Here is a 72,089-nt window from a genome sequence, read left to right as displayed (position 1 = left end):
CTGGGTTTGATAATGTGTTTATTTGAGTAACCTAAAGCAACTTACTAGATCAGAACCTCAGTATCACCAACTATAAAATATAGATAATAATCCATTCCATTTCACTTCATCACTATAACGAAATATGTGACAGTATCTTACAAAAATAATTTCATACCATTCCTAAGTGAGATGTTTAAAGTTAAGTTATATTCCTTGCCAGACTTCCTACATCTCTAACTTTCATAGGAAGAAAATGGCCTACGTTTAAGAAAAGTGACTCAGGAAACAAAAATTGAGGATGAATATAAATGACATAAAATTGTTTGAGTTTTCTGTCCTTCCCAGTCGTGTAACTTTGTAATCACTATCAATGTTACAAATGTTCTGTTAATCATGTTTCTGATTAAACTGGCAGTAGCAAGGAAAGACAATCTTGGCAGGAGCATACATCCCTCTTTGGCTATTGAACTTGCAACCAGGAACTCATACAATTGTATGGGATAACGGTAAAAGGAACCATCATGGTTCATGTCTAGAAGAAGTTCAGACTGGATACTGATAAAACTATATAATTTTCATTCCTTACAGAGACATTTTGCCAGCTTCAGCCTTGGAATGGAAGCATCAGGAGACACACTTACTGAATCTCTCTAAAGTTTAGATTGACATAAAAGAAAAATACACCATGGGGAATAGCCCTGCCTAGAGAAAAGATTAAAAGGGTGACTTAACAAGTTATTTGCAACTCTAATTTCTTTGACTCCACTGGAATTAGAAGTAGTGAAGTGATTTTGGCGGTTCTGATTAGAACACTTACTGAGAGCAAGCAATTACATCCCAAGTGAATCAATAAATGGCTAACAGTTTAAAGGCAGTAAAGTAGGGGCTTGCATTGTCACCTAAATATTAGATACCACGGAAGAGAAGGCCATGCAACTACATAGGCTTATTTGGAGCATACATCTAGATTCTCATGCCTTGACCTTCCAAACTGAACTTAAATCTTGAACTGAACTTAGAAGAACTCATACCAGGTTAAACCAAAGAATTGCATCATGGCTTATACGGGGAAACATATCACACTTTTATAGGCTGATTAAAAAAGCTTCAGTTTAAAGAAAGTCTGGTTGCATACAGGACAGGAAATCTGCAAATGAGTTATAAAAGTAGCAAATGTATTTAGAGACTTTAAAAGATATGATTTAATTTTACATCAATTTAATATATAATAATCTTATGAAGTAGTTTATTATTGGAATGAATATTCTAATACGGTTATTTCTTTGTTCACCACTCCATCAATAATGTGTTAGCAGGTGTATTTAGCAATAAATACTTTTTTGTGTGCTATGTGAGTGTAAATTAACTCTAGTTCTAACTTTCAAGAAACTCAAAGGCATAACTCAAAGTTATACTTTTCGAGAAGTTCAAAGAAAAAAACATATACATAATATTAAAATACAGATAGTAAGTGCTGTACAACACACAAATAGCTCATTAAAATTATATGGGTGAAAGATAATATTTTCAAACCATATACCTGGCAAATAATTCATATCTAGAGTATATACAGAATTCTCAGACTCAGCAGTAAAATTCAAACACTCCAATTAGAAAACAAGCAGAAGTCATGAACAGATATTTCAATGAAGAGGATATACTTATGGAAATGCAAATTAAAACCACTACATGGGAACACTACATACCTACCAGAATGGCCAGTCCAAAATGTATAAATAACTCAAAGTGGTAAGAAAACAAATAATCCAATTTAAAAAATGACAAAGAGCCTAAATAGACATCTCTCATAAGAAGACATATATATAGCTAACAAGCATATTAAAAAATGCTCAACATCATTAATCACCAGAGAAATGCTAATTAAAGCCACAATGGACATTATCTCATACCTGTTAGAATGGTGATTATAAAAAGAAAATGACAGATAACAAGTGTTGGTGAGGATGTGGAGAAAAGGGAACCCTTGTACCCTGAAGGTGGGAACGTAAATTAGTAAACCTATTATGGAAAATTGGATGGAGGCTCCACAAAATGTTAAAAATAGAGCTACCATGTAAATCCAGCAATGCACTATTGGGCGTAAAGCGAAAGGAAACCAAATCAGTATGTGGAAGAGATATCTGTACTCTTATGTATATTGTAGCATTGTTCACAACAGCCAAGATGTGGAATCTATCTAAGTGTTCATCAATGGATGAATGAATAAAGCAAATGTGGTTCAAATACACAATGGAATACTTTTCAGTCTTAAAAACAAGGAAATCCTGTTGTTTGTGTCAACATAGAAAGGAAAGTAACACATGATCTTACTTATATGTAGAATCTTAAAATGTCAAACTCATAGATGCTAAGAGTAGAATATTGGTTACCAGTGGCAGAGGGTGAGAAGTAATGTTGCAAAAGGATGTTTCTATCTATGTAAATTTACTAAATAAAATTATAGAGATGGTGAACAGATTAGTGGTTGCCTGAAGTTAGGCATTGGTGGGTCAAACTGGGTGTGTAGATATAACAAGGTAGCATGAGGAAACCTTATGGTTAGCATGAAACAGTTCTGTATCTTGTTTGTGGTTATAGTTATATAAACTTGCACGTGTGATAAAATTGCACAGAACTTAAAACATACCCATGCGTATACACATAAACAACCAAAGAAATGAGTGAGTATAAAACTGGTGGAATCTAAGAAAACCCTGTGGATTACACCAACTTCCTACTTTTAATATTGTACTATAGTTTTCCAAGATGTTATCACTGAATAGCAATGGGGAAAATTGGATGTCAGAACATTGGAACTGTCCTCTACAGGTTTGTTTTTGTTTTCTGTTAGCTCCCGAGAACCTCTAACTATTTCAAAAGTAAATGAACTAATCAATTAACTATATGGTTATTCAAAGTGAGGAAATTGAGGTAAATTCATGGAAACAAAAGGGAAAGAGAATTTAAGAACAAGAAAGTTTGGCTTGTACAACTTGTTTAGAGGGCTCTATGTTCAAGATAGAAGAAACACAAAGAATGAATGTAGATGCAAGTGTTTAAAATACAGAGGTTACACAGAGCAATTCTGTTGGAACCAGTTTAAGGTTAATGAAGTAGCAAGACATAAGTTTGGAACTTAGGTCAGACTTAGACATTGTAGATTGCTGATATCTATAAGTAGGAGTCTGATATTAATAAGTACACAGGTGATAGTGATGGAAGGTTTGTGAGATGGTAAGGGAAATGATTGAAGCTGTGATGAATTCACTCAAGATGAAGTAAACATAGAATTGTGTAAAGCCTATTTCAACAGCATAGATGAGAAATAATGACATTATACTGAATCACAGAAATTTTGTTGAAAATGAAATCTATCATGTATAAGAATTGATTGGTTATAGGGCACATTAAAAAGAGATTAAATCTGTGATTCTCAAGATGTGTCTATAAGCAGATGAAGCTATTGATAAGCCCAAAAGCTTCTTAGCACTAAAAATACAGTTTGCATTTGCTCTCCTAGAAATAGTTTTACCAGGTCCATATTATTTTACTTTTTCTAGGGGTGGGCATTTACTGAACCAACATATGTAGATATACATCATTATGATCTTGAAGGAAACAAAGTACCATCTTTTTATGTAAAAAAAGACAAAAAGGGAAATAAAAAATAAACATATTTCTTTCAGCCTATGGTCCATGACTATGTCACAAAAGAGTGTCTATTTACTCACCTTATATGCAACTGTATTCTATTAGAAAGTGTATTAACATTTCTTTGTTAATTTTCTGAAGATTTAACAAATATATATATATATGATGTTTAAGTATTAATTTGACTGTCTTTGAAATCAGTTTTAACATCAGCAAAATGGCTCAGCATGACAGCTCACGCCTGTAATTCCAGCACTTTGAGAGGCCAAGGCAGGTCAGGAGTTTGAGACCATCCTGGCCAAAAAGTGAAACCCTATCTCTACTGAAAATACAAAAATTAGCCGGGTATGGTGGGGTGTGTCTGTAATCCCAGGTACTCAGGAAGCTGAGGTAGGAGAATTGCTTTAACACAGGAGGCGGAGGTTGCAGTGAGCTTAGATCGGCCACTGCCCTCCAGCCTGGACAACAGAGCTAGACTCCTTCTCAAACAAAACAAAACAAAACAAACCAACAAACAAAACAGCAGAATGGTGCATTCTAGAATTCCATTATGTTCCTTTGTTGAGGGTGGAGGGAAAAGAGTAATGCAGTTTTGAGAAGCAAATTTGTATGCCTTATTTATTTAAAGCTCTTCAGGTAAAGCATATTACTTTCAAATGCTATGTAAAATATGGCTAGTAAACAGTTTTGAAGAACATTATATTAAAACTTTTCCCCATAGCTCTTATACAAGGCCCATACTCACACCCAGACCATTTCTTTCTTCTTCTTATCTTAGATCAATATTGGATATAATCACTATGTTTTTTATATATTTCACCTTTATTATTTTTAGAATAATTCATTAATTTTCCCAAAATTTTAGGGTCTACACACAGGCTTTTGCAGACCACTGATTAAAATCTATATGCTTTTACTTAAAGCAACTACTTGAAAAGTAATTGCAAAAATCAAAGAAAAACATAATCCTTTGCTCCAACTGAAAGTACAATTAAAATAAATAAAAATGCTTTCATGGAATCAATACTGTATATGAAATATGTAGATAAAAGTCTGCTATATTTTTTCCATGAAAAGTTGGCCAGTTCTCATACATTAAAGCTACACGTAAACAACTATGCCTCAGAAAAGTCACAAACACAATTATAGTTATTCCCTAGTTTATGACACATCATCACGTTCAGTGCATACATTTTTCCTCTTTTTAAATTATTTCTTTTTATTCCCTACCACACTACCATAGTTTGCCTGTCCACCACCCTAGAAAGGGAAGAAAAAGAGGATCTCCTTCCCTGGTACTGACAGATTAATGAACATCCTTACACATGTTTCCTTGTAAGCCTATACCTTCACCTCAAAAATAATTGCTAGGTCAAGTCATGTGTATATGTAATTTAACTAAGAGCTTCCAGTTTCCTCTTCGAAGCAAGTATACCAGTCTACCATGCAACTATCAGGACACTGTGTTGTACATCCACATATCTCTTTTAATATGGACATTATCCACCATTTATTTATTTATTTATTTATTTATTTATTTATTTATTTATTTGAGGTGGAGTCTCACTCTGTTGCCTAGGCTGGAGTGCAGTGGCGCTATCTCGGCTCACTGCAAGCTCCACCACCCAGGTTCAAGCCATTCTCCTGCCTCATCCTCCCAAGTAGCTGGGACTACAGGTACCCACCACCACGCCTAGCTATTTTTTTGTATTTTTAGTAGAGATGGGGTTTCACCATATTAGCCAGGATGGTCTCGATCTCCTGACCTTGTGATCCTCCCACCTCGGCCTCCTAAAGTGCAGCATTTCCTTTTTATGTCTGCTATAATGTGGTAACTCATTGTTACTTGATTTATTGTGTCTCTATCCCATAATGAATTTGACTTTCTCTTTACATCTTCTTCTGCTTTTAGGTTTAGGCCTGTGCATATTTATCGACATATTCCATTCTGCTTTGCCAGTTTGTGTATCACACAAATTGATCTGTAGGAGTCCCTGCTCTCTTTTTTTTTTCTCCCCTCAACCCTCTAGGAACACATTTCACAAACAATAGTAAAATCTGTACACAACTGTACTGGACTACAGCTTGCGAAATGTGTCTCTAGAGGTTTGACAAGAGAAACAAAAAGAGAGCAAGAACTAATAAACAACTTATATTAGAATCAATTTAGGTCTCTATTTTATTTCTGGTCCCCAGAACTCAAATTCTATATTTTAATAGTTCATTAGGTGTATCTTATGAAAACTAAATTATGAGATCTAATGAAATTTGTTTTATTTCCCAAATAATAACTTATTGCTATGTGACAGTGGAAGAAAAATTCTAAGAAACAATGCAAGATGTTAAGCCATATAAAGATAAAGCTAGTTTGTAATCTAACATGATAAATAAATTAACATTTCCATAAAATTGGGCTACTATTCTTCTCTCTACACATATTGTACTAGATATACAGTGTAATAATACTTATAAATTTCACCAAAATTTTTTTAAAACATTGAATATGTAAAATGAAGTTAAGATTCACTCATTAATAGTTTGCATTTAGACATTGTACTTATGTATTATTTATTGTCGATATTTCTGGAATTTATACTTATAGAAACATAAAATTATAAATTGCACGTTTTTTTGGCACTGAATAGAAAGGTAATAGAGGTTATAGGCTATAAATAACAGCTCCCATTTGATAAGGAAGATCCCTAAAAACAAAGGACATTTTTGGCACATTGCACAGTTGTTTTGAAACAACAAACCCTAATATATACAAGGATTTTGAACTTATGACTCAGATATTAAACATTTTTATACAGACTAAATTAATGAGGGTGTTATAGACATTATTTGGACTCAATAATGTAATCTATACTTACAAGAACTTTGATTTTCTTCTCTTTGATTCTATAAGGAAAATAACTTCAAGGCTTTGGTTGCTGTAACTTGAGTAAGCTCAATTGCTACAGAAAATTATATTTTTTTAAAACTTGAGAACATAGCTAAAGATATTTCCTTATAACAAAAATTTATTTTACAAAGAATGCTAAAATTTTTCTAAAATATTATACTTAAAACATAGTGTAGGTTCTTGATATACCCCAATATACTCTCTTCTAAGTACTGATCTTAAACTCTTAAATGTCTATATAACTTGCCTTTAACATGTAAATTCACAATCAACCTGTGATTGGTGTACTAGACTTTCCCACATTCAGAAGTGTGAGAAGTCAATTTCTATTGTTTACAAATTTTCCAGTCTGTGGTATTTTCTTATAGCAGCACCTACACACCGAGATGTCACGTATCTCATGATTACTTCCATCAAAACTGTGATATTACTTTTTTTAATACCTAAAGAATAAAAGATATAAATGCCATCTATGTGGAAACTGAAACCCTTTAAAAGTTGTCAACTTCTCTTCTGCTTGTTTTTATTGTCTAATTGGTAATGCACTACAGGACCCTAAATAGATCAAGTTAAATTTTATAATATTTTCCATCATGATGTTTATTATTTAAATAAATGAACTTTGTGGGAGGCAGTAGTTATAAGGTATTAGTTACCAATGTAACATTTACAAACAAGTTTAGAATGCTACCAAAAGAAATACATTCATGTTCGGGCGCAGTGGCTCACGCCTATAATCCCAGCACTTTGGGAGGCCGAGGTGGGTGGATTAGGAGGTCAGGAGTTCAAGCCCAGCCTGGTCAAGATGGTGAAACCCCATCTCTATTAAAAATACAAAAATTAGCCGGGCGCGGTGGCAGGTGCCTGTAATCCCAGCTACTTGGGAGGCTGAGGCAAGAGAATTACTTGAACTCGGAAGGTGGAGGTGGCAGTGAGCCAAGATCCGGCCACTGCACTCCAGCCTAGGCAACAGAGTGAGACTCCCTCTCAAAAAATAAATAAATGAATAAATAAAAGGAAATACATTCATAAACATTTTATTGCATGCAAATTTAGCAATATGCTTTTGAAGGCCTGAATTTCAATTGAGAATACATGTTACTTCATTTCTATTTGCTGGAAACAGTGATATATCAGACACATACTAAAAACCAGTTTATAGAATGCAATCTAGCCTTAAGAAGTTTTATATATGAAAATGTAAGGTTTGGTAGTAGAATTAAATGTAAAACAGCTGAGAAAATTAATTTAAAACATATGGATTGAACATAATGAATAAGAAGAAAATAACAACAGACCTGGAAATGCAAGATACACAGAATAGCCGTGGATAAATGTGTGGATCTAGAAAAAAATGATGTTTAGGACATTTTTACACAGATTCTTCGATACTGTCTTCCACAAAACACAAAATGTATGGATAATGTCATTAAAATTAATAATCTATGATATTATCATGTAAAAATAATTAAAATATTGAAATGAATATCCAGATATTTCAAATTTCTTCTACTCAAAAAAATCACATTATTTCTATTAGGAAGATTTTTTTCTGTTTTAGTAGTTGGGGATAATAATGTGAAATAATTATCTGTTGCTCTAAATTTGGTTACTCCTAAAGCAAATACTGAAACAAGGACTGGGTACAAGAAGTTTATCTATAATGTAATTTAAGGGTGTACAGTTAACGAGTAGTAAATGTGAGACAGGGAATGGAGAAAAGCCAGGAACATGTATTAATGAGTGGAACGTCCTTGTGAGAAACAGGGATGAAACACATTGGGAGGCTAAGTGACTATCTGTAACGTACCTCTGAATTGTCCTACAAAAGGATGGATGAATATGTGGTGAGGTTTGCCCCAGGGACAGTTACTTCTTCACTCTTCTAGGCTTCAACAATCTCACGCAGTACCTGAGAAAGCCCCCGCCCAGATTTCTAGCAGAGAAGCTGAGCCATTCGGGCATTTGAATAGGAAGCTACCAATATACTGAAATGATCTGGCACAACTTCAGGTTATGCAAATGGACCAAGGGGATGTCAGACAGGGCATCAACAGGATCTGCTGCAATTGATGATTTTGAATTTGCATTTTAGATCTATGTAGTGTCACCAAGTGTCAGAAATACTCTATCTTGCTTCTTCATGTAAATAGTTTAATTTAATTATGACATCTATAAAACCTGTGATAAATTGACTAAGTATATGGATTTTTTTTTCATCACTGTTTGGGCAAAAAGTCAAAAATAATCTGACCAGATATTACAACAGACCTGGAAATGCAAGGTATACAGAGTAGCCTTGGATAAATTTGTGGATCCAGTAAATGCTGCTCTGTGAGACTTGGGTGCCAGAAACTTTTAAATGTTCCCACAAAAAAGCTAAAGAAAAAATTGAATACAAGTAAATGTTTGTCCCTAATTCTTTTTGTGTTATAAGTGTCTAGCACATCATTTGCCAGAAATCATCTTTGTGTTAGAAAACCCTGACTCTTTTCACGAAGGAAGTAAAAAACTCAATGTTGAATATCTCAACTGAATTTTTTAAAATTTAATTTAAAAATTCTTAGGGTTAAGTTTTATTATAATAGAATGGTCAGAATTATATTTAAAAAATAGAAACAGATGTAACATTTTGCACTAGAGTAAAAAGGCATATAGGAGTGAAATGTAAAACAGGTATACCTGTTATTCAGCTTGAACTTCAAAAACACTCATAAATACTTTATACTTAAAATGAGAGAATATCTGTGTTGAGAAGATTGCCAGGTACCCTTTAAACTATGGAATTACTTGCTTTCTTCAAATTCAATAGGAAAAGCAGAATGCTCATCAAAGCAAGTAAGAAAATTCATGCACAATTTCTCAGTCATTCTAATGAAAATTCTGTGTTTAACTCCCCAAGCGCTCAATAAGTACATCTTTTAAGAAAATGCTTTAATCTATTTAATTGTTTTTGAAGTTTGATATTTCTTCTTTGAAAATGACTTTGCTACTAAGTTGTTTTATTCATTCTGAAGAAGCAGAGCATAGCCATTCTATTCACATTTTAAGCAAATGTCTTTAAAGAAAAACATCAAGAAAAGCAAATACCATTATAGAATAACAATTAGAATGCTGAAAATCCAATAAAATATAATAAAGATGTTACTTGCAAGTGTATGTTTGTGTATCGGTCAATACTAACATATTCAAGTCACTACAAACATCAAAATAGTATGTTTTGTTTTCTTTCATTTTGTAGAATTTTATGCTCTGGAGACTTAATGTCGTCTTTACAAAAAAGGAAAAATTTAGATTTGACACATTAGTCTCACTCTTTTTGGCCCCAAAGTAGGAAAAATATTATGGATTTCTGCTTTATCATAAAATTTGTAAAATTAAAATCTCTACACAGAATATTTTAAACGTAATTAATGATTTTGGCAAAAAGAGAAAGAAATTATCAAAGACATGCTATAACAAAACTCCCAAAAATAAAATGGCATGGGTTTCCACCATCGATTACTAGCACAATGGTGGGAATAAAAATTATACCACAACATTAGAAAACTGAATGGCAGCATCTTATTAAGTCCACTCCTAGGTAATCCATCCATTCCTGGGTAACTACGCAATAGAAAGGGAAATATATGTCTGCACAAAGACATGTTTGTAAATATTCATGGCAACTGTATTCAAAATGACAAAGATCCCAAACCATCATGTGATATTGTGAAATACATATTTAGTGTTCTTTCCTGTTTCCTGGCATACAATTCCTAAAATCCTTGGAATCTCCAAAGTGCTGACTTTTCGTATCCAAATCTTGACTGATAGATTCAGAATGGAACTTCTCAGGAGAAAGACAAAGGTAGGATTATAGGGTTACAAGTCTCAGACGGGGCCTAAAGCCAAGTTGTTCACCAATGGCAAGTAGTTTAATTAATCATGTCTACTTAATGAAGTCTCTATAAAAACCCAAGACAGCAGGATTCTGAGAAGCTCAGAATAGTTGAGTCAATGGGAGTTCCTGGAGAGTGATGAGCCTGGTGGGGGGAGGGGGGCAGATGGAAGCTCTATTCCCCTTCTCAGATGACTTACCCTATGCATCGCTTCATCTGTTATCTTTTGTAATAAACCAGTAAATGTTAAGTGCATCCCCAAGTTCTGTGAACCACTCCAGCAAATTAGTCAAACCTGAAGAGAGGATCATGGGAATCTGAACTTGAAGCTAGTAGTGAGAAGTTCCAGAGGCCTAGATTTGCAACTGGTGGAAAAGAGGGGCAATTTGGTAAGACTGAGCCCTCAATGTGTTGTGTCTGGAGTCCAGACCCCAAGAGAATTCTTGGATCTTGGACAAGAAACAATTCAGGGTGAGTCCATAAAGTGAAGGCAAGTTTATTAAGAAAGTAAAGGAATAAAAGAATGGCTACTCCATAGACAGAGATGCACCAAGGGCTGCTGGTTTCCCATTTTTATGGTTGTTTCTTGATACTATGCTAAACAAGGGGTGGATTATTCATGCCTCTCTTTTTTTATAACAGATAGAGCTAAACATCAACTTCCTGACATTGCCATGGCATTTGTAAACTACCATTGCACTGGTGGGAGTGTAGCAGTGAGGACAATCAGAGGTCAGTCTCATTGCCATCTTGGTTTTGGCTGCCTTCTTTACTGCAACCTGTTTTTATCAGCAAGGTCTTTATGACCTGTATCTTGTGCCAACCTCCTATCTCATGTTGTGACTTAGAATGCCTTAACCACCTGTGAATGCAGCCCTGTAGATCTCAGCCTCATTTCACCCAGCTCCTATTCAAAATGGAGTTGCTCTGGTTCTAACGCCTCTAACAAATGTGCAGGATCTGACACTATCTCTGGGTAGACAGTGTCACAATTGTATTGAAGGACACCTAGTCGTGTCCATTGCAGCATAGACTGCTTGCTTAGTGGTAGAGAGAACCACCATCCACATCTGGTCACAGAAGTCTTCTGTGTTGAGTATTGTTGTGGTGGTGTGAGAGCAGAGAAAAAACACAGTCTAAGTGTTTTCTCCAAACACACACAAAGATACATCAACTAAAATATATAAACAAATTATGATATTTTCATAAAATGTAATACTACTCATCAACAACAAGAAATAAAGTACTGACAAAACAAAAGTATGGATGAATCTCAAAAGTAGTACGCTAGGTTAAAGAAAAAAGACACTAAACACTGTGTGCTTATATGAAATTCTAGAGAGGTCTAAACTATGTAACAGGATGATTGAAATATTCTAGCTGTTGATTGCAGGGGTAGTTATATGAATTTACACATTTCCCTAATCTCATAAACTATTTAATTAAAAGTAGAGAATTTTACTAAATATATATTTCACCTCAAAAAAGTGAATATGCACCAAGACATGTCACTGTGCAATCCTAGAATTCTAGGAACAAAGAGAAAATGCCAAAAAAACTTCCGGAAGGAAAAATAAAGTAAATGGGAGCCATACAAGGGATTGCATAAGCAAAAATTTAGAATGATGTGCAGCAATAAGTTTTCTACATTGAATTTTGTAACTGAATGATTTATCAATATAAATACAAACTATATTTGCTTCCTGGCTTGCAAAGGGCAAAAACAAACAACAACAACAAAGGCAAAAAAAAGTTCCCGTTCACTAATTTCCAGAAAGATACTGACCAATGTACTGCAATAAAACAGATTGAGTATACAGGAAAATTCTTAAATATGTAAAGCAAGGAAGAGGGGATTCAAATATTTAGAGATGGAAAGGGGATTTCCCAAGATGAGAATGAAGGAATTCCAGTCAGGGAAAGTACCACTTAAAGTGTTAGCCTGAGGCACCAGGGCAAGTGGTTTTGAAATACTGCCTAAACAGGAAGTCACTGAAATTTTCAAGAAACTCAAGGAAGTTCTTTCTAATTTCAGCTACAGCTGCAGGAAGCCTGGTTTTATGGACACTACTGTTTTTTTCACACAACCCAAGCATCTGGCTACAACAACCTTCTCCAGTAAAATCTTCACCTTTTCATCTGGCTTTTAAATCTACAGCAGTGTCTCTCACTAGCTAACTCTAATTTAAAACTATAAGAGTAAATATATGTTGAGAATTGTAGGTGTTACACTCTCTTCTAAACTGCAGAAGAAAATGTCGAAGGGTTGGTGGTGATGCCAAGTTCATAACGATCCAGAACTGGTATCTTCCAGGAAAAAAATAATTAATATAATAAAAACTATGTTGTATGAAAACAGTTAAAAGATTTTTTAGAAAATTGATCCATTGAGCTTATAGAAAACTAAGCAAATGAAAACATTAATGATTAACTCCAAAAAAAGTAAAATTTTCCAAAGAAATAAGAAATATTAATCGTGTACTACAAGGCTTGGCCTAATTTTCATGTCGATGTATAATATAAACATCAAATTATGAGAATCAAAAATTTATTTATAACTATATTTGAACAATGGGGAGGAAAATTATTATTTGTAGGTTGGTTGGAGTAGGATGCAAAATAATACCCAAGTACTTATCTTTTATTATAGATGCTAATAAATGATATGCAACATTGGAACAAAAATAAATTCCACTGGCACAAGATTACAGCAATTTCCTTGCCACTTATTGATCAACAGTCAAGCCATCTGCAACAGAGTCTGGATCTCAGTCCCAGGAGGAGTCTTATTTAAGTGCTTCATCTACTGCCTCTTTTGTCTATTCTTTTTGTGTTACCTTTGCTAATTCTTCATGACTCTAATCTCAAATTATAGCTATTAATTCATATATTAGTTTCTCTGTGATGTTCAAATTACTTATTGTGTTTTGACTCCCTATTAGTCTTAATCCATGCAAACTTTAAAATTACTTTCTTAAAACATCATAAATATACAAAATGGAATGTCAGTTTTTAAACCGAAATAAAAATTAGGTCTCCCCAAATATATGAATGGACCCTTTCTCCCTTTTGGAATTCAGGAAAAGCCAACCAGCATTATATCAACATAGACTTTAAGTCTGATAAGAAATATTTGCAATCTATTCTCTCTGAAGCTTGCTACCTGGAGGTCTCATCTGCATGATGAAACCTTGGCCTCCACCACCCCTTATTATTACCCAGACATTTATTTCTATTGATAATAACTCTTTTAACCAATTGCCAATCTGACAATTTTTAAATCTACCTATGATGTAGAAGCCCCCTCCCTTTCTATTTGTTCCACCCTTTCAGATACAACCAATGTAAAGCTTATATGTATTGATGCATTATGTCTCCCTAAAATTTATAAAAGCAAGCTGTTCTCTGATCACCTTGGACACATACCATCAAGAACTCCTGAAGTTGTGTGATGGGCACATCCTTAACCTTGGCAAAATAAACTTTTTAAATTGATTGAGACCTGTCTCAGATAATTTTGGGTTTACAAATTGGTAACCACAGAATAATTCTGAGTAGGGGTGTCCCTGACTTTTAACAAATCTCCTATTAGTACTTGGTACCAGCTTGAATTATCCTTACAGCTCAAACCAATAGGACAATTTGCTGAGGTCTGGGAGCTCCCCCACCTCCAGAGAATTCATGGTCTTTCCAAATTTGGTTGAGATCAGTGGTTTATTTTGCTGTACAACTCCTTTTCTGGAGTTTTACTTGCTACCAACAAGGAAGGTGAGTTTTTCTGCTTACATGACAATGGAAAGCAAATAACTCCTTTCTGGAGTTTCAGCTAATTTCCAACAGGGAAGGTGATTTTGAAAGGTTTTCTACTTCTTGCCTCTAAGATAGTAAACAGCAGTCTTGAGCTGGGGCCCCATTCCTAGGTAAGTAGCTGAATTGGGGATTTTTGTCTCAGAAATTGTCCTCAATGACTAAAAGTTAAAATTGACAACCAACTGGTCTTAATTTCTCTAATTATATTAGAGTGCTTATTAATCATATTGTTGGGTTTTTTGCTGTTGTTCCAGTCTTTCATCGAATTTGACCAACGCTACCTGACTTGATCTAATCTGAGTGAGAATTTCAAATTATAGGGAACAAGACCTCTGAATTGGCTAAAATTCCACACAGCTGCAACAACAACAGCAGTGACAACAACAAAGACATGCATTTGGTTTCTGTGTTTGCTTCTTGTCTTAAAAACATTATTCTGTTTCCTTTTCTTCCACTTTATCCCTCCTTCCCCCTTTGCCATCTTTGGTACCAAGGAAAATCTAGAGAAGGCTCCTAATGACTCAAACTCCTTAAAGAACACAGAATGAAGGCACTACTCACTCCTTTTGGGGGTGTTCTTTTTAGTCTCTTGAGTTTCAAGAGTCATGGACAGATTCCTCTTGGGTCTACAGCCCTGCTTTCTTGTATCATATTACCTGACCTCTTTGGCTTTTGGGTACCAGAGATTACCTTGTAATGTAAGAAGATTTGACTTTGGCAAAAGAGAGTTAGGGGTGGCTGAGGACAGTCTAGATAAAGTGGTCTTAGCTGTGAGTTCCCGCCTCCCCACTAAGAAGTTGTCGTTTAGGATCTTAATTCCAATTTGGAGGTGCATTCTATAGGATTTTCTTCATCACTTTTTCTCTCCAAATTAAGCTCGTTTGGCTTGTATGTGCATTTGCATGAGAAACTAAACCGTCATTTTTATAGTTAAATGAGAGACTGAGTTTCCCCAGCTTCAAAGAGGCAAGGCATTTTGCTCTTCTCAGCCAAAAAGTGTCCCTGGGTGACCAAGGGCCAACTGGAAATGTCTGGGGGTTTGACACCCCATGATATACAGCAGTCCTACAGGGAGCCTTAAACAAAATTAGTTTAAAATGGATCAGTCAGGTAATGCGTATAGGAGCTGGGAGCTCAACATTTTGAGGTTTTTTGAAAGTGCAATACCTCTATAGAGAGTAACTGAGACATGTAAGAGGACAGAAACAACTCAATGGTGACACAATGTGGAGTCCCACCTACAACCAGCACATTTCAATCTACTATACTAAACCCTAGGTTACAGCTGGAAAATGAAGCAGAAGCAGAAGCAGACGCAGGAGAAGAAGCAGAAGCAGAATCAGGAGGAGGAGGAGGAGGAGGAGGAGGAGGAGAAGAAGAGAAGAAGAAGAGGAAGAAAAGAAGAAGAAGAAGGAGGAGGAGAAGGAAGAAGAAGAAGAAGAAGAAGAAGAAGAAGGAGGAGGAGAAAGAGGAGAAGGAGGAGAAGGAGGAGAAGGAGGAGAAGGAGGAGAAGGAGGAGAAGGAGAAGAAGGAGAAGAAGGAGACAAATAGTCTAAGAATGAGAAAAGTCAAAAGAGAATGGCTTCCTTTTGGGTACCCCGTTAATTTTATGATGCCTATACATGCAAGTGTTTGTGTAAAATGAGAAATTTCAAAGGCATGTCATGATTTTCTAGTACTCCAGCTGGTCTATATATTATAATCTTTGTGCATATTTAAAACCGATAGGCAAATTACATCAAGAAAAAATTCAGAGCCCTGAAGTCCACCTGCAACTATAAAGTTCTTAAATTCTCTATTTATTTTCTTTTCTGCCTGCTTTACATCTGATGTTACTTTTCTATTGAAATAAAAACCAGTTTAGATACAACCTTTTCCCCCCCACTCCCAAACTGGTGAGTTTCTATGAATATCTCATAGCTATGGTTCTGAAGCAAAAGCTATAGGATCTCTGTTTGTGTGAGTGTGTATGTGTGTTTTATGTGTACATACACGTATTTTTTATGTGTGTTTGTCCACTAGATACCAAATTGGCTTAAAGTTAAAGAGTACACATAAATAAGAAGCCTAAATGCTTTTCAAATTCGTGTGACTTAAGTAAAATCCTTAGTAAATAAGGTGGCTTTAAAAATATTAGTTAAGTAGTATTAGAAATGTCTTAAGAATTGTAACATTTTTATTTTCATTAATCAAGTTGTTTTATACTTATGGGTGCAGAATACTATTATAAGGTTTCAAAATTTGCCAAAACACTTATAAAATTATAACTCCATCCCAAAACAGAATGGTCTTTCCATGTGTAATTTTTAATAAATAAAACATTTATTTTTTGGTTTAATGAAAACAGATAAATTCTGAGTTATGGGTAAAAAACCTGTATTTTTAACCTTAAGGTTTTACTTAGGTGAACAACTGAAATTCATAGGTTTAAAGATAGTTAACAGCAAAATAATTTCAAATGATAATATTCAGAGTTTTATAAATAATCTAGGTAAACTATTAAATAATCAGGTAAATGTACTAGAATAAATGCTTGTAAACAAACTTGCCATATAATTTAGAATCTAAGGTTATGTTAAATAATAGATATTTTTCTGCCAGGTTTATATCTGATGTTACTTTTAATTAACATTTTTAATTAGTTAAGTGGGTAATTACCAAATTAAAAATTATAAAAATTTTTAAAAAAAATTTTTTTAAATAACCAATAAATATTTTGGTTTCAAAATAAACCAAGAAATAAGAGAGATGTAAAGAAAGTTATAGAGGCCGGGCGCGGTGGCTCAAGCCTGTAATCCCAGCATTTTGGGAGGCCGAGACGGGCGGATCACGAGGTCAGGAGATCGAGACCATCCTGGCTAACACGGTGAAACCCCGTCTCTACTAAAAATACAAAAAACTAGCCGGGCGTGGTGGCGGGCGCCTGTAGTCCCAGCTACTCGGGAGGCTGAGGCAGGAGAATGGCGGGAACCCGGGAGATGGAGCTTGCAGTGAGCCGAGATTGCGCCACTGCACTCCAGCCTGGGCAACAGAGCGAGACTCCGTCTCAAAAAAAAAAAAAAAAAAAAAGAAAGTTATAGATATGAAGAGGTAATTTTGGTAAGAAATCTTGAAAGCAATATCATATGAGAAAAAATTTTGCATGATGAATTTTTGTCCTAAAATGAAATGATTCATTGTTCGAAAAAGAGGGCCATTTGAGACAAACCAGAAAGTCCAAAAATGTTGTGAATGTTCTGTGTAAGTCATAATAATATTAGTAAAAAAGGAAATTATAAAAATGTTATATGATTAAGTTGACTATAACTAAAATTATAATTATTTTTCTAAAAATTGAAATTTGATATAAAATAGTCAAATATAAAACTAAAAAACTGATTAGAAGAAGATTTTATTAAAAATAATGAGTTATGGTGAGAAGTTTTTAATTTTAAAATTCTATAATGTTTCTTTTTGAAATTATTCAGATTAATATCTCAGAAACTGCAACCTGTTGCTTCAGTTCTTTCTCTCTTTTGCAAGGCCTGGGATGGTAACTCTCTCTTTCACCTTTTGTTGGTTCCTGTAACTTTTTAAATTAATTATCTAAAGTAAGGGAGAGAATTTTTGAAAATAAGCAAAAGAAAAATCTTTTGGATCTTCTCTTGTGGCATGTCTGTTATATCTATATGCTTGTATGTGTCACGTGGAAGTGATATTTCACTACCAAACTATATGAAAGTGCTCTAATCAATTCGTTTAAAGAAAATAAAAGTACCTATCAGACTGATAGAAGCTAGCTCAGATCCTTTTTAATTCACATGACCTTGGTAATCTTTGGTAAGCTTAATTTGGTAAATTTAATCTCAAAATTATCTCTAGTAGTTTAAAATTTAAAGTCATATTATGCTACATTACATAACTTCAGTTTTTTTTCACTTGGAATTGAATTTGGGTTACTAAGAGTTAAAATAATAGACAATAAAAGGTGTTTTTGGTGAAGTTTGTAAAAACACAATGATGTGGTTTTTGCTAAGGAAAATGTAATTCTTTTTCCTAGTTTGGCGACTGTTTCAGAGTTGCTTTAAAATAAAGAAAAAGATTATATAAATAAAACTAAATGAATAAAGACAAAAATGAAAAGGCAGGTGATGAGAAAACTTGATTATTGAGTGGCCACGTGGTTACCCATCTTAAAGAGCTGCAGCTGGGCTGCATTCAATTACTAAAGGTAAAAGCTACAGTGGAATTTAGAGATAGATCATACTCATAGTCCCAGGGAATTAGTTCACCGAACTAATTAATTACAGAAATGCAAATTAATAAGAAAAAAGCAAAATATTCAATCTCTTGGTTATTGTTATCTGTAACAGCTAACTGAAAGTAAAAGAGTGCTGGGTTTGGCCTTAAGGATGGGCCAAGCTTAGATGTGGCTCTGTCTCAGGTCAGGCTACCAGTCTGAAAGCTACACACAAAAGGAAAAATTAAGCCAGGGCAATAAAACTTACCTCTTAGACCTGTGGTTACCAAGAAGTTAGTCAATGCAGGGGAAGGGCAAGACCAAGTAACTATTAAAAACAGTGTATAATGCAAAGGAATTGTTCCATTTTGTAGATTGGTATCATCAGTTTCCTGAGAAATCTTTACTGTAGTGAATTGTACAAATAACTACTTTAAGAACAGAATCTTTAATTTTAAATGCTACAGAATGAAAGGGCTTGTTGAAGTTGATGCAAGGCCCATAGCTTACTATTAAACATTTGCTGATGAGTATACGTAATCCAAATGCACAGGAGGTTATTCCTGAGAAAACAACCAGCCCAGTGACCAGATAAATGCTACTGTAAGGTCTGTTTACCCTAAGAAGGAAACTGCCTAACTCTCCCTAAAAATGCCAAGTACAGCACCCCAGATGAAGCAGTTAATATGCTTCATATTTGAAAGTCCGGTGGGACTGGCTTTATGATGACACATCCTGTTCATTCTCTAACATTAAAAGGCCCCACACCAATTTTCTGCGTTTACCCCAAGTTGGGGAAATTTAAGAAATATCAAAAGGCAAAGGTTATAATAAGAAGCTAATATTTCGTGAAGCAAGGCTAAGGCAAATTATGATAAAGATTGACAAAAGAGACTGAGTTCCTTGGCTCAACCCGCGGCTGGGGACCCAGATCCTCTTTCAAAGGAAAAGATAAAATAGACTGTGGGTGGGAAAAAAAAAAAGGTTCTGGACCAAAGCACAAAAATGTATAAATTACTAGAGTTATGAAATTTGAGATGTTTAAACAGATTTCATAAAAGGTAGTTGTGACTCCTTTACATAAATGGCTATGAAAATAGGTAGTATATCTGACGGGGAAAGGTTTTCTTATCTAGTACCATAAAACTGAAGGCATGTAACTCTATCCTATGAGAAGTGTTCATTGGACTGTGGAGAAAAAGTTAAATATTGAATTTGAACTCAATTGAACATGGACACAAACAATGGTCACCAAGTCCCAGAACAGGTTGTGTGAACCCATTGAGGCGTTTATCCAGTGCTGTTTCAGAGAAATCTCTATTTCAATCTATTCCTATATGTTAGTTACTGAAAAACAATAGACAATCGCGAAAACAAATGACATTTTTGTGTTTGTTGAGCCCAGTCATAAGGGACCTCGTGACCGGGCCTCCTGCCAAATAACTTGTTACAAAAAGAGCTAGGGTCCCAGACTGCGCCGAAGTCATGAGACTGCTCCTCCTCTGCGGACGGACGAGTAGCTGACTCTGGAGCCCAGGCTGTTGCTATCCAGTCTGGTGGTGAATCCTCCATAGCCTAGTGAGTGTAAAAGTCTTTTCCCTTCTCCCCTTCCCATTCAATTTGCTTTATTATGTCAATCTGCTTATTGTATTATTTGCTTATTATTATATCATTTGCTTATTACACCTGCATTGCCATTTACATGGTATGAAGTTTGTTTACTCTTAAAGGTATTGTGTGTGTATCTTTTCTTCTCCCCTCATGTGTTTCCTGCACAGAACATGGACATGCTAAATACATAGGAACTAATAAGATTGCCTGAGCCCACAGAATATAGGGCAAAAGCTGGAGTGCTAGTCAGGAAAAATCCTCCACTTCATAGAGCTTTGTGGAACATTTATTGGAGCTTATGACAAAAGACTGTAAGCACTTCCCAATGACAACTACTGGACTAGAGAATTTCCACCTGAGGGGCATTTACCACCTTGCTATGAAATGTTAACTGAAGCTACCCCTATGCTAATGGAAGTAATGGTGCCCCAAAGAGTTCTATAATAAAATAAAAATGGTTTAAATAGAATCTTACTACCTAGGGATGGTAGAAGGAAATTCTCGTGAGCAGGGAGCTTCCATTTTCCCTAGAAGTAACTTTATGTGAGGAGCTGCTAGATTCTACAGTACCTAATAAACAGCTCTCATCTAAGAAGAGCTACTTAGCATGTGAATAGCAGTTCCAAGGTGAACAAACAACATCTTGTTTGGAACTGTGCTGCTCCAAGGAAAATTCTAGAAAATCTTTTTCTTTTCTGTTTTTTTATAGTTTAGAGCAATTGGACGAAGTATGTTTTTGTGAGCAAATTTACCTTTCTCTCTGAATTCTCCAAAATTCAGAAACTGTGAGTATTCGAATTTTATGAAAATATAGTTATTTACATAAGTTTAGTAAGAGTCTTTTCTTTTAAAACAGGACAATTTGAGACACTGGTTATTCTACCAACTTTTGACTAGAATAACATATTTTTAAGCAAAGTTTCAGAAAGTCAACTTAAAAGGAGCCTATATGGCAATCAATTCTTGCTACAACCTATGCAAATAATCAGGCAAAGTATAATAAGCCTAAAACTTATTTTGCATATAAATTAGTCTTACTGTAATTTCTCTTCAATGGGAAAGGAGGGCTAGAGAGAGGAAGAAATTGTTTCAAAATAAAACTATAACACTTTTTACTATATTTCAGCCCTGACTTTTGTTTCTGAGTGCAGATTGAATCATGAAAGATGTAAATTTCCCTCATTTGGCATTCCACTGGGCCCAATTTGTTTTTCACTGCAAATGCCCTGCTGTTTAAGGCTACAGAAGCCCCCTCCCTCTAGGCCCAGGGACTATCATGGAAGAGGTTGGCACATAAGATTGTAAGGGCTGGTGGTTTTGAGGGACAGAAGTAGATCAAGGTCAGACACTCCAAATCAAAGATGGGTACAAATACGCCTAAATGTCTAGTAAAACAAAGGACTTTGTTTTCTGAGCTATTATGTGGCACCTTTTCATCCACCTCAACCATAAGGAATCTCCTGCTTCCCACAGAATTAAGAAAAAATAATTACTAGGAGGATGATGATATCTCGTGACCGAGCCTCCTTAGTATAATACTCCCAGTTATGAGTTGTGCAAATAAATATATACATTTAAAATTTATTTTTCAGAACAATGTTATGTTTTATATAGTGAATTGTTATATGTCTGTAAATAAAACCAAGACTGCAGTAGCTCAACACACAGAAGTTAAATATAAGTCAGTTTTGTAACCTTGCCTTTGGCTTTTTGATTGTTGGTTCTTTAAAAAAAAAAAAAAAAAAAAAAAAAATTAAGGGATAATGAATGCCTGTTCATGTTCATTCCTATCTGGCCTAGAATATTTAATTGACCATAAGTCTCTTGACTCTAAGTCCCTTTGCCACAGAGTGTCCCACTAAGGGACAGGATGGACCTGGGGCAGACAATCTGTAGCCCTGGCAATGCTATGGAACAAAATAAACATTTGGTGGCCATTGATGCTATCTCTGGCAAACCTTGGCCAGAAGGGGGAGAATGTAAACCAAAATAAAATTCTAAGGTCCCCCAACCATATGAATGGCTTTATTACATGTGAATCCTTAACTTTGACAAAAGAAACTTTCTAAATTGATTGAAACCTGCCTCAAATACTTTTGGGTTCACAGTTTGAATAAAAATTAAAAAAAAAATTCAAGTGACATAATATTTTTCTGAAATCCAAATGCTTAAACAAGAATAAACAGAGTTTTAAAGGATATTGGTAATTGTATCTCAAAAATATTTGAGAAACATGTTATGTTGGGATAAAAGAGAACCTTAAAATAATATCTGCTTGTTGTAATACTGTATAATATTTCATAATGAGGCATAAACACTTACCATTACCTTTGCTAAGTACAGGGAGTAATAATAATAATAATAAAATTTTCAGGGTCCTTTTATAAAAAATTGACTACTATATCAGATATTATGATGTGAAGGCATTCCTTTATAGCTTATAAAAAACGTTTTGAAAAGTATAACCAATATGTAATTAAGGTTTCTTTGAAGCTATCTTGTTGCAACAAAATTTTCTATTGCACTTCTTATTTGAAACTTTTACTACTTAAAATATTTTACTACTTAAAACTTGATATTCTTCCGTGGTGTATTCAAGAACTCATCCAGTTGATTGAATTAGTTAATTGTTTTTCTTCTTCTTCTTCTTCTTCTTTTTTTTTTTTTTTTTTTTTTGCAATTTAAATGCTTGTTTCACCTTCATGGGTTATTACACTTCATAAGGAAGAGAAGAAAAATTAGAAGACAATAAAAACAAATATTTTCAACTTCAGAATTTTATTTATGACTATATCATTTTATAAGAATTTGTAATTACTTATGTTTTTGTAGAATTGTAAACATGAATTGCAATAGCTTGTACATGATTAACACACTAATTGAAATAAGAAAAATGTTGCTAAAATGTGCTTTTAAATTTTTTAAGTAGTGAAAATTCCATGTAAAATATTTGTATATATGTAATAATATTATTTGGAGCAGATAATGTTGGTTTATGCCTCAAAGCATATTTGATGTTTTATCTGATTTATTTGGTTAAGATTAATTAATCATTTAATTAAAAATTTAGAAGCTCTATTTATAAGCTTGCTGTGCAAGTATATTATGACAGTTTATATATAGGTAATAAAACAGAATTAAGCAGCTAAAACCATCTAATACTACAGTTGGTTAAAGAGGTCAAAAAAGATAAATGTGCTTTTTTAAAAACATTCATTTATTTATTTAAGATAAGGTCCCACTCTATCACCTAGGCTAGACTGCAGGAGTGTGAACATAGCTCACCGCAATCTAGAACTTTTGGGCTCAACTGATCCTCCCACCTCAGTCTTCTGAGTGGCGGGACTATATAGGTACATGTCACCATGCTTGCTAATTTTTAATTTTTTTGTATAGATGGTGTCTTGCTTTCTTGCCAGGGCTGGTCCTGAACTCCTAGGCTTAAGTGATCCTTCAGCCTTGGCCTCCCAAAGTGCTGGAATTAGAGGTGTGAGCCACCACGCCCATCTAGCTTGGTCAATTTAATATCAATTAATGACAAACAAAACAAAGCACACAGCACAACTCATTTTTCTATTTGTCTGGTGCTCATTCTTCTACGCAATAAAGGACAAGTGGGTATAATGTGCTAATATGGAAAATAAAATAATTTTTAAAAATAATATCTTCGAAGCCAAGAAAAGACAAAAAAAAAGAAGAACCTTGAGAACAAAAGAAAATGAAGAGATAAATGATAGATTCAACCTCAACATTATAGAAAAGTAAGATTGTAAATGTGCTACAAGCTCCAAATAAAAGGGAGCCATTGATAGAATTAATACAGAACCAAAGTCAATTTATATGCTGACTTCAAGAAAGCAATTTTACTTGTAAACAGGTCAAAAGTTAAAAGATAGTTTCATAGTGTTTTGTTTTTCAAGTTAAGAAGTAGAAAAGACCATACCTTGGCATTGTTATCTATAAAAATCTTATGTGTCTATATTAATATTAAAAAGAGACTTCAAAACAATTTATATTCCCTGGGACAAAGAGGGATGTTTTTTAATGATAAAGAGACTAGCTCACCAAGATGACATAATAATCTCAAATGTATACATGCTTAATAACAGAACTTTGAAATATATGAAGCAAAAATCAAAATAATTGAAAGCAGAAATAGATAAATTCATACTATAAAATTGAGATTTCAACACACATATGCTATTCATTTATATAACATTAATAGGGAAAACAAATATGAATATAGAAGGTTTATATTGTTAACCAGTATTTTCTAAATTACATTTATAGAACATTCTACTTCAAAACAGAAGAGCATGCATTCTTTCCAGATGAAAATGTAATATCCATTAAGATGTGTGTATGATTTAATTGGTTTAAAAGGAATAAAATCATCTGGCTTTGTTATTCCTATGGAATATAGTCAGAAATAAGAAAAACACACATCTATAAAATTCCTAACATTAGAAACTTCAAGCCATATTTTTAGGAGTGACTTCCACTTTTGGGAAGATGGAGGAGAAATACTTTTTCCTATTCCTCTCACTAATCATAGCTAAAACCTTGTACATTATACATAAAATAAACGTAAAAAGGCCTATATAGGTATAAAGAAGACAGCAGACCAGTGAGGGACCTCAGGAATTAAAAAACAACATAATGATAGTTTCCTGGGTTTGGTTTTTGTTTCATATATACTAGACTTGGAGTTGAGAAAGCTGTCTGCTTGAAAACGCCAATGGGCACAGACAAAAAAATCTCCAGAAAATGGCTGTTTTCTCTAGCCAAAGGATTAGGAGAAAAGCAGCCTAGCTAGAAAGAAAACTTTTACCTAATAACCACTCTACTCCAGGCAAACATCAAAAAACAAATCAAGAAAACAACATCGACAAAAATGGTGGCCCCATCCCAAACTGAGTCAGCAAAGACTGAATTGGAAATCTTGATTTTCACAATCACAAGTTTGTTAAAAAAATAACTGCTGTCCTGATGGTAGAGAAAGTCAAATGGGAAACCAATACATCACCATCAGCCTGTAACAAGTCCTCTGTCCAGCAATGTCAGTGAAAACCACATGAAGAACATGGACTTTCACCCCATTCATCAGTAATGTAGTGCCCCTCCTCCTCGATGCCTGGGTGGCATCAGAGAAAGCTTGCTGGAGAATCAGGAATTTCACCATTACCTCGTGATAACAAAGCCACTCTCACCACAATGTCAGTAGATTTCGTGTGCGACACCAACACACCAGCACTCACCTCGTGTATCAAAAGACCACTCCCCTTGGGTTTCAATGAAGGATGAGTAAGGAACCCGGACTTGTATTTATAACCAGCTGCTTTTCTTCCTTGGCTGGAGCAGTGTCACAGAAAGCCAGTTAAAACAGAAAGTTTAAAGAAAATTTAGTGTCCCACAAAATAACACAAAAATGTCAAGTCTTCAATAATAAATCACTTATCATACCAAGAAGTAGGAAGATACCAGACTTGATTAAAAAGGTGAGCAATAGATGCCAACAATGAGATGACAGAGATGTTCATATCATCTAAAAATATATATATATATATATTTTTTTTTTAGACGGAGTCTCGCTGTGTCGCCCAGGCTGGAGTGCAGTGGCGCGATCTCGGCTCACTGCAAGCTCCGCCTCCCGGGTTCCCGCCATTCTCCCGCCTCAGCCTCCGAGTAGCTGGGACTACAGGCGCCCGCCACCTCGCCCGGCTAGTTTTTTGTATTTTTAGTAGAGACGGGGTTTCACCGTGTTAGCCAGGAGGGTCTCGATCTCCTGACCTCGTGATCCACCCGCCTCGGCCTCCCAAAGTGCTGGGATTACAGGCTTGAGCCACCGCGCCCGGCCATCATCTAAAAATATTTTAAACAGTTATAATAATTATGCTTCAGTAAGCAATTACAAACAAATGTCCTTAAAAAACAAAAGGATATGTCAACAAAGAGTTGAAACATCTTAGCAGAGAAATAGAACATATCAACAGGAGCCAAATTGAATTTTAGGATTAAAACATTCAATTACCAAAATATAAAGTTCAGTGAACAGGTAGAATAGAGGGGAGAAAAAAAAAAAAAAAAAAGAATGAGAGACTGCAGGCAGAAATTAAACAACCTGCAAAACTGAGAAAATTACACACAATTCTCCAGCAATCTGTGAAAATATAGCCATGTGTCACTTAACAATGAGGATATATTCTGAGAAATACATCCTCGGGTGATTTTGTCATTGTGCAAACATCATAGAGTATATTTACACACATCTCAGTGGTATAACCTACTGTACTACAAAGCCGATTGCTCCTGGGCTAAACTGGTACAACAAGTAATACTGTAGGCAACTGTAACAAAACGGTAAGTCTTTGTTTATCTAAACTTATCTAAACATAGAAATGGTACAGTTAAATCATGCTATTATGATCTTATGGGGCTACCATAACATATATGACCCATCATTGACCAAGATATCATTATGTAGCAAACTATCATATAGTGAAATATCTACATTTTCTGTCGTCAAAGCACTGGAATAAGACAAAAGACTGGGGTAAAAAATTACCTGAAGTAATAATAGGGGAATGCTTCCCCAAATTTGGCAAAAAAACATAAAAGATACAAATTCAAGAAGCTGAATGAACACCAAACAGAATAAGACTAAATAAATCGATGTCACTAAGATACATCTTCATTATACTTTTGAAACTATAGAAATAAAAAACTATTATAATGACAGAAATTTTTCTTCACAAACAATGGAGGCCAGGAAAGATCAGAATCCTATAGACAGTGAAAATAGCCTTCAGGAATGAAAGGAAAATCAAGATGATCTCACAGGAGTGAGAATTAAGATAATTTGTTGCCAGTAAATCTATTGTAAGGGTGAGTAGGGGCAGAATAAGTGGGAATTCTTAATTGGTATAAAAAATATAGTTAGAAGGAATAAGATCTAGTGTTTAGTAGCACAACAGAATGACTATAGTTAATAAGAATTTATAGCATATTTCAAAATAACTAAACAAGTGAAACTGTTAATATTAATATATATCTAGTAAGAGTAAGAAACTGGAATGTTTCTAACAACAAAAAAAAGTCCTTTAAGTAATGGATATCCCAATTACCATGATTTGATTATTACACATTGTATGCTTGGATCAAAATTTCACTTTTACCCCATAAATATATACAGCTGTTATGTATCTATAAACATTGAAAATTTAAAAAAGTAAATAAAAGGGAAAAATTATTTAAAAATAAAGCAAAAAATGAAGAAACAAATAAAGAAAAAAATCAGCTATTATGAAGCACTCTTCTTCTCTTGTCTAAATTATTATTGACATTGAGTCAAAAATTATATCACTGATTTATTTTGTTCTTATTATATGTAGAGGAAGTATTTAAGACAGTTATAGCAGGAAGCAGTGACAATGTAAACAGAGGTAAGATTTCTATATTTCACTTGAACTGATAAAAATGATAACACCAGTATACCATGATAAATTATGTGTGTGTGTGTGTATGTATATAGAAATACTTGGTGCAACCACCAACAAAGCTTATAGAAAAAAGAAATAGATACATACATAAAAAAACACACACAGAGAAATGCAAGTCAAAAAACAGTTGAACTACTCATTATAAAAGCAGAAAAAATTAAAAAAATAAAAGAGATAAACTAAAATAAAAAAATGATAGGCTTTAAACTTAACATCAATATTTACATTAAATGGAAATAGTCTGAATTGTCCAATAAAAATATTGGCAGAGTGGATTAAATAACATGACTCTATTATTTTTGGTCAACAAGAAATTCACTTCAAGTATAATGTTACAGGCAGGTTGACAGTAAAAGGATGGATAAAGACAAATCATGAAAATGTGAATCATATTAACTTGTAAACAAGCCTGAATAAAAGATTAGATAAAGTAGACTTCAGAGCAAAGACAATTACTAGAAACAGAGAGGGACATTATATAATTATAGAAAGGGCAATCTACCAAAAAGACATAGCAATCCTAAAGTTCATGCACTGAACACCAGAGCTATAAAATATGTGAAGTGAAAACTGAAAAAACTGAAGAAGAAATAGACAAATCCGCAATAATGATCGGAGACTTCAACACCCTTCTCTGAAGAATTAGTAGAGCAACTAAACAGAATTTCAGCAAAACTCAGCAACACCATCAACCACCAAGATATGATCAACATTTATAGAACATGCCAAGCAACAACAGGAGAATACACATTAATTTTAAATGCCCACAGAACATAACCAAAGAAAGATAATATTCTGGAACATTAAAAAAAATTCAAAAATGTAAAACCCTAGAAATCATACAGAGTATGCTCTCTAATCACAAAGGTATCAAACTAAAAATCAATAACAAAAAGATAACAGAAAAATATTCAAACACTTGAAAATTATCTAGACACTTGTAAATAATCTATGGGTCAAAAAAGTCTCAAAGGAATTTATAAAAATATATTGAAATAAAAATAATGGAATAGACAACATACCAAAATTTGTGGGAGACAGCTAAATCGGTTTTGAGAAAGAAATGTAAAGCTATAAATAAAGACTTTCAAAAAAAGTAAAAGCATCAAATAAATCATCTACTCTCCCACTTAAAGAACATACATAAAAAGCTCTAAAATGAACATAAAGTAAGCATACAAGAGAAAATAATAAGACTATAAGTGAATAAAATAAAAAATAAAAACATAAATATTGGAAAACAACCGAGTTTATTCTTTGACAAAATCAATAATATTAACATGTATCTATCTAGTAAGAGTAAGGAAAAAAATTGAATAACCAAATTATTAGTATAAATATCAGGAATAAAAATAGGATACAATTATAAATCCTATAGATATAAAAAAGGCAAAAAAGAATACTATATACAACTCTAAAACATATAAATTTGACAACTTAGACAACCTGGACCAAGTCTTGAAAATATTTTCACAACTCACCCAAGATGAAATAGATAATTTGAATAATCTTATAGCTATTAAGCAAGTAGATTTTTAAATTATAAACCTCATGAAAAAGAAAGTTATATGCCCAAATGGTTTACATCAAGAATTATATCAAACTTTTGAAGTATTAATATGAGTTTACAAACTCTTTCAGATAAGTAAAGAGGAAGCAACAATCTTTAATTTATTTTATAAGACTACTGTTGTGCTGATATCTGAAATCAAAAAAAGAAAGCACAAAAATTATAGAGACTATCACTTGTGAATATAAACACAAAATCATTTTTTAAAATGTTAGCAAGTCTAATTTAGTAATAACAATCATACACCATGACCAATTAAGGTTACACTAGGAATATATGACTAGTTCAAGGGTCACAAGTTAATTAATTCCATGACACATTATTTTAGCCTAAAAGATGAAAATCACTTGATTATAACAATCTATGCAGAAAAAAATGTGAAACATATCAACACCCATTTATTATAAAAACTCTCAGGAAAACAGGAATAGAGAGGTATCCTCCTTCAGCTTGGTAAAGATAATCTACAAAAAACCCTACATCTAACATTATACTTAATGGTAAAAGATTGACTGATAAATCAATACTTGCAGCATAATCAGAAAAGAACAAAGTTGACTGAAGACATAGGAGCCATGGTCTCTGCATAGTTTTGGGGTCCCCTTTAACTCTGTGATATAAAAACACTGTAAGCCGCTGCCTATATTTTGAGTACATAAGAGGGATTAAGCAGGATTCATAGAGATTGAACATTTTACTTAAAGAGACTCTTAAGTGTCATCCGAAAGAGATTGTTTTCATGAATTGTGGTAGGGAGTTGTATTAGTGTCCTATTACTGCTGTTACAGTTACCTAAAATATAGTAGCTTAAAATAGCATAATTTTGGTAGGAGAGCAGTCCAGGATGAGTCTGACTGGGCTAAAACCAAGGTATTTGGGGATTGTGTTGTTTCTGAAGGCTCTAGAGGAGAATCTCTCTTTGTGTTTCAAGCTTCCTGATGTCACCTTCATTTGTTTGCTCATGGCACTTTGGTCCATTTTCAAAGCCAACAGTGTAACATCTTGAAATCTTTCTCTCTCTCTCTCTCAGAGGTTGACTCTCCTGCCTCCGTCTTATAAGCACCTTTGTGATTACATTAGTTCCATTAAATAATACAGGATAATCCCTCCCTCTCAAGATGTTTAATCACATCTGCATCTGTAAAGTCCCTCTTGACATATTCACAGGTTCTCAGCATGAAACATGAGCAACTTTGAGGGAATAACCTTATAATGGTTCCCACAAGTGTTGAAGTTGGAACAAATTAAATATATACAAAACATAATTTCTTATCAAAAATAGGCAAAAATGAGACAAATCTTATAAAATAGAGAAACTACATGTTGGTTCATTCTCATGCTCCTAATAAAGATGTACCCAAGACTGGGTAATTTATAAAGAAAAAGATGCTTAATGGACTCACAGTACCATATGACTAGAGAGGCCTCACAATTATGAAAGAAGCAAATGAGGAGCAGTAATGTCTTACATGGCAACAGACAGAAGAGAAGTGCAGTGCAAAAGAGGGAAAATTCCCCTTATAAAACTATCAGATCTCATGAGAACTAACTCATTATCATGAGAACAGCACAGGAAAGACCCACCCCCACGACTCAATTCCCTCCAACCAGATTCCTCCCAATTCAAGATGAGACTTTTGGGTGGGGACAGAGCCAAACCATATCATTCTACCCCTGGCCCCTCCCAAATCTCATGTCCTCACATTTCAAAGCCAAATATGCCTTCTCAACAGTCCAAAGTCTTATTTCAGTATTAACTCAAAAGTCCACGGTCAAAATTCCCATCTGAGACAAAGCAAGTCCCTTCCACCTATGAGCATATAAAATCAAAAGCAAGTTAGTTATTTCCCAGATACAATGGGGGTACAGGCATTGGGTATATATCCAATGGAAGAAACAAAGGGGCTATAGGCCCCAGGCAAGCCTGAAATTCAATAGGATGGTCATTAAACTTTAAAGTTCCAAAATAATCTCCTTTTTACTTCATGTCTCACATCCGGTTCATGCTAAAACAAAAGGTGTGCTCCCATGGCATGGGAAGTTCCGCTCCTGTGGCTTTTCCAGGCATGTGGAGCAAGCTGTGAATGGATCTACCATCTGGGGTCTAGGGGACAGTGGCCCTCTTCTCACAGCTCTACTAGGCAGTGCTCCAGTGGGGACCCTGTGTGGTGGCTCCAACTCCACGTTTCCCTTCTGAACTGCCCCAGCAGAGGTTGTTTATGAGGGCCCCACCCCTGCAGCAAACTTCTTCTGCTTGGACACCCAGGCATTTCCGTACATCCTCTGAAATCTAGATGCAGGTTCCAAAACCTCAATTCTTGACTTCTGTGCACCCACAGGTCCAACATCACATGTAAGCTGCCAAGGCTTGAAGTTTGCATCCTCTGAAGGAACAAACTGAGCTGTGTGATGGCCCCTTTTAGTCACAACTGGAGCTGAAACAGCTGGGATGCAGAACACCATGTTTGGAGACTACATGGAGCAGGTAGGGGGACTCTGGGCCCAGCCCACAAAACCATTTTTTCCTCCTAGGCCTCCAGGCCTGTGATGTCAGGGACTGCCATGAAGGTCTCTGACATGCCCTGGAGACATTTTCCCCATTGCTTTGGAAATTAGCATCTGGCTCCTTGTCACTTACATGAATGTCTGCAGCTGACTTGCATATCTTCGCAGAAAAAGAGTTTTTTATTTTCTACTGCATCAGGCTGCAAACTTTTCAAACTTTTATGCTCTGTCACGTCTTGAATGCTTTGCTGCTTATAAATTTCTTCTACCAGATACCCCAAATCATCTCTCTCAAGTTCAAAGTTGCACAGATCTCCAGGGCAGGGGCAAAATGCCACCAGTCTCTTTGTATAGCAACAGTGACCTTTACTCTAGTTCTCAACAAGTTCTTCATCTCCATCTGAGACCATTTCAGCCTGGATTTTATTGTCCATATCACTATCAGCCTTTTGGTCAAAGCCAATCAAGAAGTCTCTCAGAAGTTCCAAACTTTCCCACATTTCCCTATCTTCTTCTGAGTCCTCCAAACTGTTCCAACCTCTGCCTGTGACACAGTTCCAAAGTCACTTTCACATTTTTGGGTATCTATACAACAGCACCCCACTCCCAGTAACAATTTATTGTATTATTAATTCTTGCACTGCTAATAAAGACATACCCAAGACAGCGTAATTTACAAAGGAAAGAGATTTAATTCACTCACAGTTCCGCATGGCTGGGGAGGCCTCACAATCATGGCAATAGGCAAATGAGGAGCAAAGTCGTGTCTTAAATGACAGCAGGCAATAGAGAATTCCAGTGCAAAAGGGGGAAAAGCCCTTTATAAAACCATCAGACCTTGTGAAAATTGACTCACTATCATGACAACAGCATGTGAAAGACCCATCCCCATGATTCAATTCCATCCCACCAGGTTTCTCCTATGACACATGGGAATTATGAGAGCTACAATTCAAGATGAGACTTGGGTGGGGACACATCCAAATCATATCAATCAATATGTGTGAATTCATAAATTTTCTCATGACATTATGAAGGTATAAAATACAACAATAGCAACAACAGAAACCCATAAAAACTACTGAACTTTGCACAGCATCCCTATCTTACAGATTGTTACTAAAATGTGAAAATCACACACACACACACACACCCCTCAGGAGCATAAAGTTTAGTTTATATGTTGTTTAGGGTTGAAATTATGTTTCAGACAAATTTGCTAAACACAACAAATTTGTGGAATCATGAGGCCATCAGTATTTGTTCGATTTATTAATGTTTATTCTACAAGTGTATGTGAGGAACCCACTTTGCTAAAAATTAGTTAGATAAAACAAGGATATATAAGTAAGTCATATTTCTGATACGTATAGTGCAGTCATATAAAAAAGACAACTTCTCAAGTAAATATACAATCTGTTAAAAATAGTTTCATGCAACAAAAGAAGCTAAAATTTCAATCAAAGGAATGATTACTTCAAAGAGCAGTGATTGGCCAGATTATACAAGAAGATGATATACATACAGATTCTGTGATCATGGCAAGGGATATGTCAGAGATTTACTAAAACCCCAGGTCCCTGTCAGAGATTTACTAAAACCCGAGGTCCCTTTTATATTTTCTAATGGTGATTATTTGTTCATAGTATTGCAAAATAGGTAAATTTTGAATAAATTTTTATTCCTAGCATCATTTGCTAATGTCTCTTGTAAAAAATTCCAATCAACTATTTCTTTCATAAACAAAGCAAATTTTATCATTGAATATCTATTTAACAACCATATGCTTTACAGAAACAGATGGTTATTTTTATATTAATTTAAAATAAATACATAAATTAGAGAACTCAAGTCTAATATGTTTGCTGGCCTGTTCTTTCAAATATTCAGCTGTTCTACACATAAGTTTCTGAAGTATTAATTTAGCCCTAACTCTTAGTTGTCTATTCAATATCTGTTGTACTCTTTTATCCCCACTGTAAAAATATCCATATTGAACTTTCAACATGTAATGCTCAAAATACACACCTTTTTATATTCTCTTGTAGCAAAGTTTGATCATGAGATAAAATTCTAGCCAATAATATGTAAGAGGAATTTGATAAAAGCCTTCAGTGAGAGTTTTAGTATCTTCCTGATTAAAACAAAGTCTCACAAATTTCTTTGGTTTTTATTCCTTCTTCTGTGTACCTGGAATATAGTCTGTTACATGAAGGAGCATCTTGTAAGTATAAGGAAACAGTAAATCTATTTTATGTTAAAGCCATTGATATTTGGGCTTTTTGTTATTTGCAACAAATGTATTTATAATGCAAGCACTTTTTTGTTGTGTTCTACATTGGTAACTTTTGCATATTAAAAAATGCAATAACCTTTACATTAGCATCCAGAAAAGAAATATTTATGTATAAATCTAACAAACTATGTTCAAGACTTATTGAAGTAAAGTACAAAACTGTGATGAAAGAAATTAAAGAAGAGCTAAAAACTTGGAGAGATATTTCATGTTCATAAACAGGAAAATTCAATATTGTAAAGATATCATTCTTTCCAACTTAATCTACATGTTCAATGTAATCTCAATATAAAATCCCAACAATTTATCTTATAGATAATGACAAATTTATTTTAATATTGATATGAATAGGCAAAAGATGCAGAATAGCAAACACAATATTAAAGAAAAAGAATAACGTTGGAGGACTGATACTATCCTGCTTTGAGACTTTCTATAAAACTATAGTGATCAATTCAGGGTTGTATTGACAAAGAAATACACAAATAGGTCAATGGAAAATAATAGAGAGTGAAGGAATAAACCCATATAAATATAGCCAATTGATCTTTCACAAAGGATAAAGGCAATACAATGCAGGAAAGATATGAGGGAAATTTTTAAAATATATAGAAAACTGGAATTTAAAGATAAAAATTAAAGATATGAACTTTTAACATTAACTCCACCAAGTTCAAGACAATTATGTAAGAGATGGTACCAATTATTGAGTCAATCCCTAAAGAACTGAGAGTCTTGAGAATTTAATGATGTCAACGCTTTTCTACATAATCAACTGAAGAAAACTGGCTGCCCTTTTTAGATTTTTTAATATCAGGAAGAAAAATAAATCAACAGAAACCAAATTAAAACTGAAAGGGGGATGCCTAATGATTTCCCATTGAAACTCTTGTAAAATTGTTGTTGTTTGAGAGGCATGAGCAGGAATCTTGTCATGGTAGAGAAAAGACTCTAGTGAAGCTTTCTCAGGTGTTTTCTGCTAAAGCTGTGGCTGACTTTCTCAAAACACTCTTATAATAAACAGATGTTATCATTATTTGGCCCTCCAGAAAGTCAACAGTCAAAATTCCTTTGAGCATCCTTAAAAACTGTTGCCATAATATTTGCTCTTGACTGATCTGCTTTTACTTTGACTAGCCCACTTCCACATATTGGTACCATTGCTTTGATTCTTCTTTGTCTTCAAGATCATGCTGTTAAAGCCGTGTTCCATCTTTTGTTACAATTCTTCAAAGAAATGTTTCATGATATTGATTCCACTTGTTTAAAATTTCAATTGAAAGCTCTACTCTTATCTGTAGCTCATCTCCGTGCAATGGTTTTGGCACCCATAAAGTGGAAAGTTTGCTCATCTTTGATTTTACAATCAGAATTTTGTAGGCTGGACCAATTGAGGTATCCAGGTTGTTACCTATTTGTGCTGTTAATTTTTGGTGCTCTTCAATCAGGGCACAAAGAAGTTTTTTTTTTTTTTTTTTTTTTTTTTTCTTTTCTTTTCTCATAAACTGAGGTGGATGGTCTGCTCTTTTGAGCTTTCAGCTTCAACATTATCTCATCCCTTCTTAACATCAGTTATAATTTGTAAACTGCTGATTTATTTTGGATATTGTCCCCATAGGCTTTTGGTCAATTATTTCTCTATGTGTCTGCTCAAGCCTTACCATAAATTTGATGCTTGTTCTTGCTTCATTTTATCAGAATTCATGTTGCTCTGATGTGTGTTATTTTCAAACTGGTGTCATATTCTTCTTAGTACCTCAAACTAGGTCCTGTTTAGACATGTTACAACAAGACAATGCAAGTTTATTTTTGTGAGAAAAGTTGAAATTCATGGAAAATTTAGAAAATTTTTATGAACTGTTTGAAGATCCTTTGTAGTCTTTTCAGCAAACAGTCATTGTACACTTGGACATCCACATTCAAAAAGATGACTCTAGACACAGACCATTCCATTCACAAAAATTAACTGAAAATGAATTACAGACCTAAATGTTAAACTGAAAAACCATAAAACACTTAGAGATTACATAAGGAAAAATAGATGACCTTTGATTTGGTGATGACATTTTAGATACAACACCAAAGGCATGATGGATGAAAGAAAAAACCAATAAAACAGATGTTATTCAAATTAAAAATGTCTGTCCTGAAAAAGACACTGTCAAGAGAATTAAAACACAAGCAGGAGAGAAGATACTTTCAGGACACACGTTTGATTAAAAAAAAAAAACCCTATTAGGCAAAATATCCAAAGAACCCTTAAAACTCAACAATAAAAAGACACTAGAGTTTTAAATCAGCGAAAGACCTAAACAGAACGTCACCAGAGAAAACATACAGATGGCAAATAAGCATATGAAAACATGTTTCACACTATATGTCATCAGGAAAATGAAAATTAAAACAATAATAGAAAACTACTACATACATATTACAATTGGCCACAGTCTAGAACATTGACAATATCAAATGCTGAAAAGGATGTGGAGCAATAGGAAATCTCATTTATTGCTAGTGAAAACGCAAATTGTGCAGTTTCTTTGGAACAAAATTTGGCAGTTTCTTGCAAAACTAAACATACTCCTATCATACTATTCAGTAATCACATTTCTTGGTATTCACCCAAAAGAGTTAAAAACCTGTCTATAAAAAACTTACACACAGATGTTTATAGCAACTTTATTCATAACTGTCAAAAACTTGGAAGCCACCACGATGTTTTTCAGTATATGAATAGATAAATAAACTGTGTTAAAACAATAGAATATCATTCACTCCTAAAAAGAAAGAGCTATAAAGCTACAAAAAGACATGGAGGAGCTTTAAACATATATTAATTAAGTGAAAGAGGTCAATTTAGAAAGACTGTATACTGTATAATTTCAACTATATGACATGAAGGAAAGGCAAAACTATGGAAACAGTGAGATTAGTGGTAGACAGGAGTTGCAAGAGGGAAGGATAAATAGGTAGAACACAAAATTTGGGGGGCAATAAATTTGCTCCAGATGATAATAAAATGGTAGATACATGTCATCATACATTTTTCGTATTTTTTTTATTCCTTCTTATACTAGAAGGTATTTTGGCTTCTCTCTTTTTTTTTTTTTTTTTTTTTTTTTGAGACGGAGTCTCGCTCTGTCGCCCAGGCTGGAGTGCAGTGGCCGGATCTCAGCTCACTGCAAGCTCCGCCTCCCGGGTTTATGCCATTCTCCTGCCTCAGCCTCCGAGTAGCTGGGACTACAAGCGCCCGCCACCTCGCCCGGCTAGTTTTTTATATTCTTTAGTAGAGACGGGGTTTCACCGGGTTAGCCAGGATGGTCTCGATCTCCTGACCTTGTGATCCGCCCGCCTCGGCCTCCCAAAGTGCTGGGATTACAGGCTTGAGCCACCGTGCCCGGCCTGGCTTCTCTTTTTGACTACCTTTCAACATTTTTTAATACAAAAATAAGATAATACACAGTAATGAGTTGTTTAATAACATGGTAGAAAAATATGATCAATAGATCCTCAATATGTTTTAAAATTAAAAATATTAAGTGTTATGATTCTAAAGTCCTTATGAATAGAGTGATAGAAAGACTGATAATGTGTAGACATAAGAACAGAAAACCCCATCAGTTTCTAAAACCGCACATCACAACAAAAAGTGTTAGTTGTTCAGTAAGACACACATGAATCTGAGATCTTATTAGATATCAAAATTTACTAATAATTTCAGGACCATGATATAGGGACAAGAGTGACTTTATTAAATGCTAATCTGCCATATAACATCTGACTAACCCCAGTCCAGGAATGCCGCCAAAATGTCTAGTTGATGTATTATTGCTCCTATGTAAGAACACTTATTCACAGCAAGTTTCCTCCAAAACAACCCTTATAGTCCCGGAAATTATAGGCTGAAATGTCTGCAACGACTTACACATTCCTCCAGCTTTTTCCCCAAAGTATAAGCCATGGGTCTGAGAGTTCACAGTGTAAAAATCTACCTGTGTTGTGGTTGCCCAAGGCCACTATTCTTTCTGCAAGTTCCCTTAATAAATCACTCAAAACCAACAAACTGGATTTGTCTGTCTCCTTCTGCAGCTTCCTTGCTCCTTTGGCACTTGGCGGCCACTTTGCATATATGGCCCTGTTACAGAATGCAAGGGTAATTGTGTAGCCAGAAGAGGCATGGAGAAATCCAGGACTGTTCTTGAGTCCTAAGTTTTTATTTTACAGTGTGTCAGACACAGATTTAACATATAGGTCTCAGCTATGCTAGAAGGATATAACTTACACAAAAGGGAGCTATGCAAGTCATGAAATATTTTTATGTTATATTCTGAAAATTATCTGGTCTATAAGACATTTTCTAAGGGGATATTCTAGGTGAATTAACAATAAGCAACATAGACCAACCAGGTACTTAGGCTGAATCATGTTCTCCTAAAATTCATATGTCAAAGCTGTAATCCCCAGTATCTCAGAATGTATCTGTATTTGAAGACAGGGCCTTTAAGGAGATAATTAAGTTAAAAAGAGACTGTTAAAGTGGACCTTCATTCAATTTGATTTGTGTACTCATAAGAGGAAATTTTGACATACAAAGAGACACCAGCGATGTGCCTACACAGAGGAAAAACCATGTGAATACACACCGTGAAAGTGGACATCTGCAAGCCAAGGAGAGAGACACCAGAGAAAATCAAACCTGTTGGTACCTCAGTATTGTAATTCTTGCCCCTAGAACTGTGAAAAAATAAATTTCTGTTGTTGAAGCCACTCAGTCTATGGTATTCTGTTGTGGTAGTTCTGTCAAACTCATAGAGTTCGCCACAATATTTCAAAGATAAGGGCTCACCCACTAGAAAATAGCAACATATGTTTTGCAGAAGTCTTGACATTCATATGTTTAAAAGATGGTTTCACTGGAAAGTCTTTCATCCTGTCCCATTCCTAAAGAAGAGGTGGAAAAAATAGATCACAGGCCTGCTGTTAACTCTTTCCTTTCATAAACTATGACGCAGAAAATCGACTTGGTATATAACCAAAGACCTTATTTCATAGGTAAGTATAAGGGAATATATTCAAGTATGGTATTACAGTGAGATTTGTTGCGGCAAGTTGTACATCAGCAGGCAAGTGTGCAGTTTGCTTTGATGGGCATGCACCAGGAAACCCTGGCCAGCTGTTAAAAGACTAGATATGAAAACAACAACATGGACAAATCTCTAAAATCGAATATCCAACTTTTATTATGCAACTTAAAATTCAAGCACTGAATATAAATGCCTACTTTTAAAAAAAATGTATACCAAAATTTTTCCCATGTTAAACATTATAAAATGTCTTTCTATGTAGTATAAGGGAGAGGAAAATAGGAATGAAGAATACAGAATAAAGTAAATAACATTTTTCAAGAGTTTTACGGCACAGATCAGTGACGATGAAGTGCCATTAACTAAGGAGTTTTATGAATTCAACACACGGCACCCAAATTCCACATTTTAATAATGAATTAATAATAAATCATATTTTAATAAGAAGATTCAAACAGGGAGAATTCTGAGCTAAAAACCTTATATAAACTTATGACAGTCACAAATATAAACACATAATATATATTCAGTACTAAAGACAAGCAAGCCAAACAATATATAAGAAAAGAAGATGCAGTTCATTTTAGAAAGATAATTACAGAAAATCAATAAACCCAAGGAAATAATACTAAAGACTTCATAGCTGCTATCATAAATTTTAAACATGCCTTTTGTGGTTGAAGATCTCAGAAGAATGGAAAGGAAAAGAGGAACAAGAAGGAAATTCCCTGAAATATCGAATCACAAGAATTTGGAAAGGTACTGATAACAGAAATCAGACAAGTCAGAGGTGACACTGAATTAAAAAGAAGAAAAGTGTTAAAGGTTTTATCAGCAAAAAGAAGAGTGAGCAAATATTCCAGTTGTCTTTTCATTTCTATATTCATTACTTACCTCATCCACAAGGTTTTACACATTATGAGGGCAGATTCCTTGTGTGTCTCATTCACCTCACTGCTCAAGCATCTACCCCAGTGTTGAACTGTGCCTGAAACATAATGTTTATTTAATAACTAAAGAGTATATTTAGGATGGAGAGCCATAGAAAGAGGACCATTTTATCAACTAGCATGAAAATCTCCTGGAGGCAGGTACAACTATGGAATGCTAGAAAAGCTAGAGAATCTTTCTAAACTTTGTTTAACTTAGTCTTTTAAATGTGATCTAAGGCACCATGGAAAGAATCTTACACAGGTTGACCCTTGCTCCTCATCTTCTCTGGTTAGCAAAATGTGTTGTCTCTATTCTTGTGTTTTCCTCATGTGAAATAATAACACCAATAAAACTAGACAGACTCTTAACATGCATAACTGTATATGGTGTATTCAGATTACAAGATTTTTTAATTATAAATTTTCTATTGAAACACTCTAAACAGAAGTGCAGGTGATAGGTGATGTATACATATATATAAATGCAGTCCTTCCAGTTACTTGGAATTTAGTTTCCTTCGCAAGCAGAGTGTTCCTCCCTGTCTATTTAAAACTGACAAAGACCTTTGTCTTTACTTGTGTGGAGATGCCTGATAACTTATTTCTAACTATCATACGCTCCACAGTCATGACATTTTAAGACAATAGATCGAATCTATCCTGGATTATTTTTTTCAATTTCCTTTTGATTGCTGCTGGGAGGAGAATAGAGAGATAGTCAAGAATAGCATTAACTTGCAAAGTAAAATAAATTATTTTGAGATAACTATTCCATGTTAGAATACAAAATAGCCTCCTAGTTACAATAACAAATTCAGCAGTGCATGGTTGTAATTCTTTAGCCTTACTAGTTTTGCTACCATGGTTTGTTTTCTCTGGTATACTCCAGATGATTTAAATAGTGAGACTGATACAGAAACCTCCACAATGCATGTATTAAATGCATACACATATGAATTATAAGAGCTTGTTAACTGGTTACAGACTGGACACTAAGGACAGAGTTTTTTAATTTGAATCTGAACATTACTATTTGCTCACTCTGTAACCATGAACATGATCATTCATCCATCTGTGCCTCACTTTTTTCAGTTGAAAATATTAACAAAATTATAGAGAGAATGTATAGAGAGTATATATAGAGATTCCATACATATTTTATGTGTGTACATATGTATACATACATATATGTATACATATATATATGTATATACACACATGTGTTTATATATGTGTGTATATATACACATGTGTATATGTATATGTATATATATACACATATATATGTTGTGTATATACACACACATATACACACATACATATATAGATTTATGGAATATTTATATATACATACATATAGATATATACAGATTTCATACATCTATATATGCATAAATATTTACACACACATATCTATTTATCTATAAAGCAAGAATTAGAATATGTGAAATCATTTGATGAGTGTCTAGTACAGATTAAGAATTAAGAATCAAATGAATGTTACCTGATATCATATGGGTATATACATATATTTAAATATTTGTATATACATTTATGTATACACACACATATATAATATAATTGTATATCATACAACTTTGAATTTGGCAAAATGAAGTAGAAGCCCCAAGTTAAATTTCACTAAGATTACAACTGCAGCATATCCTTCGATGTAACTTCGCACTTCAGCTTCTTTACAATTTTTATTTCCAAGAAAGTGTACAAATATCTGCATATCATAAGCAAATAAAATATTTACATAAAAGAGGGCTATAGCCACAGTGAGAAAATGCTTCAGGCTCCATATGCCTTAGAACTAAAGTGAATGTATAACTTATCATCCAAACCACGACAGTTTAAGAATAAAATGTGTGTGCTTTTAATAATCACTCCAGGATACCAAGTGGGAATTGATATTTTTTCAAGAAAACCAGGAAGATTTGCCACCCTACTCAAAACCCTAGAAAATGCAGTAAATAAGAACATATTTCACATGTTCCAAGGACAAACGCATGAGGAAAGTGGTGTCACCTTTTCTTTGTGGTGAAATAAATAGTATCATCTACGCTCTCTGCACAGCTCAGGTTGAATTTGTAACTCAGGTAGAATTGTTGATTTTGTATTTTAGGTTTTTTTTTTATTATTATACATAATAGTTAAAAACCTCATAGTTAAAAACAATTGTTCTAAGCTTCCACATGCTGCTAAGATACAGCTACAGGTAAGATTTAGTGCGAATCACGTTTGAGGCGTTAGTTCAACTGTCTGTTGAACCCCTGAAACTAATGCTCAGTCTATATTAATGTCTCAGTCCCAAGAAACCTCAGCCTATTCTCTCCTATAATTAATCTTGCAGGTAGTGCCTTGACATTATTGGTTCACCAACAGAGCAGAACTGCCTCAGCCATCAATAATAATTCAAAGCATTAGGATGAGGCCTACGCATGGGCCACGGAGGTAGCCAAATACGCAGGATCTCCTGCATTCCTCTCCAGTTGAAGGGAAACTGCAATTGAAACTAGTTGTTTTGGTGGCTGGATAATTTGTAATAGAGGGGTCTCGGTGTTACTAATTGTTTTGCTTTATGCTTTTCTCCAAATGTAGCCATGGCTTGGCACAAGGGGAGTGATTGTCTGTTTACTGAATCTTAATATTGAGGCTGTTACAAATTGTCTTTCACAGATGGTGGGAGCTTTTCAGATGGAGAGAGGCAAGGAATTTATTACTCAATATTTCTGTATTACTGATTGGAACGTGAGGAGCATAGACAATCTGTCCTACTGCAGGGTTTGCTGCATGTTTTTTTTTTTTTTTTTTTTTTTTTTTTGCCTCTGTAAAATTATGGCTGGCTCTAGACGTTTTTCTCATTTTGTATAGATAGCAGCTGTGTAATTTCCAGCAGAATGTTTGCTTTGATCCCCCTTCCTTTAATTGAAATCCGCAATTATGAGATTTGTTTCTTTTATGTTTGTGAGTTTATTGGTTTAATCTACAAAATGTGCTGTCTTGCTGTCTTACACAGTTAAAGGCTACAGCACAGTTGGGACTTAAATGACAAACATTGGAGGGAGGGGCTTTCTGTTTTTTGTTTTTTATTTTTTTGGTTGGCTATAAAAAGAATCCAATAGATATTCTTCCACTCAGATAGCAGGCTCTATGACAACTTAGTCATTCTGTATAATTTAAAGCTGTGTCTCTTGCATATATATAATATATAAATATATTATATATGATTAGGCTCATTTCTAAAAATGAATAATATGTGTGTGTGCACATATGTATACGTGTGTTCATATACACACATAATGTATGTGGGTCTTCATAGAATAGAAAGGGAAGATGCCTACATAGAAGCATTTCTTTGATTATAGTAACTAGTAACATTTACTTAATGCTAGCTTTATCAGCACATTTTAGGGGAAAGAGAGTGAAAGGATTATAAAGTAGATAGATGTAAGAACAGTAATGCACGGTCTCAGACATAGTTCACAACAAATAATTCTGAGAGTTACATGTCAATATGCTCTACCAGGTAAATTAGCCACAAATTTCCTAAATGATAAAGTTCCAGATGTTTGTAATATTTTAATAAAAAATAAAAGAAAAAGAAGAGATTAAGTCGAGAAGAATGAGATTTTATTTCCAAATTTACAATTCTCTTACTGATAGTCTGTCATAAATTGTTACTACATATTTTAAAACAATTTTTGCTAATATTTTATGCATTCATTTTATTTTCTTTCTGGCACAGTATAGTGCATTTTTATTTGGAACTCTAGGCTGTGTCTATATAAAGGAAATTCCATATTAACTGGTATTAGGCCAATTAATTTATAACTGAATTAATCTTTTTATGTAGCATCCTTACTCCAACTAATTGGTTTAGCCTAACAGTTTTGGTAGCTATTTTATACAGGTATTTCTCTTAAATGGTCAAGAATAATTAATTCACATTGACAAGGGATTTTTCACAAAATTATTTCATGTGTTAATGGTTGTTTTTTAGGCAAATAAACCAAATGATCATACGGATATTTAAAAATACTTTAGAACTGCACATGTTAACTGAGTATGTCTCCAATTCACCTTGTGGTCTCCTGATTATGATGTGGTCAGATCTATAGTCATACAACTGTGTTTTATATATATATATAATCTGGCATATGAGAAAATATCCAAAGATTATTTCTACACTCAAGATACATAACCCATGGATTCTAGGAAGAAAAATTCACTTAAAAATAACCCTTTTAATGGACTATTTCTAAATCCTGATAGCCACCATTGGAAAAATGTCATGATATTTTCTGCTTTTGCTTAATAATTACAATGTAATTAAATGTCCACTCATGTAGGAATTTCTTAATAAGAAAAATTGTAGTTAATTATAGATACTTGTTTTTTAAGTATGGGAAAAAACAAAAACAACGGCGCTAATGGATCTAAAGTAACTTGCTCAATAAATTACATCTAGAACACTAAGGAAAGAAACAGAATTCAAATCCATACCTTTCTATGAAACCCTGTTTAATATGGATCTACCTTTTTTTTTAGGATACATAATGACTTAAGATACTAACTCCACATTCTGTGGTAAGAGATGAAGATCCAGGAAATGTATGGACATATATAGCCTAAAGAATGTTGTTAGAAAAAAACAGTGGGATCTGGAAGCAAAAAGGAAACATAGAAAAGGAGACAGGAAGGTGAAGAAAGTTGAAGATAAACTTTCTTTTTCACAATGTTTTTATGGGCAAGTTCAGCCCATAAATCAAAAATTACTTTTATGGATGAAATGTTAGTTTTCTTCAAGTCAAGATCATCTTTTTCATTTCCTACATGCAGGTTGAATCTCATTTATGAAGTGAAATGTCAAATAACAACAAAAAATTCATTAATTTGCATAAAGATGCTTGTAAGGTAGCATTGTTCCACACTTTGCTTTATTCACATCATTAGAGGAAATATTTTATTCCTCTAGTTGTTTCTGGCCATGGCTCAAAGAAAAAAAATTTCCACTCATTCCTTCAGACAGTACAGTTAACAAGAGGATAACTTTTTTTTTCATTATCATCTGTGTCCTTCTCCCTCAGGAAGCAGAGAGTTATCAGATTGGTGAGAGAGAGGAAATAAAGGTCTGAACCTGTGTCTCAAGTCACTACCTCTTTTGGGAGCACTATATTCTCAGTTTATTTTAATTCTGTTTCACAATTTAATGAGTTTACTAGAGCAGGGTCCACTATTACCCTGTGGAGACCCTTAATGATACATGGATATGTTTATTTCTGGGAATAAAGTAGTTAAACTGGCTAGTGATTATGCCACATTGTTAGCGTCATCTTTGTCAATAAAAAAGCTGTTCATATTTATGGTATCTGTATCTATTTCTTCAGAAGTGTGACTATTATTCATATATCCCCAATACACACAAAAGATATAGTTTATCTAAATTTTTAATTGGTTACATATTTTTCTAGGTTACTAGCTAGAGACAAAGTTTCCAATTTGTTGCTAAACAAGTAGTGTTATGAGAAGCCTTCTTATTCATAACTTGACATGTTTTTGTCAGTATGTTCTAGATTAAAATTTGAGATTATGGTGGAGTCAAATCATATGAACACTTTAAATTTTGCTCCATATTACCACATTCCTGTGCAAAAGTGACACCAATTTACAATGCCATATTGTATAGATGTGTTTCATGGTACCCTAAAACAATTACAATGTTAATAACAAAGATAAGTAATCACAGAGCACTATGCCAGATATAATACTAATTTTTAAAAGTTTGAATACAATGACAACTAACAAAATATGACTAGGAGACTCAAAGTGAGCACATGTTGTTGGTAAAATGATGCTTACAGACTTGCTTAATGTAGGGTTGCCACAAACAAAAGTAAAAAGTGTTTACTTGTGGACAACCTTGCCAAACATTGACTCTATAAAATGGTTTAAAATTATTTACATTACAGATACTTTTCTTTGCTTTGCTATTTCTAATTATGTTATTTTGTAAACTGTTATTTTAGCCACATATGTATTTTTTGGCTCTGAATTTCTCATTTCATTTTAATTTTGTGTGTATATCCTTGATGGATTCTTTGAATTTTTATTTTCATTGCATCTTTCTGTATAATTATTCTTGGACACTGTGTCATTTTTGAAGCTTGCATTTCATAGGATGGATTCCTAGTACTTTGCATATTCTTTTATGCTATTTTTTTTCCTTGTCTTATTACTAAAAAGTGATTTTATACTTGCCATGACTTTCAGGTTTCCCAGCTTAAGATGGACACTTCTTACACTTTGATGTAGCATGGGCGAATTTGTCTCAACTTTTTCACATCAAGCTACAGTTTAAGGATTGAGTTTTGAAATATGCCCACTTTTTCCCTAGCCTGAGTGTGTGGACAATAAGCAGATGAGCTCAGCTGGTGTGCAATTTAGGTGAAAGACCTGGACTCTTTCTCTCGCCTAAAGTTTTATTAAACATCTAACCCCATAGCTTGCTCTCTTTCCAGGAGGCAGTTTTACTGCCGCTAGGGAAATAGCCTTGCTTTCAAATCTCTTCCTTAATTCAGCGCAGAGCCACCAAGGCTCATCCCCCCATTTCACCAGTCTTTTCCTGGCACTTTCTCCCTCTATTCCTCACTCTAAGACTGAGTGGGGAATCAATATTTGGCTGTAAAGGAGTATATGGTGTCTTATCTTGTGTGCTGAACAATGTATTTATTCAAAGTTTTATGGATTTTCTTTTTTCTCTACATTATGCCAAGACATAAATTCGAGAGTGTTTATGATGGTGCCTCTTTTCCCCTCTGCTTTCTTTCCAAGTTACAGACATCAAAATAATAAGCCTTAACCATTTTCCTGTTTTTAAAAGAAATAGTTAATTTTTGTGAGAATTATTAGGTGTCTCCCAGGCTACCCACGTAAACCCTCATTTTACCTGTTTTTAGATTGAGTTATTCATGAGATGCTTTCTGTGTTTTGTTTTAGGAAACAAAAATAAATGTTATATGGTCTCTCAAATGTCATATGGTCTCTGAAATACCATATGGTCTCACATCCCCATCCCCAACTATTTTCAAAATGGCCTCAGTTTGGGAATGAAGGCCTTATTTGGACATGGATATGATTGTAGGCATTCTCCTTTATATTCCTTTATAACTTACGGTTATGCATCTAGTAGCAGCTGTTAAGGTCACTCCAAAACTGACATTCTCTCCCCATTTCTGCTTCCCACTAAAACCCATCTGGTAATGGAACTGTACACACCTTCAAGTATTTTGAAAACAAACCAAAAAATTACAAGCAAAAACAAAATAAACAAAAGACAGATATCTGAATCAGACAGAATTAGTTTTGGATCTCAGACTGTCATCAGTTAGTCATTTAAAATGGAGCAGGTTACTTAACAACTCTGAGAAATATTTTCTTAAAACACTCAAGTATAATATGCATTTTACTGACATTTTGTGATAAGCAAATGAGGTATGTGTGCATGTGTGGGCTTGTGTATAAAATAAACTCATTTGACTGGCCTATATAACTGTCTTTTTCACTCAGGATGAATGATGGGTGACTTTTTTACTCAAGCTACATCGTATTCTATTCAGATTAATCTAATTTCTAATTTGAAATAATTAAAATATGTGATATACTTTGACAAATATCAAGGTAATAAACAGTTGAACAAGGGCACATTTTTTCTGTATTTCCTATAAAGCCAATTCATTTTCCTCTACTATATTTTATTTTATATAAACATCATTTTAATTTTATACACACACTATGCAATCTAAAAAGTACAATTGCCTGTGATGTCCATATACTTAACCTTTCTTAAGAGATACATTCGTTTAATTTATTTTTATAGGCCGGGCGCGGTGGCTCAAGCCTGTAATCCCAGCACTTTGGGAGGCCGAGACGGGCGGATCACGAGGTCAGGAGATCGAGACCATCCTGGCTAACACGGTGAAACCCCGTCTCTATTAAAAAATACAAAAAAAAAAAAAAAACTAGCCGGGCGAGGTGGCGGGCGCCTGTAGTCCCAGCTACTCGGAGGCTGAGGCAGGAGAATGGCATAAACCCGGGAGGCGGAGCTTGCAGTGAGCTGAGAACCGGCCACTGCACTCCAGCTCGGGCGACAGAGCGAGACTCCGTCTCAAAAAAAAAAAAAAAAAATTTATTTTTATAATCTAGTTGATAACTAGATTATAAGATGTAATCTTTTAGATAACTAGGGGTGAATTTTGCTCCAATTCTCCTATATGAAAATATTTATCATTTTTAAAAAGGCAATTCTCTCAGCCTAGACAAAATAGAACTCATCTTTACAAAAGATACAAAAAAAAAAAAAAAAAATTAGTTGGATGTGGTGGCATGTGCCTGTGGTCCCAGCTACTCAGAGGCTGAATGGAGAAGAGAACATCACTTGCGCCCGGATGAGTTGAGGCTCCAGTGAGCTAAATTCTTGCCACTGCACTCCAGCCTGGGTGACAGTGAGATCTGTAGAAAGATTAGATGTTCTCCCAAGTAAGTAATAGATCATTGGGTTGCAGATACTGACAGAAAATTGGCATATTCTGGGACCTCAAGCATTTGAGACCCAAGAAATACAATTTTAAGTTATGCTTCCTAATGTCTCTGCGGATATTGCCATGAGGAGCTAACTTTTTATATCAGATGTTATGACTTTATTATTGTATTATACCAAGGTGATGTTATTGCTATATTATCTTTTATTGATTTCATACTATAGTTATATGTTTGCACCCATCAAGAATAAATATGGAAAATTTGAATTTTCATTATGTGATTTTTCTCCTTACTATTTCAATTTAGTTTAATTTACTTGAAATTGCTTTAGAGTGCAAAGTAAAAAACATTTCATACTGTACTTTTGGTTGGCTGTGCTCATTTTATTTTTCAACAATTTTCAAAAATGTTTAAGAGTGGTACCATAAAAAAGTATCAGGAAAAATAATAACGGCCTCATTATATTAACACAAAATTATGGCTGAATTTGGTGAGCATATGAAATTTAGGCTTTTTTCTGAAAAGATAGTATACTGCTTATTCTACCAATAGTTTTGTTTTTAACATGAAAAAAGGAAACTATATCTTACAAAGGACCAAAGAATATTGATCTGGAAAATCTAGATGTAGATGACAATAAGGCATTTTATGTGCTTAGTTTAGATTTTCCTCATCTTAATAGCATACAGTTATTTAACATATCACACACAAAAATTTTGAGTGTCACTTACTTTTGAAATAATTTAAACCATTTACATTTATCGTTATGAGGCTAACTTTGGTTTTAATTATCTTATTTATTTATTTATTATACTTTAAGTTCTGGGGTACATTTGCAGAATGTGCAGTTTGGTTACATAGGTATACACGTGCCATGGTGGTTTGCCGCACCCATCAACCCATCACCTACATTAGGTATTTCTCCTAATGCTATCCCTCTCCTATCCCCCCACACCTGACAGGCCTCGGTATGTGATGTTCCCCTCCCTATGTCCATGTGTTCTCATTGTTCAACTCCAACTTATGAGTGAGAACATGTGATGTTTGGTTTTCTGTTCTTGTGTTAGTTTGCTAATACTTTCTTACTGTATTCTTCCTTTTACTGTGCACATTTTAATGCTTCTTGTTATGTTTTCCACTTATCTCTTTTTTAAAAAATGAATTACTCTTAAATAGCATATGAAAAAATGTGATTTTTCACAAAAAATTTCATACTATTTTCTTCATGTTTTTCTCTCATTCCTTATTATTCTATTTCAGAGTCTATTACCATAATTTTTATATAACATGGTTTATATTTTATAAATCATACATTACATCATATTTCTACATTATTTTTATCCTTTCAAAAAGGAAGACCAGGTGTGAAAACTTATGCTGTAATCTCAGCACTTTGAGAGGTCAAGGTGGGAGAATGGCTTGAGGCCAGTGGTTCAATACCAGCCTGGGCAACATAGCAAGACCTTGTCTCTACAATAAAATAATTTTAAAAAATTAGCTTTGCATAGTGTCATGCACATAGTGTCAATAATACATGCAGGCAAGTAGTATTCCTAGTTACTTGGGGGGCTGATGCAGGAGGATCACTTGAGCCCATAAGTTTGAGGCTCTAAGAGTTATGATCATACCACAACACTCCAGCCTGGGTGACAGAGGGAGACCTTTTAGGGAGACCTAAAAAAAAATAAAAATAAAGCACTAAAATCCATTTCACCTTTCCATTTATTTACCTAGGAGCAAAGAAACTTGTATTTATTTACCACTGGTGCTTTTCCAGTAGGACCACTTTTAAATTTATTTTACTTTGTTCATTCTGGTTTCTGTTACAGAGTCATAACTTTTAATTCTTCAATAAAAATTGTTATACTATCTTGAAATTATTTCTGATGTAAGTCAACATCACTTTTTTATTTGCTTTTATGTTGTTCCTGTGTTTTCTGCTCCAAGTTGAGGCCACATACCTTATATAATATTTAATTATTGAAAAGTTTGGTAAAATAATATATTTGTGATAAAACATTTTCACAATATTTTTTCTGGGTAATAAAAATATGTCTAATATTCTCACAAAATTTTAGAAATCATATATATACACATATACATATATACATATATACAATGTGGGCATTTATTTTTGTGGTTAATGTCATTTTAGTATTTCTGTTATCATTTTCTGAAATTAAAAATATGATACCATACCGAGCATATTTTATAATAGATAGGGTTAAGGGTTACTATTTTCCCTTTTGTCCATATGGAATATTAATACAGCCATATTGCAGGCATATTATGGGTTTGCTCCAAGACCACTGAAGTCAATATTGTAATGAAGTGAGTCACACAGTAATTTTGGTTTCCTCAGTGCAATAAATGTTACATTTACCCTATAATGTAGTCTATTAAGTGTCCAATAACATTTTATCTTAAAAATGTATATAATTTAAAACTACTTTATTGCTAAAAATTTTTTTTAAAATGCTACTAATCACCAGAGCCTTCAATGAGTCATAATCTTTTTTGCTGGTGGCAGATCTTGCCTTGTTCATGATTGCTGACTGATTAGGGTGATGATTGTTAAATTTTGGGTGGCTGTGGCAATTTCTTTAAAAAACAATGCAGTTTGCTGCATTGATGGCCTCTTTTTTTTATGATTTTTGTGTAGTTTATGATGCTGTTTGATCACATTTTCATCCACAATCGAACTTTCAAAATTGGAGTCAATCTTCTCAAACCCTGCTACAGCTTTATTAACTAAGTTTATAGCATGTTCTAAATCTTTTGTTCTCACTTCAACAATGTTTATAACATCTTCACTAGGAATAGATTTCATTTCAAGATACCACTTTTTTGCTCATTCAAAATAACTCCTTATCCATTTAAATTTCATAAGATTGTAGTAATTTAGTCATATCTTCAGATGCCATTTAATTATCGTTCTCTTTTTATTTTTACCATGTTTGCAGTTACTTTCTCTGCTGAAGTCTTGAACCCCTCAACATTATCCATGAAGGTTGGAGTTGACTTCTTCTAAACTCCCATTTATGTTAATAATCTGTCCTCCACCAATTAATCATGAATGCTCTCAATGACATCTAAAAATGATTAATCCTTTTCAGAAGGATTTCAATTTTCTTTTCCCACATCTATCAGATAAATTAATATCTATGGCAACTATAGCCTTGCAGGACGTATTTCTTAAATAAAACAAGACTTGAAATTTATCCTTTATCCATGGCTACAGTTATAAGACTTGAAGTTCAAAATTACTCCCTGATCCATGAGCTGCAGATGAGTGTTCTGTTAGCAGGCATGAAAACAACATTAATCTGTACTTTTACATCAGAGCTCTTGGATGACCAGGTGCACTAATGGTCATGTCAATGAGCAGTAATATTTTTAAAGAAATCTTTTTTCCTGAACAGTATGTTTCAATAGAGAGCATAAAATATTCAGTAAACCATGTTGCAAACAGATGTACTGTCATCCAGGCTTGTTGTTTCATTTATAGAGCATAGGTAGAGAAGATTTATTGTAATTCTTAAGGGCCTTAGGAACTTCAGAATGGTTAATGAGCACTGACTTTAAATTAAAGTCAATAAAGCTGCATTATTCCCTAACCAGAGTCAGCCTGTCCTTTGAATCTCTGAAGCCAGGCATTGACTTCTACTCCCAAGCTATGAAAGTTCTAGATGGCAGTTTCTTCCAATATGAGAATGTTTTATCTACATGGAAAATCTGTTGGTTAGTGTAGCCACTGTTATCATGATATTAGTAAGATACTGTGAATAACTTGCTGCAGCTTTACATCAGCACCTGCTATGTCACCTTGCACCTTTATGTTATGGAGATCACTTCTTTGATTAAGCCTCAGGAATGTACCTCTGGTAACCTCCGATTTTTCTTCTGCAGCTACTTCACCTCTCTCAGCCTTCATAAAGTTACACTTAAGGCTTTGCTCTAGACTAGGCATTGGCTTAACGGAATGTTGTGACTGATTGATCCTCTATTCAGACCACTAAAACTTTCCCCATAACAGCAATAAGGATGTTTCACTTTCTTATCACTTATGTGTTAACTGGAATATCACATTTAATTTCCTTCATGAGCTATTTCCTTGCATTCACAACTTAGTTAAATGTTTGGAACAAGTGGCCTAGCTTTTGGCTTATCTCATCTTTCAACATGCCTTCCTCACTAAGGTCAATCATTTCTAGCTTTTGATTTAAACTGAGACATGCAACTCTTTCTTTCACTTAAACCCTTAGATGCCATTGTGGAATAATTAAATTGCCTGAATTTAAATATTTCTGTGTCTCTGGAAATACAGAATCATGAGGAAATGGAGAGAGACAAAAAAAAGGCCGATTGCAGAGCAATCAGAGCAGACAAAACATTTATGAAGTTTGCCGTATCGTACAGACATGTTTCATGGTGCCCTAAAACAATTACAATCTTAATAACCAAGATAAGTAATCAAGACCACTCTGCCAGATATAATACTAATTAAAAAGTTTGAAATATTATGAAAATTAACAAAATGTGACTAGGAGACTCAAAGTGAACACATGCTGTTGATAAAATGATGCTAAAAGTCTTGCTTAAAGTAGGGTTGCCACAATTATCAATTTAAAAAGTGCTGTTTGCAAAGTATGATAAAATGAGATATGCCTGTATATAAATATCCAAATATTCTCATTTAAATATTTGTCTCATAGTTTCTTTCCAGTTCCTGCATGGTGCCATGTGCAAAGTAGTTGTTTCTTAAATAATTTCGAATAAATGATCTAATGACCTATGAGAAGTCATTAAATAATTTTAGTTAATGAAGTTATAGAAGTCAATAAATAATAAATAATCCATTCTTAAATAATTTTCAATAAATTATTTAATGATCTACAAGGAGTATGGGGTACAAAATTCACAGTAAAGAAAGATATAGCAAGTAGGTCAGGAAGATATACCAAGTAGGTCAGATCACAAGATACAAAGTAAAACAACTTAAAGATAATTAATAGAACTCCTTTTAATAATAGGTTAGGTAAGGGAGTGATATAATCAAATTAATGTTTTATGTAAATTATCCTGTTCAAACTGAAAGTACTGGAGAAGGGTGATCATTGGGAGGTAAGCATAATTTACATAAAAACTGATGCAGGGTCAAACATAAGAGATTTTACAACTATTTAGAATATAGAATTGTTAGTACTTGCCAACTTTGTGTGCGTGAATTTATGTGTGTGTGCAAGGGATGAGGGAGAGAAGGAATCAAAGATACTATTCGAGTTTCATAATATGGCTATTCACTAGCACTGGGAATTTGAAAAGCATCTTCTCATAGTTTTACTTGCCTGACAAGAGAAATAAGTGGGGTATATGTAGAATTCAAAGGTTTTCCATGTTTTTAACACAGCATGTATCAGTATATTATTTGACATCAAAGATAAATTGTATTAATGCAAGGCACTTGTATGTTGGAGTTATTCACCATTCATTGTTGCTTACTGGGAGTTCTGTCCTTTATTATACTTGCTTTACAAAAGTATAATAAATTAGGCTTAGCCAAATTATCAAAATGTCTTCAAGATATTGGCAAGAAGTAGATTTGTAAACTATCTTTTAAAAATTTGTCTGAGCATTTACTTATTCACTTCTGAGTCTTTATAAATATGTTGTCGGAACCTTGAAAAAGTTATCTCATGAAACATCAGCCACAAATTAAAACCACTTTGTCATTAGATATTTCTAATACCTAAGTGATTTAACATTGTTCCTTCTATATATTCCTTCAATATACCATATTCTATGGTATTCTATTCATTTGAATACCAACTTGATTATTTCTTCTGTTCTTTGTTATAAACTCTTGACTATTTTATTTTCACTGAATAATTAGTTTATTTCGGCACATGAGAACATAATTATCTTGCGTGGCATATTTATCTTATTGGTCTTAGAATTGTTGGTTCAGAGTTTTGTCAGATACACTTTACAAGACAAAATTCATGGAAATGCTTTTCTATTTTGTGGCTTTCATTATTTTCTAATTGGGTCAATTTGGACAAGTCTCTTAAGCTCTCATACTTCATTCCTTTTATCAAAAGCAAACAAATCAAAAACAAGAAATAAAGCTAAAGAAATAATTATCTCTAAAGCTAAAATTCAAAGGGCATCATTATACTATGTATTTTACACTTTTTATATCTACAAATATCAGTGTTCATATTTTCAATCTGTTGTTTTCTAAGAAACACGAGTCCAATTATTACTGACTTAATTGGTTTAGATATTATCTCGTATGTTTGAAAGGAAATACATAAAAAAAAGTGCATTTATTGTTCTGTGAATATATGAAATATAACAATAGAAATTAATAAGATAATGCCTATCTGCCTTATTCCAACTTTTTAAATAGGTCAAATAATGAAATATCTAAGCTGTACAATCTATGAAAAATGTCTCATTTTCTTTCCTGTTTTGACTCCCTTATTTTGTTTCAGATGTTTTTAGCAAGTGATTATTGAAATATGACAGGATACTTAAGAAATAATAAAGCGACTACATTTAAAGACAAATACAATAGCTTTCTTTAGCTCATAGCTGTGTGATGAGAAACTCGGGAAAATTTGAAATTTTAAAAATTATTTTTCCCTAGTAGTTGATATTTATAAGTTAAATGCTACCTAAGCATACTACGATTTGTAGAAATTTAAGTCATTATTCTCAAACAATGGATTTTACTGACTCAAAGTGTCTTTTAAAATATTTTACTTAAATATTTAAATATTTAAAATACGTAACTCCAAATATATTTTGAAAGGCAAAATATCTGGTAATGGGCAAAGTAAAATGCATGTCATAATACATATCAAAAGATTACTAAGGTGTCACCATCTAATTAGTTACATCAATTAAACAAACATTTATTGAGTGACTACTATTTTCCAGGTACTATGACTAAAAAAATAGAATAAAATGTTAATATCCTGAGGTAACTAGTCAATTAATCAACAATAGAATGGAAAAAATTATGAATTATATTTCTGATAAGGGTCTAGTATCTAGAATATATATTTAAAAATCTCTTACGTTTCCACAACAACCACCAAAAACTCAATCTAAAAATGAACAAAGGACATGAAAGATATATTCTAACGAAGATATGCAAATGGACAATAAACACATAGATGCTCAACATCATAGACATTAGGTAAATGCAAATAAAATCCATAATGAGATACCACCTCCTACTTGTAGGAACAAGTAGGCTATAAATGATACAAAACTAAACAAAAAATAATCAGAACACAGTTCAAAATTAAACTGTTGATATATGTAAGACAATGCAGAATCCACATTTTTTTCCTGGTCTACACGTCAAACATTTAGCAGAGCTGACCATATATTGGGCCATAAAAAAGCTTCAACAAGATTTTTAAATTTTAAATCGTAAAGGCAATTATTTGACTACAATAAAATTAAACTAGAATACAAAAAGAAAAAGAAAAATTAAAAAAAATCCTCCAAATATTTGAGATGTAAGTAGTAACATTTGACATAACCCATGCATCAAAATAAAAAAATACAAATTAGAAAGATTGAGCTGAGACCGGGCGCGGTGGCTCACGCCTGTAATCCCAGCACTTTGGGAGACCGAGGCAGTCAGATCACGAGGTCAGGAGATCGAGACCATCCTGGCTAACACAGTGAAACACCGTCTCTACCAAAAATACAAAAATTAGCCGGATGCAGTAGCGGGCGCCTGTAGTCCCAGCTACTCGGGAGGCTGAGGCAGGAGAAAGGCGTGAACCCGGGAGGCGGAGCTTGCAGTGAGCCGAGATCGCCCCTCTGCACTCCAACCTGGGCGACAGAGCGAGACTCCCTCTCAAAAAAAAAAAAAAAGAAAAATTGAGCTGAATAGTTATAAAAATAAAGCATAATAAAATGATGTCATGCAGATAAAGGCATTCAGAAGATAAATTTATACCCTTTCCTATGTGTATCAAGAAAAAAATTTGCTGAAAATCAATTATATATTCATCTTTAGGAGTTAAGATTGCATCTTGAGGAAACAGGCAGAAGAGAGTAATGGAATTATAACATAAATTGATAAAACTGTCAAGCAAATCATTATCAAAAAAGTGAATGAAACAAATGTGTAAAAGAGAAAATAGATACAAATTTGGAATTTGAAAAATTAATGCAATTTCTAGAAAGAATCACCTAGAAAGAGAAAGTGTGAGAGAGAAGATTTAAAGGAGGATTTCATTAATGCAAAGAAAGTATCATTGTGGCTTCTAGAGATGTTAAACAAATAATACTGTTATTAATCTATTTATTATATAATATATTATATGATATATAATGATAATTATAGATTATATGATATATAATGATAATCACATGTCATTAATATATTTGTCATGAGTTCAGTTGAGCTGGGAGAGTTAGAGCTAAGCTCTAACTCAGGTGACTGAAGTAGCTCACTGCAGCAGTAAGCCTAAAGGGCACATGTACCCCATAAATTTATACAAATAAAATTTAAAGAATAAATGTACAGCTTATGTTGTAATTGCTTTTGGTGTTTTAGCCATGAAGTCTTTGCCTATGTCTATGTCCTGAACGGTATTGCCTAGGTTTTCTTCTAGGGTTTTATGGTTTTGGGTTTACATTTAAGTCTTTAATCCATCTTGAGTTAATTTTTTTATTAAGGTGTAAGGAAGCGGTCCAGGTTCTGTTTTCCGCATATGACTAGCCAGTTTTCCCAGCACCATTTATTAAATAGGAAATTCTCTCTCCAGTCATTGTTTTTTCTCAGGTTGGTTGAAAATCAGATGGTTGTAAATGTGTGGTGTTATTTCTGAGGCCTCTGTTCTGTTCCATTGGTCTATATATCTGTTTTGGTACCAGTACCAAAAGCCAAAATTGACAAATGGGATCTAATCAAATGAAAGAGCTTCTGCACATCAAAAGAAACTATCATCAGAGTGAACAGGCAACCTACACCATGGGAGAAAAGTTTTGCAATCTACCCATCTGACAAAGGTCTAATATCCAGAATCTACAAGGAACTTAAACAAATTTACAAGAAAAAACAAAGAATCCCATCAAAAAGTGGGCAAAGGATATGAACAGACACTTCTCAAAAGAAGACATTTATGCGGTCAACATATGAAAAAAAGCTCATCATCACTGGTCATTAAAGAAATGCAAATCAAATCACAATGAGATACCGTCTAACACCAGTTAAAATGGTGATTATTAAAAAGTCAGGAAACAACAGATGCTGGCAAGACCGCAGAGAAACTGGAATGCTTTTACACTCTTGGCAGGAGTGTAAATTAGTTCAACCAGTTGGAAGACAGTGTGGCAATTCCTCAAGGATCTAGAACCAGAAATACCATCTGACCCAGCAATGCCATTACTAGATATATAACCAAAGGATTATAAATCATTCTACTATAAAAACAAATGAACGTTTATGTTTATTGCAGCACTATTCACAATAGCAAAGACTTGGAACCAACCCAAATGCCCGTCAATGACAGACTGGAGAAAGAAAATGTGGCACATATATACCATGGAATACTATGCAGCCATAAAAAAGGACGAATTCATGTCCTTCGCAGGTACATGGACTAACACAGGAACAGAAAACCAAACACTGCATATTCTCACTCATAAGTAGGAGCTGAACTCGAGAACACATGGACATAGGGAGGGGAATATCACACACTGGGGCCTGCCAGGGGGTGGGGAGCAAGGGAGGGAGAGCGTTAGGACAAATACCTAATGCACGAGAGACTTAACACATAGATGATGGGTTCATAGGTGCAGCAAACCAGCATGGAACATGTATACCTATGTAACAAACCTGCATGTTCTGCACATGTACCCCAGAACTTAAAGTACAATTTAAAAAATATAAAAATATAAAAAATAAATGTGCAACTTAAAAATAAACAAAAATAATACAAAAAAAACACCACAACAAAGCAATAAGCCAAAAGTGAATGGGTTAAGCCCTTTATCACTTATTGCGGTGGTATAAGCAACACCCTAAATCCAGTGAAAACTCCAACTTTCCCATTTCCATCTTCCCACATGAAATGATGCATACTCCAGGGTAGGGTGGATAAGAGCAGATGTGGAGTTTGTCTCACTGTGGGGAGATCTTCAAGGAAAAGTCTCTAGCCCTATTATGGACTATGGCAGGTATGTTGGAGTGCAGGGGGCAATAGGAGTGAAAAAACTACTGGAGATTGCATCAGTGAGAAAAAACGTCTTTAACGTTTTCCTCTCCTCCTACTATCAGGAGGCCTGCTCAGAAGAGCCTGAGAAATACCTCAGATAAAGAGCCCTAGGTATCAGAGCACCACCAGACCAGGAAGGTAAATATGTGAAAGACCATGATCGGCCAGGGTGCTGATATCTTGACTGTAGCTTCCTTTAGAGGTTGCAGTGCACTAGCTGCACCAGTTGTGGTGTGGGAAGGGCAGCTTTCCTAGTTTTACCTGCCTTTCATTTAAAACCTCTGAAATTATCTATGGTGAGGTCTGAGAGATCACTCATAGGTTTGTCACTGGGAACTGGACTCGACATTGAGCAATTTACTGCCCATATATTTTGGAAGATAAAAGCAAATTCCTAGAAAGTACAATTTTCAAAGTTGACACAAATAGTATAGTTAAGCAGTTCTGTATTTGTAAAAGAAATTGAATTCATATTTTTAAATATTTCAAAAAAGTAATTTATAGGTCTAGGTTGACTTTATCAGCAATTTCTTCCAAATAGTTAAAGAAGAAATAAAACTATTCAAATAAAATTGTTTGAATAACAATAAGACAGGAAATAAATCTCATCTTTAAAAAAAAATCAGTTCATTATTATTTTAACAACAAAACCAGACTAGGATAAAGTCAGTGAAACAGATAAATTCTAAGTCGACTTCTATCAAGAATACAGAAAAATAAAATCCCAAACAAAATATTAGTAAGTCAAATCCAATAACACATGAAAATCAAGATCAAAAACACTTAATCTAGGACTTTAGAATTGGTTTAACAATAGAAATTAAATGTCTGTAATTTACCATATTAAAAGTATAAGAAAGGAAAGTTTTATGTACTCAAATACAGGAAAACACAGTAATTTTCAAAGTTATATGTCTATTCATTGCAGAAGCTAGTAATCAGAAATAAGACTTTCTTATTCAATAAACAGCACCTAGAAATCTCTGCAAAAATTATACTTAATTTTGAAATATTGGAAGTTTCTCCTGTGATTAGGAATGAGAAAAAGATGCTTGTTATCACCACTTCAATTAACACTGTACTCACAGTGCAATAAGGAGAAAGAAGACAGAAGGAAGGAGACAGAAGGAAGAATAATAGAAGGAAGAAAAAAAGATTGTCATTATATTCACGTGATGCAACTGTCCCTTGACAATAAGTCTTAAGATAGATACAAACTTTTTTTAGTAAATAAAGTGAGTGATCAAGTGATTATTACATGAGATAGACACAATTAGAAATTGAATACAGCTAATCTAGAAATAACAAGATCAAAATACAAGTGAGTTTTTACATGAAAGAGGAAGAGAAATAGTGTGGAGGCATCAGTGGAGGCCCTAAGCAAATCTGAAATAATTGCTATCCAGAAGAATTATCAAAATCCAGTTTAATATTTTGGATTCACTGGGAAGCTTCGGTAAGGAAATATGGCATATAAAACAAATCATGACAGTCAGAATTCAGTTAGGCCCTCTTCATTTCACAAAATTTGAATCCAACATAAGGAATGAAGGAATTACTTACTTTAAACATCAAACTTTCATGTTAATCATTTTAAATGTCAAGCGTTGTTTTAATTTTAATTTTTGTTTCAATTAGCTACATACAGTCTGGCCATTTTGAAAAGTATATTGTGTAAAATTTATTCCTTTCTTCACAATGAATTATACATATCAAGGCTTCGACATCTCTAGAACACACAGGTAGCCTCAACATTTGGACATTTTTATCAAGATATTCTGTAATTTAATTTTGATATGTTCATTAATTACACGTTTATTTAATATTAGAATTCCATTATGAATTTACCTCAGTGAAGCTTGACCCCACCATATCATAATCCTATACCTAAAATCAATTCCAAGTGGATCACTGATACAAATATACAAGAAATATAGATCCCCAGTGCTTCCAAAAAATACTAAGAGAATACATTCCTGAATTGTGGCATAGAAAATTTTGTTAAAAAGGATGTATAAAACACAATTCATAAAGTAAATGAATTAATATACTGGACTGCTTTTAAATTAGAAACTTGTCCTCAAAAAATTATTAAGGATAATAAATATGGAAGCAATGGATTAGGAAAATATATTTGAAATGTATGTAACTGAAGGATCACTTCATCAAGTCAGCAAAATCTCTCTGAATTTCAACCACGTTTATACCTGAAGTCAAATTTTACACATTTTTAAAGTTTTGGAAGAGCTCTTAATTTAACTTAAGGACTTCAGATGTCCTGATAGTAGATCAAAAGTAAGGGTGCAGATTAAACTGTATAATGAGCAGTTAACTCAATAACTTTTAATGACCATAAAAAACGGATGTGTCTGAGACTAAAACACAATCTCATCCAGGGTCATAAAAGTCTATTTTATGTGGCATAAATCTCATGGGAGCTGTGAAGTACATATCTTCTCTCCCAGCCTAAACCTTGTGGCTTTTCTGATTGCCCTTTATAATGGGTGACGTTAATATCTCTTGTCTATTTTATAAGAAATATAAAAAGAAAGATTGTAAACTCACATTTGCTAATATATAAATGTTTACTCAATCCTTTTTATTTAAAAAGTTCATTCACTTAAAAATATCTTCTCCAAATTCTTCATGTTCTTTACAAAACTAATCTTATGTTTTATAATGCATTTCCGGTCAAAAATTCCAGTTTAATCCCACAGTGTTTATGTAATCAAAAATTAATCAATCTCACTAACAATATGGGGAGTGAGAAATTCAGATAACAATCTAGATTTTTTTAAAGCTTGAACAGTTCTGTACATAAACAATCTAGGCAATTAAGGGCAAAATAACAGGATTTGTTTTACTCTGGGTAATGTCTTTGATTTTTTACTTTAATTTGAATGTATAGGCGCTGCTTACAAAATTAAGCTAGAAAAAAATATATGAACCTCTGACATTCAAAAATCACAGTGAGAATTTTTTATCAACTTTTTTCTTATGTTAGTAAACTGCAAACATCCCATTAACTATAGACTTAGGAGAATTCTCTAACAGTTTCAAAATACATATCCTAGACTGGGAGAGAAAGCTGTTTTTTAGCTATTTTTCCCATAAAATCTTTTTAACTGTTGTTTATTATAGCTACTATTTACGATAATGCTGTTGTATGCATTATTACAACCCTGTATTTTCAGTAAAATGTCCAATAAATGTATTTTTAAAATACATTATTCTCTATTTGCTTGAGATAAAATGTTGCTGTCATTTTACTGAATAGCACAGCACATAAACATGGCAATAATAAATGTTTTAAAGTTTTTAAAGCACTGAATGGTTGGAAATTAATCTGCATCATCATAACCACTTTTATAACCACATTTTTAATGAGCCAGATTCATCTACTCTATTTTGATGGCAAAGTGGATTATTTCTTGAAGAGAAGAAATAGCAAAGAGCAATATAAACTTGCCCTGTGCTTTAAAAGCCTGAAAAAAGAGAATAAAACTTTCAATTTAGTATGGAATATAACTCTTCATCTACCTTGGTTTTTTTCCAAGATCACAGATACATCATTTAACCTAGAACTAGATGTGCTAAATGGAAAAAGAGAATCATTCTAAAATTAATGTTACAAGACAAGATGGTATTTGTTCCAGTGAATTTAAAGCAATTCCCTTAATCAGCATATGTCCTGATTTTACTGCCGCAAAGATAAGATGGAACAACCTGGAATTCCTAAGAAGTAATATTGCCTATTATTACACAGAAATTTTGGGATAAGAAATATGGTCTAAACTAAAATATTCTAGAATACTTCAAATATAGTCACTTTTTATGGGTAAAGTGCTACATAGTTATTTTCAGTACTTTTCCTATTTATAAGTATATTTTTACCTTCTGGATACATAATATGATTTCTACATGCTTTTTTAATGAAAGAACTTCATGAACCTTTGATGATATGACAAAGGCAATGGATATATCCCAAAACTTACCATTTTATAACATTTTCAAAGAGTTTATACAAACCTGTAATTTACTAGACTTCCTAGGGATTTATGAGTCCTATTAAGACATTTCTTTCTACAGATTTATTAGTACTATATGTAGTGATTACTAGTTTGTTCCTAGATATTCCAGTTTTCTTTTTCTGTGTACTTAGTAGGGGATTGATTTCATGTCCATACTCCTTTGAAATCCACACAATCAAAAAAAATTTTTTAAAAATGCTGGATTTAATGGCATTCGTGCAAGGGCAAGTAGTTTCAAACATATCGACAGATATTTGAGAAATGAGTAGCAGTAAAACAGGTAAGGTTTTACTAATATTTCTTTATTGAAATTAAAGCTACAACAAATTAAAAGTACCATCTTTCTCAGCAGTCTATAATAAAAACTAACTCTGAAGGAATAGTATGCTAATAATAAACTGTAGTATACAGTTTGTATCAAATAGCTAAATCCTTCGGTTAGCACTTTCCCAGAAAGTGCTATTTGATACAAATAGCTAAATCCTTAGGTTAGCACTTTATCCTGGGAAAGTAAATTTGGTATGTATAAGTGGTTATCAAGAAACTATTAAAATATTTGCAGTGTACTTTAGAAAATGGCCAGGGAAGTATATAACCAAGTAGAGAAAAACTTCCATCCTAAGTAATAAAATAATATGTTAATATTTATTAGAAAGGAACATCTCATGACTCTCGATTGGATGTAAAATTCAAGCATTAGAGAAGGGTTATTCAAAGTCCTATCATACTGATTTCTTTCTCAAGTCTCAATTCCTTACCTATGCTTCTGAACATTACCAGCAATATTCAACTCAACATTAATTATTGCTCCATACTCCATGTAATTCACATTTGTGTAGTGTTCCCTAATGCCTTTTCCAAACCCTTTTTTTTTTTACCCATTACATGGGCTCATATATCCAAGTCATACCATATTTAACCCTTCTTGGTCTATTATTATATACTGATTACTTGGTCATTCTCTTTTTTAAAGGAGACTTTGGAATATGACTGAAACACTTTTTTCAGGCCAAGTTGTGTCATCATCATAGGTGATGCTATATAACAAAGATGATAAATCCACTCCCCTTGTCTCTAAATTCTTTCATTTCACAAATATAAAAATAAGCAACTCTGCTGTTTTCACATACTGATCCTCCTATGCATGTCCTGAGCCCATAATCACAGAACTATTCCAGCTAATAGGCATTAAAGTCAAACACTCTCTTCCTGGACAACAACTTCCTCATTTTCCAGTTCTCAGTTACACTGACTTGGTCTTCGACCTCATTACATTCATGAACTCTTTGAATCCTCTATTTTATACTACGTACATTTATCTCTTATCTTTACATAGTTGCCTCTATAACTTTAGAGTTCATGACCACTTCAATAACTCTCCTGACAGCACCTTCAAAATTACTGCTTCTATTTTTTACCTGGTATGATTTCAACTAATAATTATTTCTACTGAACAATACTTCTATTCCATGGGGAGTCTAAGAGAAAAATAAATACAGATTCTCTTAAACTTGTGATAGGGTTAAGTCCCAATAATCTCATCATAAGTAAAAAAATTCCTAAGTTGAAAATGCAATTGATACCCCAAAACCCACCGTAAAGTTAAAAAACATAAATTGAATCATTGTAAATCCAGATGCACCTCAACTTATGATGGAATTACCTCCTGAGAAACACATCCTAAAAGCAAAACAAACAAAAAAAAAAGTCAAACTAAACCACTGTAAGTCAGAGACTGTACAGCTATGCAAAAAAAAAAAAAAAAAAAAAAAAAAAAAAGAATATTGGTAGTCTTTTAAAACAATGTGAAAGGCTGGGTATGGTAGCTCACGCGTGTAATTCCAGCACTTTGAGAGGCTGAGACAGGCAGATCCTTTGAGGCCAGGCGATCAAGACCAGCCTGGGCAACATAATGAAAGTCTACCTTTACTAAAAATACAAGAATTAGCGGGTTGTGGTGGTGCATACCTGTAGTCCCAGCTACTTGGGAGGCGGAAACAGGAGAATCGCTTGAGCCCAGGAGGCAGAGGTTGCACCAGGTAGACGGAAGTTGCAGTGAGCTGACATCAAACCACTGCAGTCCAGCCTTAGCGACAGAGAGAGACCCAAAAACGAAAACATAAACAAAACTAAAAATTATAAAGGTACTACCTCCTTCTTTAAACTCTGTTTTGCTCTTTTTTTGGCTCTCTCAATAGCTATCCCTCACTTGACTTTTGCTGCAGTTAAGCATTGAATTGTGTTCCCCCAAAATAGCATGTGGAAGTCCTAACTCCCAGTAACTCACAATGTGATCTTATTTAAAAAATAGAGTTGCTATAAATGTAATTAGTTAAGATGAGGTCATATTGGATATAAAGTGAGTCTTTACTCCAATATGACCTGTGATTTTATAAGAGAAGGGAGATGTCCAGAGAGAAGATGGCTATGCCACAACAGATAGAGACTGAAGTGAAGTATCTACAAGCTAAGGAGTACAAAGGGTTTCCAACAAGCACCAGGAGGATAAGAGGCAGAGAAGTATCTGCCTCTCCTCTGCCTGACAGGTTTCAGAGGGATCATGGCTCTGGTGACACCTTAATTTCAGACTTCTAGACTCCAGAACTGTGAGACAATATATTTTTGTTATTTTGAACTACCCAGTTGGGCACTTTATTACTGAAGACCTTGGGAACAAGTACACCTGCTCATCACAAGATTTTCTGCATAGACTATTCCAGCATCTGCTACTAGAGATAATTTTATTTCTTTATTTCCAATTGTTATGCCTTTCATTTCCTTGTATGTCTTGTAGTACTGGTTAGAACCTCCAGTATTATGTTGAATAGCAAGGCAAAAATAGCTGTATTTGCCTTGTTACAATCTCCTAAGAAAAACATTCAATGTCTTTCCACTAAATATGACATTAGATATAGATGGGGATTTGGGGTAGATTGTTTTTATCAACCTGAGGAAATTACTATTACCTTTTTTCTGATAGTTCTTATTATTAATGGGTGTTGAATATTTTCATTTTCTTCTGCATCAATTATCATATGATTTATTTTTCTTTAGCCTGATAAAAAGAGAGATTACATTGTTTGATTTTCAAATATTGAAGCAGCCTTTTATCTTTGGAATAAATCCAAGGTGGTCATGGTACTTAGATATTGTTGAATTCTATCTGCTAATATTTTCTTAAGAATTTTGTCATCAATATTCACGAGAAATATTGGTATATAATTTTCTTCTCTAGAGATTTCATTATCTAGTTTTGGTATCAGGGCTATTCTGCTCCATATAATAAGATAGAAACTACTCTTCTGTTTTCTGTAAAATATTTTTTTTAAACTGGTGTTAATTTTTCTTTAAACATTTGGTAGAATTCTCCAGTGAAACTGCCTGGGCCTGGAGATTTCTCTTACCTCAAGTTTACCATTACAAATTCAGTTCACTTAATAGTTATAGGACTATTCAAATATTCTGTTTCACATGGAGTTTTGCCAGTTTTCACTTCTTAAGGAATTAGTCCAATTCTTCCAAATGGTCAAATTAATCTATACAGAGTTGTTCATATTTACTCATTCTGATTTTTGCATCGACTGTAGTGACATCTCTTGTTTTCTTACTGATATTAGTAATTTATATCTTCTCTGTGTTTCCTTGTCCAAATTACTAGAGATTTATTTTATTTTATTTATTTTTTATATATTTATTTATTTATTTATTTATTTATTTTTATTATTATTATACTTTAAGTTCTAGGGTACATGTGCATAACGTGCAGGTTTGTTACATATGTATACTTGTGCCATGTTGGTGTGCTGCACCCATCAACTCGTCAGCACCCATCAACTCGTCATTTACATCAGGTATAACTCCCAATGCAATCCCTCCCCCCCCCATGATAGAGATTTATTTTAATAATCTTTTGAAATAACCTGATTTTTGTTTTAATGACTTTCTCTATTTTTATATTTTAATGTTGCTGATTTGTTCTTCTTTCTTTACAATTTCCTTTCTTCTTCTTCCCTTAGATTTATTTTGTTCTTTTTATAATTTCTTGGTGTTGAAACTTAGATTATTGGTCTAAAACTTTTTCTCCTTTTATAATCATCCAGCTTATAACCTCACTCTCAGCATAACTTTAGTTGTGTTCTACAAATTTTTACATGCTATGTTTTCAGTTTTATTTAGATATATATGAATTGTTTGTGTTTATATTCCCTTTGATTATATATCTATACCTGTAATGTATCTATCTATCTATCTATCTATCTATCTATAAAATTTCTTTAGACTTTGACTGTGACCCTTGGATTATTTAGAGATGCACTAGTTACTTTCCAAATGTTTGAAAACATTCCTGGTGTTTCTCTGTTATTGATTCTAGTCTAATTCCATTATGGTTAAATAACACTTTTTATATCTAATATTCAAATTCTTTATAAGTTATTTTATGGCCCAGGATATAGTCTCTCAGTGCATATGTTCCATGAGAACTTGAGAAAAATTGTGTATTCTTATGTTGTTGGAAGGTGCATTTTGTAAATCTCAATTAGATGCTATCAGTTCATGGTGTTGAGTTATTCTAGCATCTTGCTGATTTGTCAATCACCAAGATTGTAGATTTGTCTGTTTCTTCTCTCAGTTTTATCAATGTTGCTTCACATACTTTGGAGTTAATTGTGTTTCGTGCATGTAGTTTTAGGATTGCTGTGTCTTCTTGGTGGATTTACCCCTTTAACATTATGTACTGACAACTATCTATCCCATAATTAACTTTGCTCTGGTGTCTTCCTTGTCTATTAATACTAATGTGCTCATGCCTAATTTCCTTTGATTGATGTTTTCATACTGTATCTTTTTTGTTGTTCTTTAACTTTTAGCCTTCCTATATGTTATGGGTTGAATTTTGTCCACTCCAAAATATGTTGATGTCTTAACCTCTAGTACACAAATTGTTATCCTATTTATAAATAAGGACATCATCAGTGTAATTAGTTAAGATGAGATCATACTGAAGAATGACGGATCCCTAATCCACTATTTCTTGTGTCCTTGTAAGAAGAGAGAAATTTAGACAGAGACACTTGAGGGGACAATGTCATGAAATTAAAGAATAAGAAATTGAAGTGCTATTGCTGCAAGTCAAAGAACACCAACAATTGGCAAATACCACAGGAAGCTAGTAGAGGAAAATATGCATTCTTTCCTAAATATGCATGGACCTACCTACATCTTGAATGTTGATTTCATCATTGCAGAACCATGGGAGAACAACTCTCTGTTGTTTTCAGCTACCCAGTTTGTGGTACTTTGCTCTGGCATCCCTATGGAGCTAATGCACAACATCATATAGCTGGGTCATTTTGTTTTATCCACTGTACTAATCTCTATCTTCTAAATAATGTATTTAGACCATTTATATTTAGTGTATTTATTGATAAGTTTATATATAAGTTTACCCTTTTTTTGTTTATTCTCTATTTTTATTTCCATTTTCTTTTTTCTGCCTTCCTATGGTTTTGTGGAATTTTTTAAAATTTCTATTTTTGTTTGTCTATAGTGTTTTTGAACTTATCTCTATGTGTAACATTTTTAGTAGCTGCTCTAGTTAATATATATAGTTATATAATATATAATTATATATTAAATATAACTTGCCAGCACAGCATCTACCAGTGCCAATAAAGTATAGAAAACCTAACACATTTTATGTCGTTTTGTACTTCTTTATTTATAATACAATTTCTTAAAAACTTACTCTATATTCTTTGATAATTACATGACACAGCATTAAAATTTTTGTTTCAACTATCAAACATAATTTTAAAAACTACAGAAGATAAGATAAATCTGTTATATTTACCTATATTTTTGTTTCTTTTGTTATTTCTTCTTTGTCAATGTTACATTTCTTTTTTTTGAGGCACAGTCTCATTCTGTCACCCAGGCTGGAGTGCAATGGCATGATCTTAGCTCACTGCAACCTCTGCCTCCAAGGTTCAAGCGATTCTCCTGCCTCAGCCTCCTGAGTAGCTGGGATTACAGATCTCTGCCACCAAACCAGGCTATTTTTTTATAGTTTTAGTAGAGATAGGGCTTCACCATGTTAGCCAGGGTGCTCTCAAACTCCTGACCTCAGGTTATCCACCCACCTCAGTCTCCCAAACTTCTGGGATTACAGGCATGAGCCATGACGCCTGACCACAGGGTTCATTCTATTTTATTTCTGTTCTGATTTAAAATGCACTTTGGCTAGTTTTTAGGGTACATATGTAATGAAAAAGTTTATTTATTGATTTTCATTTATATATGAAGGATAACTTTTGCTGCATAAATAATTGTGAGTAGCTAGTTTTCTTTTTGTTGTTTTGTTTTGTTTTGGCACTAGAAAAATGTTGTGGACCTTTCTTCTTGTCTCTGGAATTTTTGATTAAAAAACCTCCTGCCATTCCAAATGTTTTCCCTTATTAGTAATACATTGTTTTTCTCTGTCTGCTTTCCAAATATTCTTAATTTTAGTTTTCAGAAGTTTGACTGTGATATAGCTTGGCATCAGTTTTATTAATTTATTCTCTTTGTACTTACTCAGTTTTTGAAACTGAAGGTTAATATGTTTCTCCAAATATGGGAATTTGATAGCCATTATTTTTAAAAATAATTTTTCAGCCCCACCCTCTTTTAGCTTTATTTCTAGCTTTCCAAAGATACACATGTTTGAAGTTTTCTTTATAGCTCTACATATGCCAAAGGTTCTGTTCATTTCTTATTTTGTCTAGTATTTCTGTGTCTAAATTTGATCAATTACTATTATTGTATCTTTGAGTTCAGTGATGTTTTCTTTGCAGATCTAGAAGACCAAGCTAGAGCAATCAGACAAGATAAAGAAATAACAGGCATCTAAATTGAGAAGGAAGAAATCAAATTACTCTTGTTTGCAGATGATATGATTTTACATTAGTAAAACCTAAAGATCCCAACAACAACAACAAAAAACTAGTAGAATGGATAAACTAATTTGGTAAAGTTTCAGGACACAAAATCAACATACGAAACTCAGCAACACTTCCATATGATAATAGTGAACAATCTGAAAAAGAATTTTAAAAAGTAATTCCATTTACGATATCCACACATAAGTTAGAATTAACTTAATCAAAGAAGTGAAAAATACCTACAATAAAAACTATGAAATTGAAGAAGACACAAAAATGGAAATACATTCCACGTTCACGGACTGGAAGAATGAATATAGTTAAAATGTCCACATTTCCCAAAGAAATCTACATATTCAATGCTACCTCTCTCAGGTTACCAATTACATTCTCCACCGAAATGTGAAAAACAATGCTAAAATTTATATGGAACCAAAAAAGACCCCAAATGGTCAAAGTTATCCTGAACAAAGAAGGTCAAAAATAGAGAAATCACATTACTTGACTTCAAATTATACTACAGAGCTGCAGTTACCAAAAAAAAAAAAATATTACTGGCATAAAAACAGACACATACACCACTGGAACAGAATAGAGAACCAAGAAAGAAATGCACACACCTACAGTGAATTAATTAAAACAAAGTTACCAAAAATACACCCTGGGGAAAAGATAGTCTCTTCAATAAATAGTGCTGAGAAAACTGGATATCCATAGGCAGAACAATGAAACTGGACCACTTTCTCTTGCCAGACACAAAACTCAAGCTAAAGACATATATTTAAGACCTCATACTATGCAACAGAAAGAAATCATTGGGGAAGCTTTCCAGGATATTAGACTGGGCAAAAATGTCTTAAGTATTACTACACAAGCACAGGCAACCAAAGCATAATAAACAAATTTGATCACATCAAGTTAAAAAGCTTCTGCACAACAAAGAATAAAATCCACAAAGTGAAAACACAACCCACAGAATGGGAGAAAATATGTATAAACTACCCCCTGATAAGGGATTAATAACCAGAATATACAACAGGCTTAAAAACTCTATAGGAAAAAAACCATAATAATCAAATAAAAAATTGCACAAAAGCTTTGAGTAGACATTTCTTGAAAATATATTAAAAAATGGAAAACAGGCGTATGAAAAGGTACTCCAAATCATTGATCATCAGAGAAATGCAAATCAAAACTACAATGAGATATCATCTCACCCCAGTTAAAATGACTTTATCCAAAAGACAGGCAATGACAAATGCTAAGGAGGATGTGGAAAAAAGGGAACCCTTGTACAACTTTTGGTAGGTATGTCCATTAGTACAACCACTATGGAGAACAGTTTGGAGTTTCTTTAAAAACAGTAAAAATAGAGCTAATATACAACCTAGCAATCCCACTGCTGGGTATACACTCAAAAGAAAGGAAATCAACATATCAAAGAAATATCTGCACTCCAATATTTTCTACAGTACTGTTCACAATAGATAAGATTTGGAAACAAACTAAGTGTCCATTCACAGATAAATGGATAAATAAAATGTGGTATATATACACAATAGAATACTATTCAGCCATAAAAGAGAATGAGATTCTGTTATTTGAAACACTGTGGGTGGAATTGGAGGTCACTATGTTAAGTGAATTAAGCCAGGCACAGAATGACAAACATCACATGTTTGCACTTATTTGTTGCATCTACAAATCAAAATAATTGACATCATGCAGATAGAGAGTAGAAAGATGATTACCAGAGGCTGGGAAGGTTATGGGGTGGGGTGGGGTGGAGAGAATGCAGTTGGAATGGTTCATGGATACAAAAAATATTTAGAAAGACTGAATAAGATCTATTATTTGATAGCACAACAGGAAGACTATAATTAATAATAATTTACTTGTACATTTAAAAATAACTAAAGAGTAATTGAATTGATTTTAATACAAAAGATAAGTGCTTGAGAGGATGAATGCCTCATTTTTTCATGATATGGTTTTTATGCATTCCATACCTGTATCATAATGGGTTGTGTATCCCATAAACACATATACCTCCTATTTACCCACAAAAATTAAAAATTAAAATAATAATTTTTAGCCTTAGCATCTATAATCAGATTTTTTACTCACTTTCAGTTAAGTTTTTGCATATTCTGTAAGGTAAAATTCTAACCACATTTTCTACTTGCAAGTGCATATCCAGTTTTTCTAGTACACTTTATTGAAGAGACTGTCCTTTCTCCATTAAATTGCACTCTTGAAAATTCTTTAATCACGTAAATGAGTGTTTATTTTTGTGTTCTTTGTTATTTTTCATTAGTTTATATGTATGTCTTCATGGCAGCATCACAATATTTTGATAATATAATTTTATAAGTTTGAAGGCAGGAAACGTGAAGCCT

At 33.6% G+C, this 72,089-nt stretch overlaps 1 long non-coding RNA gene across 1 annotated transcript; it reads left to right on the top strand.

Moving 5' to 3' along the window:
• The first annotated feature begins 19,936 nt into the window (after positions 1-19,936).
• Positions 19,937-47,644, top strand: LOC104680740. Its single transcript, XR_750496.2, has 5 exons — positions 19,937-20,026; positions 20,769-20,844; positions 27,451-27,501; positions 42,302-42,402; positions 44,500-47,644. It is a non-coding gene; the product is annotated as an uncharacterized LOC104680740 (long non-coding RNA).
• Positions 47,645-72,089: the final 24,445 nt, after the last annotated feature.

Source organism: Rhinopithecus roxellana, chromosome 5, assembly GCF_007565055.1.
Source record: "Rhinopithecus roxellana isolate Shanxi Qingling chromosome 5, ASM756505v1, whole genome shotgun sequence".
Classification (NCBI taxonomy): Eukaryota; Metazoa; Chordata; class Mammalia; order Primates; family Cercopithecidae; genus Rhinopithecus; species Rhinopithecus roxellana.
Note: the sequence above shows the minus strand (reverse complement) of the source record. Positions and strands in the feature narration are given on the sequence as shown.